Genomic DNA, 72,089 nt, shown 5'->3' on the forward strand with positions numbered 1-72,089 from the left:
TTGTGTCTTAAACCACTCCTGCATGCCTGCAATGAAGCCAACTTGATCATGGTTGATGACCTTTTTGCTGTGTTCTTGAATTCAGTTTGCAAGTATTTTATTGAGTAATTTTACTAATGTTCATAAGGGAAGTTGATCTGTAATTTGCTTTCTTTGTTGAGTCTTTGTGTGGTTTGTATATCAGGGTGACCGTGGCCTTATAAAATGAATTTGTCAATGTTCCTTCTGTTTCTATTTTGTGGACTAATTTGAGGAATATTGGTATTAGCTCTTCTTTTGAAGGTTGGTAGAATTCTGCACTAAAATTTTTTGGTTGGAAGATCTTTAATGACTGCTCTACTTCTTTAGGCTTTTTTTTTCTCACTTTTTAATTTTTCTTATATCACTGGATGGTCCAGTATGATTGTGATTCTTTCTCTGTTCCAGCGTTGAAATTGGTCATTTTTTCATTGTATCTTCTAAAAGAGTTTTCAAAAAATTTGAAGTTTTCAAACACCCATACAATACATTGTATTCATATTCACTCCCCTTTACTATCTTTATTCCTCTCCCATTGTGTCTAGCCCTCCTTTTCTTTCCTACTAGCCCCCTTACCACTAACATGTCTCTTGTTATTTTCAGTGCATGTATTGTGCATGTCACCACAGCTACAGTGAGCTCATGACAATAGCAGCCATGTCATACCCAGAAGACAGTGCTTCATAGTATGTTTTCCCTGTCTTCTGGCTCTTGTAGTCTTCCTGTTCTCTTTTACATGATGTTTCTTAGATCTTGGAGGGATTATACAGATATCTTAGTCCTTAGTACTTACTACTGATCTATCACCAACACTTTGCCTTAAGTGCTGGCCACCACAAAAAGAAGCCTCTCTGCCCAAGCCTGAACTTCATATGAACATAAATCATTTAGACTAACTGTCCATTTAGGGCATATGACCACTCTAGTCAGAAGCTTTTGATCAGCTTTATTATATCAGGAACATATTTTTCTTATGGAAATTTGATCAGGCTTCAAATTCAATCATAAAGTAGAGGGTTATTCTCCAAAAAATCATGTCACTGTGCACCAGCTGGCATGTTGATAGGCAGGTGGGTACTGTAAGATTCAGGGTCCAATGCTGTATAAAATTGTTGATGTCGGGCTGGAGAGATGGCTCAGAGGTTAAGAGCATTGACTGCTCTTCCAGGGGTCCTGAGTTCAATTCCCAGCAACCACATGGTAGCTCACAACCATCTGTAGTGAGATCTGGGGCCCCCTTCTGGCCTGCAGACATGCAGGCAGAACACTGTATACATAATAAATAAATAAATCTTTAAAAAATAAAATTGTTGATGTCTTTCCTCCACCCAGCTAACTGCATAGTACTTCCTGACATGATGAACACTAGCCAGCAGGAAGGAAATTTCCTACTTAGTTCTAGTGTGGTTCCTTTGTGTCCTGTATCCAAACTGTGTGTTGTATTTCACAATATGATCTTCCTGTTTCTTTCTAGTGAGCAACCAAGACATTGCCTTTCACTATTGTTGTTTCTAGATCATCTTCATGAAAAGAGCTAGAGAAAATATATGCCTATGGTGGTAATGTGTTCTCCAAAATATTGTGTACTCTAATAAATTTATCTGGGGTCAGAGAACAGACAGCCACTAGATACAAAGGCTAGAAAAGGGTGGCATTCACACCTTTAATCCTAGCATTCCAGAGATAGAAATCCCTCTGGATTTCTGTGAGTTCAAGGCCACATTGGAAATAGCCAGGCATGGTGACTCACACCTTTAATCCCAGAAAGCCAGCCTTTAATCCCAGGGAGTGGTGGTAGAAAGCAGGAAGATATATAAGGCGTGAGGACCAGGAACTAGAAGCATTTGGCTGGTTAAGCATGTGGCTGGTTAAGCATTCAGGCTTTTGAGCAGTAATTCAGCTGAGACCCATTCCGAATGAGGACTCAGAGGCCTCCAGTCTGAGGAGACAAGACCAGCTGAGGATCCGGTGAGGTGAGATAGCTGTGGCTTGCTCTGTCATCTACCAGCATGGACCGCAATAACTCGCCTCAGGTTTGAATTTGTTAATAAGAACTTTTAAATTCCTGCTACATATGCCTATGTATATGTATCTACATTTATGACACTGACACTCCCAGCATTACAAACTGACATTATCCTTGTTCACCTCCTTAATTTTAACCTCTTTGACCATGAAAAACTAGGACCTTAGCATTTATAAATTTGCTTACACCTACAGCACACATAGAGCTTTTGCAGTGTTGTAAGATTGAAACTTTACAGATAAATGTCTAAGTTAGAATGGATTATTTTGTTACGTGTGTTTGTGTGTGTGTGTGTGTGTGTGTATGTGTGTGTGTGTGTGTGTGTGTGTGTGTTATGTCTTTAGGTTTATAGTTGGCAGTTGAAATGTTGCTTTTAGAGTTACTTGGGTTCCATTTTCTTCCACTATTAATATTTTATACTTTTGTCCACTTATAATTAAATTCACTTATTTGGACTCTCTTTTTGTTGTCTTCTGTATTGTCATTAATCTTAATAATATATTTTTATTTATAGGATATATTACTGTGTTTTGAAAATAATCCTACAATATAAACAGTTAGTTATTGTCTACAAAGTATTAGTTATCCCAACTGCTGTATTCTAATTCTCCCCCTCTCTTCATTCCGTTCATAACACTACCGACAGGTAGCCACACATTTTTGTTTATCATTTCTAAACATACTATTGTATAAATTATCAGATGCATGTGTATTTAGATATATCCATTTATTATAGGTATCATGGATATATATATATACACACACCTTAATAGTTACTCCTTTTCACATAAAATAGATTGTTGAATTAACTTTGTTGAATTAACTTTATTTAATTTTACTGCTGTAAAGTATCTCTTTGGGCAGATCTACTATATATCATGCCACTTCCTTTTACATATGAATACTGAGTCTATTTTCAATTTATAAATAATGTGTTGGACACCTTTGCTAATATTATACTAGTTTCAGAAGTATCTCATTAAGGTAAATTCCTAGAAATAAAGCGACTGATTGAAAGGATGAATAACTACATAGTTTTGTTAGAAATTACTAAATTTTAGTCCAGAAGGGATATACTGGTTGATATTATCACCAGGCATGTAACTATTTTCATTAAAGTTTCTTCAGTTTTGCTATAACCATGCCCAAATAATATGTTATCTATGCTTTACTGTTTTGGATCTGTCTGTCTGTCCATCCATCCATCCATCCATCCATCTATCTATCAATCATCTATTTATCATCTATCATCTTCCCCCCTTCTGTGTGTATGTGTGTGTGTGTTTGTGTGTGTGTGTGTGTGTTGTGTGAGTACATGTAGAGGTCAAAATTGACAACTTATTTGATTTATTCCTTACTTCCACTATATGGGTACCAGGCATCAAACTCAGGTAATCAGATTTAGAGGCATCTTCTTTTGAGTCAAATTTGAAACCCTAAGTTTGAATTCTCACTAAACTGATAGCTAATTTTTTTTGTTACCACTGGTGTTAAATTTATACCTCATTATTATGAGTGAATTTGAGCCTGTCAATATGTTGAGGCATCACTATACTTTTTCTTAGCATTGTCCAGCTGTGTCTTTTTTTCCCCTATATACTCCTATATTGGGTATTTGGGGTTTATTTCTTTCTTTCAATGTTCTTAGGATCTATTAAGGGCCTTAAATGTGATTTCTTTTAAGTCATGTTAATTCTTAAATTCTGACTTGATTTTGAATCAACATGCAATAAAGTAACAAGATATGTATCCAGTCCCCTTCCCCAACAGATGGCTAACAAAGTGTTCCAGTACTGCCAGTTATAAAGTACATCATGTCCATAGTGAGGTGAGGCCCCATTGTTATCGTGTACCAAAGTTCTTTGATGTCCAAATTCCATTTCCCACCTTCCTTCTGATGTTGGCCAAGTGATAATAGCAAATATATGCTGATCTGCTAGCCATAGCCTTAAGAGAATTTCCTTGAGAGTGTTCACCTACCCATTAGAAATCTGTCTTTATAGTGTAATCCTTTCTAATCCTGCATGGTTGTTTATGCATTAGAAACACTGGTAATTACCCCCGAGTCAAAAACTTTACACCATGTTCTAGGCCTTAAACTGTACTTATATGTTCATATGAAGAAGTGAGTAATTTAATGTTGTAAAATCTATTTTCTTCCAAAAGAGAGGTTTTTCTTTTTATGTTTGAACCTATATCTTCTCGGTATTTCAAATATTCTAGTTTTGCTTATAAAATGTTTACAAATTATATTAAATTTAATCCTAATGAATTTAATACTCTTGTTTAATATTATTAATGGGGATTTCTCTGTCATTTTCACTTGAACATATGATGTACACATTTTTTAAAGATGTCAAACTTTTCAAAATCTTTTATTTGCATCAGTTTTGTCATTTGCTTTCTGTAGATGTAACCATCTTATTGAATGAGAAACACAGAGACAATTGCAGAGTTAAAAGCCCAAGAGGTCAAAACAGTAGCTGAGAGCTGAGCTTACCCTTCACTGACGCTGCTGTCCTTCCTCTCAGCAAGAGCACTACTTTCCTGTGTATCTGTCTTTTTATAGACTTTCTGTTCTGCCTTCTCATTGCTTGTAAACCCAACTACATGACCTCATTGTCACTGCCCATCTATACAGACTTCCAGGTCTTCTATGGTTGGTATTGCGATTAAAGGTGTGTGTCTCCATGCTGGCTGTATCCTTGAACACACAGAGATAGGCCTAGCTCTGCCTCCCAAGTACTGGGATTAAAGGCATGTGCCACCCCGGCCAGCTTCTGCTATGCCTTGCTATTAGCTCTGAACCCAGGCAACTTTATTTATTAACATACAAGTAAAATCACATTTCAGTACAAACAAAATATCACCATAGCTCTCTTTAACCTTTCTTGAGCTTGAAATCTTACAAATATGTGTAATAATTTTTTATTTTTAATATTTTTATGTTTCTTTTTTATTGAAAATAGATTTTTGTTTTCTAACATAATATATCCAGATTATAGTTTCTTCCTTCTCTAATCATCCCAGGTCCTTGCCACCCCGCTTCTATCTGGATCCACTTCTCAGTTTTTCATTAGAAAACAAACAGGCTTCTAAGAGATCATAAAACACAACACTAAAATACAATACAATAAGATAAAACAAAACTTACATGTTAGAATTGGTAACACAAACAAATAGAAGTAAAAGAGCCAAAAGGTATCATTATCCCTGATTTCAAGTGCTAATACAGAGCTATAGTAGTAAAACCAGCATGGTATTGGCATAAAAACAGACAGGTGGATCAATGGAATTGAACAGAAGACACATACATGAATCCACACAGCTATGGACACCTGATTTTTAACAAAAAAAGTCAAAATTATACAATGGAAAAATGAAAACATCTTCAACAAATGGTGCTGGTCTAGCCAGATGTTGGCACATAGAAGAATGCAAATAGATCCATATCTATATCACTCTGCACAAAACTCAAGTCCCAGTTAATTAAAGACCTCAACATAAATCCAGTTACACTGAACCTGATAGAAAAGAAAGTAGGAAATAGCCTTGAACATATTGGCATAGGAGACAATTTTCTGAATAGAACACCAGTAACAGATGCTAAGATTGATAATTAATAAATGGGACCTCATGAAACTGAAATGCTTCTGTAAGCAAGGGACACTGACCATAGGAAAAACCTATAGCCCACAGAATGAGAAAAAATCTTCATCAACCTCACATCAGACAGAGGGCTTATCTCCAAAATATACAAAAAAATTAAAAAAACAAAAACAAAACTAGGCCGGGCGGTGGTGGCGCACGCCTTTAATCCCAGCACTCGGGAGGCAGAGGCAGGCGGATCTCTGTGAGTTCGAGGCCAGCCTGGTCTACCAAGTGAGTTCAAGGAAAGGCACAAAGCTACACAGAGAAACCCTGTCTCGAAAAACCAAAAAAAAAAAAAACAAAACTAGACATCAAAAAAACCAAATAATCCAGTTAAAAAAAAATGGAATACAGATCTAAACAGAATTCTCAACAGAAGAATTTCAAATGGCCGAGATACACTTAAAGAAATGTTCAACAACCTTAGCCATCAGGGAAATGCAAGTCAGAATGACTCTGAGATTCCATCCTACATCTATTAGAATGGCTAAGATAAAAAACATAAGCAACAGCTCATGCTGATGAGGATGTAGAGCAAGTGAAACACTCCTCCACTGTTGGTGGCAGTGCAAACTTGTACAGCCACTTTAGAAATCAATATGGCAGTTTCTCAGAAAATTGGGAATCAATCTACCTCAAGACCCGGCTATACCATTTTTAGGCATATACCCAAAGGATGCTCAATCATACCACAAGGACACTTGCTCAACTATGTTCAAAGCAGCTTTGCTTGTAATAGCCAGAACTTGGAAACAACTTAGATGTATCTCAACTGAAGAATGGATAAAGAACATGTGGTACATTTACTCAATAGTATATTACTCAGCTATTAAAAACAATGACACCAGGAAATTTGCTTGCAAATGTATGCAATTAGAAAAAAATCATTCTGAGTGAAGCAAACCAGATCCAGAAAGACAAACATGGTATACACTCACTCATAAGTGGATATTAGCTGTGAAGTAAAGGATGACCATGCTACAATCCACAGACCCAGAGAGGCTAGGTAACAAGTATGGTCCAAGGGGGAGATGCATGGATCTCCTGGGGAAGGGGAAATAGAAGTGATCTCAGGGGTAGACTGGGAGCAGATGGAGATGGGAACATGAAGGATCAGGTTGGAGGATGGATGTAGAGGGAGAGTACTCAAAGAGATGACTGGAAAGGGTGGATATTTTGGGGTCAGGTAGAAATATGGTGCAAGAGAAATTTTCAAGAATCTATAAGATACCCCAGTAGTGGTGGATGCATAATCTGTACTGGCCATATCCTATAACTGCTGGGACTTCCAGTGGAGGGTTTAGGATGCTAGCCCAACCACACAAGCTTTGACCTACAGTCTGTCCTGTCTATGGGAAGTATGGATGGGGTGAAAGGGTAGGGGATAAGGGTGGCATGGAGATTGTGGGAGTGGCCAACCAATGATTGGTTCAGTTTCAGACCCATCTCACAAGAGTGAGGCCACCCCTGACATTGCCTGGAGTGCCAGGACCCAGAGTCTGATTGGCCTAGAGACCTAGTATAGAACCAAACATGATTAGAGAAAAACATGTCAATGTAATGAAGCCTAATGATAACCTGCAATAATCAGAGATTGGTGACTACCCTAACTGTCAACAGAGAGCCTTCATCCGGTAATTTATGGAATAAGATGCAGAGACCTGCAGTCAAGTATTGCTTGGGCCAAGCTTGGGGAATCCTCCTGAAGAGAGGGAGGAAGGATTATATGAGCCAGGAGGTTCAAGGACATCACAAAGAAACTCATAGAAATAACTCATCTGACCTTATAGGAGGTCACAGAGTCTGAACCAACAGCCAGGTAGACTGTATGTGGCCAACCTAGGCCTTCTACATACATATGACAGTTGTAAGCATGGTCTACTTGGGGGACTCCTAGCAGTGGGAGCTGAAGCTATCCCTAGTACTTTGGCTGGGTTTTGGAAACGTCTTCCTCATACTGGGTTACCTTGCCCAGCCTTAGTTCAAGGTTAGGAGCCTAGTCCTAGCTCAACTTGATATGCTATGCTTTGTTGATACTCATGGGAGGCCCGCCCCTTTCTGAACAGAAAAAAAGGAGTGGGTTTTAAGGGTGTGGAGGGGACGCTGGGGGAGGGAATGGGAGGAGATGAGGGAGGATAAACTGCAGTTGATATGTAAAATAAATAAAAAATGTAGACCTACTTGTTTGTACACTCATGGATGGCATAAAAACACTACACTGGAAACCTTAAAATATACACAGAGGGCCTGGTATGGATCTGTGTGGGCCCTGGAAAGTTAGCTATGTGATTTAGTTACAATAACTAATATATATCTAAAATATTATATATATATATATCCATGATAATTGTCCAATTCATAATTGTTCATGTGATAATTACATAATCAGTCATCTGAAAATATAATAAGTGTTCAAGACCATTGTCTCCCAATCCTTTCCCTGTGAAGATTTAATGTCTTGTGCATCCTTTTCCCGGCCATACCCCTGCTGTTGTGATAAATACCATCACCGTAAACTAAATGCACTTTTCAGCTCCACCAGTGTTAACCACTTCTGTGCAGCTGTGCATCTCCACTCTCCCAAGCCAGCTCTAGTTACAATGTCAGGATTCACATTCTAGCAGTCTCCCTTCTGCTACCCACTACCTGGGGGACCCATCACTGCAGGACTTCCCAATGTCCTCTTTCTAGCCATGCCAACTGAAGATGTTTAATCACTAGTTGTGGTCATGGTTGAGTCCTAGCTGAGACCTATTTCAGTGGCAAAGCCAAGCCATTGAGTTTACCTCATCCATGATGACTTATATGTTTGTAACCTGCATTGCTGCATTTAATTTTCAGCTCAAGTTATAGTGTCATAATTAAGTACCCCATTCTTTTTACCTGTATTCACTCAAATTATTATTCAGGCATTTAAAAATCTTTTCAGCTTTAAATGTAATGACATTTCTCCTGGTCAATTTATTCTATAAAACTATTATGCCTTAGGTCAAATTGTGTTTTTCAGATGGAGAAATTAAAACACAGTGATGTTAAGTACAGAGTGAACTCAGAGTCTCTTCAGAGCTTCCGCAGGGAAAATCCTAATCTCAGGGACAGAAGTACATTGCACTCTGTGCTTCAGGAAGCATAAGTTGTACTAAGTAGGACAGATGTTGAGACAGGGTCCTTATCAAGTTAGAGTGTGATATAATGTAAGAAACGGGAACTGGGAGAGAGGTGGAGACCACAGTCCATCTGAGGAGCACAGTACTGAAAAATAGAGAAGAGATAAGCTTGTTCACTTTACAACTTTAACCCAGAGTAGTTCAATTTAGCAGTTGTGTCACAGATATTTCTGTCATTTATTTAAATCTGTGAACTGGAAACCCTGGAGTGACACAATTATGCGTAATTGTCTCTGTACTGTTGATGCAAAACCAAAAGTCTCACCTCAGCAGGGATAAGAGACAGTTTATTCCGGAACCAAGCATGAGTAACCATGAACCACAACAGAGATTCAGGTTACCCTGAATTCCATGTTCCAATGTGAAACAGTTCCATGAAGTTTCTATGGTAACAGAATGGGTTGCTTCATCCAGCTTTGATGTGTGTGTGTGTGTGTGTGTGTGTGTGTGTGTGTGTGTGTGTGTGTGTGCCTTGTCTTATTGTAACATATTATGCTGTGTTTGGTGGATAACCCTGGAAAGCTTGCTCTTTTCCAAAGGGAAACAGAGGAGGAGTGGATCTAAGGGAGAAGAGAGGTGGGGGAGGAGGACTGGGAAGAGTGGAGGGAGGAGACACTGCAGTTGGGAATGTAATAAATGAGAGCAGAATGAAAAAAAAATAAAAGACAGAATAAAAAATATTAAATCTAGACACATTTCAAATACATTGTGGGAAATACCACATATGTCTTTAAACAAAAGCTGGGGCATCTTACCTATATACCTCTGATGGGTTGCAGTCTTAGCTTTTCGTTGGTAGACACTAGTGATGTTCATACATTCCAAAGAATTTACACAACATTCCCACAGATGTTCAGTCACATACAGAGTAGGACAACGAATGACTATTAAGAGGGCTTGGGGAGGGGGGCAAAATCTCCTGGGTTGGAGTTTGCAGCATCTGAACTCCTCACACTTGCTAAAGTTGTGCTCAGGCAACCAGTCTTGCAGAAGGCTCCGGGTCAGGTGGAATCCTTTCCAGGAAACTTCACTCACAAACCTGTCCTCCAGTTTGCTTCCCTATATTCAAAAGTATTTCTAAGTTCCAAAATGCTTCCTTGGTTTCAATTTCGTTTACTTTGCTTTGCTTTTATGACTGATCATAGGCCTTTATAGGTTCCAGGCCAGAGCTTGCTATGCTCAGTGACTTCATACATTTCCCTCTCCCTATCAGTGAAATTTAATACAAGAAGCAACCTGCTGCAGAAGTAGACTTGACTATTAGAAAGAGTTAGTTCAGAGAGAGAGGAGATAGTTGGTAAGTACCAGGAACATAGACAGTTATATAAAGAAATAGAAAGTTTAAAAAAAAATAATAAAGTCTTTAAAGAGAAAGTAAAAGTAATATAAAAAATAAGCCATGTAAAGATGGATATCACACAGAAAGTCTGGATTATATTGTCTTTGGGATTTTTAACTGCAGAAAGACATGTGATTGTAAAGACTGCTCAGTTAAATCAATGTGTATATTTTAAAGGTATTTCAATTTTGAAATTTATGTCTAAGGATGTGTTGCTTTGGAAAAGAGGCTCTGCTTTTGTCTCTACAGAAAGCCAGAGGCTATGGATTTGTTCCAGATTAAGATACATCAGGTTTGACCAGCCAAGACCACCTGAAAGGTCTCTGATGACACCATGGCCCAGATGATTCAACATCCAGAATTGTTTCAAGGCAACTGGCTCAGACGATACAGCCTCACGGACTACTCCATGATCCTTAAATATTCTTTGTGTTCCCATAAGATACAGCGCCCCCCTCCAGCAGGAAGTAGTAAGAGAAGCTACGCCCAAATTCCCAAATATACCAAGCTGGCTTTAAAGATGTGTAAAAGTTAAAACCTTCCTTTTTAAAAAAAAAGAAAAGGGGAAGTGCTGTGGGATGATCTGTATGTCCTGTGGGAGCCCTTCTTGGGTTCTTTGTGGCGTTACCCAGCAGGTCCGCATAGAGGATGATTAGGACCATGGGCCTGAGTGCAGGTGTCTGAGATGGTCTGCACTTGGCTGTGCTGGGGGATGGTCTGTATGTCAAGTTGTTCTGATTGATCAATAAATAAAACCTGATCGGCTGTGGCTAGGAAGGAAGGATAGGCGGTACTAACAGAGAGGAGAAATAAAAGGACAGGAAGGCAGAAGGACTGCCAGATGCCGCCAGCACAAGAAGCATGTGAAGATGCTGGTAAGCCATGAGCCACGTGGCGAGGTATAGATTTCTAGAAATGGGTTACTTTAAGATATAAGAAAAGTTAGCAAGAAGCCTGCCACGGCCATACAGTTTGTATGCAATATAAGTCTCTGTGTTTGCTTGGTTGGGTCTGAGCGGCTGTGGGACTGGCGGGTGACAAGGATTTGTCCTGACTGTGGGCAAGGCAGAAAAACTCTGGCAACAAGTACCTGTTGCACAGGTATGAGGAAATGGGTGAGAATCCCAGAGCCCATGGAAAACACAGTTTCAGAGATGCGAATCTGTGATGCCAAGCTGGAGAGGCAGAGGTGGGAGGATCCCTGTGGTATACTGACTAGACAGCAAAGCTTACTAGGAAATACCTGTTTTAGAAAGATTCCCCATCTCAAAAACAATGTAGAGAGTGATTGAGAAGGATACCCACATTGCCTTCTGGTCTCTGCAAACCACATAATATGCTTGTGTGCCTGAATGCACAACACATACATACTTATATATAACACAAAATATTTTTTAAAGCTATATAGTTTACTCTATGTGAAAATAGTGTCTTTTTGATCTATAAATGTTATATATTTTTGGAACGATGTTTTTCAAGATTCTTGGGGAAAAAAATGTCAAAATGTTACCAGAGAAATTGGAATAATTTTCACATACTGTTGGTAGGAATGTAAATTAGTACAGTTACTGTGCAATAGAATTGCCATCCATTTAATCTAATGGCTCTACTATTGGGTATATTCCAAGAAATTAAAATCAGTATGCTGTAGATATCTGTCCTTGTGTCCTTATTGTCTTACTTATTGTCATGAAAGTCAAGTTATACACTCAACACAAGTCGCCATCAATTGATGAATGAGTGAAGAAAGTATGGTGTGTGTGTGTTCACATGGGTGCAAATGCCCTGAGAATTCATAGCCATTGGATCACTTAGAGTAGTATTTCTAGGCGGTTGTGAGCTTTGACATTCATACAGGAAACTGAAACCCTCTGTGATGGCATCGATATGTACTCTTTACTTCTGAGCCATTGTTTCAGGTTCTGAATAGCTAATTTTTAATGAAAATTTATAAATTAATTATTTTTACAGAAAAAATACTTCAACACAATGGTGCTGCATTAAGAATTATTGCACATCCATAAAATGAAATAAAAATACCAAAATAAAATGAATGAAGAATAATAGAATGAATATGAGTTTTGTGAACTGACATTACTAGATGAATTAAGAAGAGTATATTTTATGCATTCATATATATATACATACATATGTTCATAAACAGATTCATACATTAAGTTGATCTATTTTACCATATGACCAAAATTTATCTTTAAATAATCTCTTGCAATTATGTAACTAAATGAATATTTACTAAGCTTCTGGAATTAATAGAATTTTGAGAAAACTAGAATGTGAGAAGTCATGACACTTGTTCTGATAATTTGATGGTGTGCTAAGCAAAGAAACTGGATTTAAAATGGAAGTCACTACTGTAGATGAATTTCTAAATGGTCTTATTAAATAAAAAACACAGAACCTGATATAGGGGGTGAAAGCCTTAGAGAGATTAGGGAAATAGGAAAAGCCACAGCTTCCAAATGCCAGTTACTTCTTGTCTAGCCAAGCCTATATGCCTTGCTGTTCTGCCATCTGATTTGATCTGTCTAGCTACAACACTTCCTCTTCCTGCCAAGCTCTGTCACTTCCTGTCTGTCTGTACAGACTTCCAGACCTTAATGGTTATCTAGTTGGAATTTAAGATGTACAACCACACCTGGCTGTTTCTAGTGTGGCCTTGAACTCACAGAGATCCAGGCAGATTCCTGCCTGCCAAGTGATAGGATTAAAGGCACGTGCTACAGTTGCCTGACTTCTTTGTTTACTTATAATGGCTGTTTCTATCCCTCAGATCTCCAGGCAAGCTTTATTTATTAAATCACAAATAAAATATCACCACATTTCAGCACAAATAAAATATCACCACATACTACAGGTACTCTTGTAGGTTGACACAGATATTAAATGTAAGAATTAATCAATGCAAGATTCACTCTATTTATGGTCCTTGCTAAAATAAAGGAACTTTCTAAAAAAAGTCCTAAACCACAAAGAAATAATTATGAACCAAAATTTCCTTAAAATATATGAAAATATATAACTTAGTTTTCTGGGGAAACACCCTTACTTGGAGTCACAATTTAAGGATGCAACAGACACTCATCCAGTGACCAATATGGTACCCATGGAAACCAAATAAGTGAATTTCATATTGGGGTGCCAACTTTAAAAGTAATGCTTTTTTAGTATGTAAAAAGCCTAGCATTTTATTATTATAGAAAGCCAACAACTTAGCTATCATAAAGGTGAGCTGAGGTCTAATGCTAATTATTTCTGAAGCTTTTATTTCAGTCTTGCACATGGATGTAGAGAACTGGAGAAAACACCACATTCTATTGTACTCAACATCTGTTTTACAACATAACTCATGAGTTTCAGAAGATACAAACACAGGGTATGCATCCTGTCTTCACACAATTAGTATCTGTCTATTGTTATACACTCTGTCACATTGAATATAAACTATTGTACGAAACACAATGCTTTTCTCCACATTCTGTAAAGCAGAGATATAACTTTGAATAATGTTATTTTGGTTTAACAGTAAATAGAAATCTTTAAAGCACTCACTTGAGCACAAAGAAAGAAAGGAAGGGTGAGCTCTGTGGTGTTTGTTCAGTAATTATTGAAAGGAGCAAAATAGAAGACAGGTAAGAATTAAAGACAATATACATCTCTACGATATAAGAATAGAACTGAGGATGGGAGGGGAAACTTGTAAACCATCTAAAGAAACAGAAGCATCAGCTCAGCAGCAACAGCAAACAAATAATAGAAGTATAAACAATTAAAAACCTGTAGGCCTAATTGTCATCAAAGAGCCTTCATCCATTGACTGATGGAAACAGAGGCAGAGATCCAGAGCCCAGCCCTGGGCTGAGCTCAGGGAATCCTGTTGCAGAGAGGGAGGAAGAATTGTTCGAGCCAGGGTGGTCCAGGTCATCACAAGGGAACCCACAGAAATGACTAACATGGGCTCATAGGAGCTCACGGTCTCTGGACCAACGCTAGGGCTCCTGTATTGGGGCAATCTAGGCCCTTTACACATGTGTGGCAACTGTGCCGCTTGATCTACCTGTTGGACACCTAGTGGTGGGATCAGGACCTGCCCCTAAAACTTTGTGTGCCTTTTGAAAACCAATTCCTCCTAGTGGTTTGCCTTGTCCAATCTTAATACAAGGGGAGGAGCTTCGGCCTACCTCAATATGATGTACTGTGCTTTGTTGACACCCATGGGAGGCCTGCCCCTTTCTGAACAGAAACAGAGGGGGAGTGGATTGGGGATGGGACAGAGCAGAAGTTGGAGAAGAGAATGTAAGGAGAGGAGGGACAGGAAACTGTTGTTGGGATGTAAAATAAATGAACAAATTTAATTCATAAAAAATTAATTGTATCTGGATAGAAAAAAATAGACAAAAACCTTTAGGTAGTAGTGAAATTCAAACACAAACATGACAAGCATAAACTCACCCATTTTTATAGTCACAAAATGCTTATAGGAAAACTTAGTCTACCTAAGTACAAAGACTTAAGGTTTTTCAAGAGGTAACTTTTATTTTTACTTTTCGAGAAGAACAAAGCAGTAATAATTTGATATGATATTGACACACGGAACTATGGCTTTCCTAAATATATACCTAGCTTCCTAGATCACCATTATAATAATATAATTCAAGATTTTTATGTTGATGAAAGAAACTTTAATTTTTAACTTGTTAGTATTTTTAATCATCATAATTTCATATATTTTTCAAATATATTGAATTGAGAGATAGGATTAGTAGCCCCTCATGCTCTGAACTGTTTTTATACTTAACAAATGGTTGTTCTATTTAAGATCTAGAAGAGACTATGCTATTCTAATGGATTGTAGTTGTTTAACCGTTAATTATTTCCTTTAGATCATGAAGCAATAGTGAAATCTATAAATTTCTTTTCTCAAAGCAAAAATATGAAAAAGCTTATTGAAGTATTCAACACAAAGGAAGATATTCTATACATAAGAATTTGTGGCTTCCTCCACAAGATGGTATCCTAACCCTGAGGTCTGTAGTATCATGTAAGAGTATTTGTGATAACCATTTTGCTGCAGTTGTTAGGGAATCAGCAACAGTCTTCTGCCTGGGAGCAAACCTAGAAATGGAAGTTTTAATGTTGAAGGGATGCTTGGAGCTTTAGTTTACAGTCAATTTGCTGTTCAGTGTTGTAGTTTATGGATCAATATATTTTACCATAGTGCACTATGTAGATTTATTGGCCAATTTCATAAAATGATGCACACCAGATGGTTACTTTTTAATGTGAGTGTAATTTTGTGATATGTGGGTCATAAAAAGTACCATAAAAGCAGACTAATGAGGCAACTTTAGTTGGTTACCATATTCATTGCTAAGCACCTGTCCATTCAGTAGATTGATGGAAGTTCATTGAAATCTTTGTTTGCCTTTATTTTCCCCTTAAGTTAAAAAAATCAAAAAGGACCATTTTGGTATTGGCTTGAATGATGCCACTACATGAGACAAGATCGACCTCCATTGAAATATGCATTCTTCTTTACCTTTGAACAACAATAGTTCATCTCCCCCATTAAGAAAGCAAAACAAACCCAACAAAGAATAACATAGCAAAGAATCATAGAGCCAGGGACAACTTTTCATGTACTTTGTAGGTTATATTTTTCTTTACTGATGGAGTAGAGAATCAAATGAAAATATTTGCTTATATAATATTCATAAAACATAGGAAGGCATATAACCAACTTGCTTCACCATTTATTGAAGTGTGGTAGACATAGAGATTCCAAATGAGAATGGTTTCTTTCAGTTTTCTACTTAATTTGTTCCTGTAATGTGGTTCCATTTCTTACATACTTCAGTGTAACATGAATCTTAAAGGATCTTATTAATAAAAACAAACCGGAGCCAGGTATTGGGGAGAACGCTGAAAGATTAGAGAAAAAGAACCAGCCACAATTAACCTCACCTCACCAATTCCTCAGCTGATCTCGTTTCTCAAACTGGAAGCCTCTGTGTCCTCATCCAAATGGACCTCAGTTGAACTGTTGCTCAAAAGCCTAAAAGCTTAACAAGACTCTAGTTGCTTCCTCATGCCTTATATACTTTTCTGCTCTCTGCCATCACGTCTTGGGATTAAAGGCATGTGTCACCATGCCTGACTGTTTCCCATGTGGCTTTGTACTCACAGAGATCCAGATGGATCTCTGCCTCCAGAATGCTAGGATTAAAGGTGTGTGTGCCACCGTTTTCTGGCCTCTGTGTCTGTCTAGCAGCTGTTCTGTTCTCTGACCCCAGATAAGTTTATTAAGGTGTACAATATATTGGGGAACACAATATCACTACACTTCAGTGTTTGCTTATTCGTCTTTGTTAACTGATAATTGTGAAATATAAATGATTTAATAAAGCTTATGAAGATTGTAGGAAGAATATACATATTTTTAAAACATGTACTTATTATCAATGCAGATGGTCTAACTCTACATCAACAAACAGTAACAATTATTTAGTAGTTTATCTTGCTATCCAACAGTGATTCATTAAAAAGGTGGCTAGTGAAGACACAATATTAATTTGTGCTTCTAAGTGATATCCCACTATAATAGGTCTGACACTGCTTAAATAATATTATACTTAATAAACATAATTATTATTAAAATTACATATTTAGGAATGACTAGATGCCTAGGTGGGAAGGCAGTTGACAACATATTGATGATCAAACTTCTATTGCTAGCGTCCACATAGTGGAAGAAAAGACCTGACTCTTGCAAGTTGTCCTCTGTCTTCCATATATATGCCATGTGCATGTACTCACATGTGTATACATACATACATACACATATATGTACATACAAATACCAATTTACAAGTAAACAAATGTAAGAAATCTTTAAGAAAATTATCTCTTTTCTGGCACATTATAGTTTGCACTTATTTTATCATGTCTGAAAACATGTTTATTTTGTGCAAAATATGAATACATGAGTTGCTTATTGATTTTTTAAAAATAAATTTATTTATTTATTTTTACATTCCAGCCACAGTTTCTCTTCTCTCTCTCCTCCCAGTTCCTATCCTCCTCTGCTCTGTTCCCATCCCCAATCCACTACTCCTCCATTTCTGTTTAGGAAAGGTCGGGTCTCCCATGAGTATCAATAAAACATGGTGCATCAAGTTGTAGCAAGACTAAGCACTTTCCCATGTATTAAGAGTGGGAAAGGTGACCCAGTATGAGAAGCAGTTTCCCAAAATCCTGTAAAAGAATTGGAGATGGTCTCTGTTACCACTGTTAGGAGTTCCACAGAGGACCAAGCTTATTGATTTTTGTGAAGCAAATTGTGCTTTAAATATCTAAGGTCAGTGTTTTGTAGTAATGACACAAATGCACTTGAAAGTCATTTATAGAAGCTCAGAAACACTTCCAGAACCGTATACAAATAATAACAATTCTTATTGATGTTATTAGTAAAAGAGTACAAAATATTGATTTGATATGAAATTTGAGACACACTTCAACAATGCTTTCTACCAGTGAACCAATTGAACACAATACTAATTATAATATATATGTGCATACATATGGATAGTAACAATGTATTATGTCATTTTCTATAAAGTCCTAGTATAAAACATAAAAAGAAATTCTTCTACATCAGTATAAGGGTGACTAATAAAATGAGTCTTCTGACTGACTGAATGGAATTACAGTCTACATTGGCTTACTATTTCAATGTCCAAACCCCTTCCCCTGGTTTTTGTCTGATTCATGGACACCAACTTATTATCAATGTCTTACATTCTTGGGAACCAAAATTAAAAATCACTCCTTTATAATTGGAAGTAGGGTTCGTTTAGGCTGCACTGGGAACTACTCACCAAGTGCACACACACAGCATAATTCATGCTTGGAGATATATGAGGCAAGATAAAGAAAGACTAAGTGGGAAGAAGCCTATAAGTGTTATATTGGGTATAAATGAAAATGCATGTTCCCATGAGCATGATGCCATTAAAATGTCAGTCTGAGTTTCATCACAGTGCTGAAATACGTTGCTCATAAAGGTGAGTCACACACAGCAAAGATGACATTGGACAGGTTATGCCAAGATTCAAATTCATCTGGCAAATTGTAAAAATTGAGGAACAAATGGAGATAAATTTTTATTTTTTAAAGGGATTTAAGCTTTTAAAAATGGGCATACAATATCTAGAGTGCTTCATTTTCAAAATCTAAGTGTTAGACAGGAAAAAGAAATTGCAGAATCTCAATTTCTTTGGAAGAAATCAAGCCAACTTCAACGGTAGATGCACATTTTATGCTATGTAAAGTAGAATTTTAATGTATTCAAGAACAGAATTTACTAACATAATGTGTTATCTTTGCCTGAATTTTTTTTTTCATGTATGTTTTGGTGATGAGCAAAAAGATAGCAAAAAATTCTCAGAGTTATGTAAACTAAATAATAATACAAAATAACATTATGTCCAGTATAAAAGACAAACATTATTAGCTGCTCTAGAAAGGATGCTTACCAACCTAAAAGAACAAGGCATATTGCTCAAAGAGAGCCCAGGAGTCACTCAAAGGGTAAGACGTCCAGTTTTCTTGCAAGGGAAGTTGCCCTTGGAATGCAGTTACATGCATAACCCAAATCTCAGTGTCCATACATTAAAACAGGATGAGGAAAAAACATAGTAATTTCTCAACATTCTTTAAGTCTATAGGATAGTGGATAGAGTCAATGGTACCAAAACAGAGAACTTGTTAATTTCTATGAAATTACATTTCAACTAGTCAGTTTAAATTACATTACTCTTACTATACCCAGTACTAAAAAGCTACATGTGAGAGGAAAGCATACTTTCATGCTTTAATAATGGAGAGAACTCAAACCAAGCAAGAGAAAAAGTGCATATAATAACACATAAGTATTAACACAATATAAAATATTGCTTCATGGAAGGAAAAGTTGACTTTTTATTGTGGAAATAACTTCAATGGAAAAATAATCTAAATAAGGAATGTGAAACTTATGATGCCAGTAAACTCCATAGGTTATAGGTGCTGTGTTCAATGTGCATGCTTACTATCAAAAAGGACCTTTACAGTGTAATGTCTTTAGTCATTAGAATTGATCACCCAACCAAAACCAACTATTGGACAGTATGTTCTGCATTGAATAAATTGCCATAAATGTCAGTTAAATGTCCTTTTCTATGAAAACAAGTAAAGTATCCAAGCGTGAACCTCAGATGATTCTCAGGGTGAGCTACAATGCAGTTTGTGAATCACTGGGAAAAATAGAGAAGAGATCTTATTTTCTTCATATTTATCTGTCTGTCTGTGTATCTATCCATCTGTCCATCCATCCATCCATGCACTCACTCATTTATCTAAAATTAGATTTTAGTCACAATAAATTTAAGTGATATTTTATTTGGCATAAATGAAAGTGGCACATAGATCATATCCTTTCATATTTTTGTAGCAAATCAAAAGAGCAATAATTTTGTTCTGTTTTATTGAAACTAATTGTTATTGAGAAAATTAGGAATATGTTTTCTAAAACAATGTGGTGTGGTAAAGATATCAAAAAAGATTCTGGATTGTTTTCCAGTTTTGCTTGCTTATTTGAACCTGGGGAAGTACAGTCACTAAGCATTTGAATCTTAATTGCACAATAGCATCATCTCTTTTGGTCCATCAGGATGACATATGCTATGAAAGCAAAAACTGACACAATAAAATAGTATACTGAGTGAGGTAATCAAGACTCAGAAAGATAAATACACCATGTTCTCTTTTATTTGTGGATCCTAGCTCAGAATTTTTAGATATGAGTATAAAACCCAGAGAAATGGGAGAAACCAGAGAAGTAAAAAGGGATGAAGATAGGAAAGGGGGAAGGAAGATGTTATAGAGAGGGGGATAACAGACCACTACCATCTATGAAGGGAAAATTGAAAAAGTGAGAGGTTGTTAATGTGGGGAGGGATGGGAGAACACAGAGAGACAGAGACGTGGAGGGATCAATAACACAAAGGCTGTTTGCAAATATTAGGGGACTTTTTAAAAATAAAACTTTATGCTCTATATATGTAACTTGAGGTTACAATAATGCTCCTACATTACAATACAGTACAATAATGGGGTTACATATTGCTCCTCCCAAGAGCCATATAATAGCTCAAAAACCCCAGTACTAAGCCAGAGAATCTTCCTTTAAGTTTTTGGTCAGGGAATCAAGGAGTTCCAATACAGGCTCTTCATTGCCCTTGGTTGCCTCACAGAATCTGAAGTTATCTCACAGAATCTGAAGTTATTTCCCTATTGCTAAAAACAGAACACACTTCCAAAAAGGACTTGGAGAAATCAATAATGGAACTAATCTGGGATCCCCCTTCCTGAGGACTAGCTTTCATATCATCCAGAGGTATTTTGAACACTATAAATGGAGAAAGGCAACGAACAGTTCTATCCACTTGTGGCACACCAAAGTTCAGACTGGTAAGATATTCCCAAAGGTTAATAAGGACACGTTCATCTTGGGGGCAACCAACTGCTGTCTAATTGAACTTAAGAACAACTTAAGTACTGTACATCCAGCTGTAGAACCTATAGGAGAACCTACTTCTGCTACTGTCCTAAACCAGTATAACTTCTCAATGCATTCTAAATATTTATCTTTGCATACACAGATAAACATAGTTCTCACTCATCAGTGAAACTTCTTTATGCCGTTCACAAAAAGGATATAACCGGTCCAAAACACAGAGAACAATTGATTGCTTTTACATAGCCTCAGTTGCTACATCTACAGAGAAACACAGAATGGGAACAGAAATGGTGGTAAGTGCCAAAGGACCTGGACATCTGCTGGAGAATGTGTCTTCTACATAGGACATGAAACCTGCCTCCATGAAATCTCAACAATATGGTCATTTACACAAGGCCCAAGCAATGATATCACCAGCTGATATGCTAACATGGAGAGAGGAAACGCAACTAAGCCCTGTCTTGAGAGGAAGAGCTACAAGAGAGGATAGTAGAGGGACAGGGAAAGAAATGATGTAGTGCCTCCATTGGGGTTATACAATTTCTCGATTGTAAAAGAAGTGTTATTACAAAGCTCTAAAAAAAAAGTTCCATGAAGTGTGTATCAATTTCATAGAGACTTTAAGCTGTAGGAAACTTGTTTTAAAAGCTTATAATTTTTAAAAAGGATGAAACACACTCTGGGGTGGAATCTGGCAAACCCCAAAGGTCTTTACTATCTTTAAGTGCTTTCCTCCTACTTAATCTTATTTGAAAGATGCAGGGGTAAGCTGCTACATTCCAGCTCTTTCCTGTTCTCTTAGTGTCTCAGGCAGGAGAAGCCACACAGAAGGTTCATCAAGACATTAAAACCAGGCTGCTGCTACTGCAAACCCATTATCCTGAGAGCGGGGAGACACACAGCCATCCCTGCTCGTGAAAAAGCACTTCAACACTCAACACAAAGCACACTTAGGGGCATGCTCCCAATCCCAGACTCTTAAGCACTGGAATCAGCACTATTATTCCAAGTGGTTCACAGCATGTTTTCTTTATGCAGAGAACAGAACGAAGGTTTCTATAGTGGGATGTCTTTAATTACTGTGTTTATGCAACACATTTTATCTCCAAAATTTTTTTAAGAGGCTGGGAGAATGGCTTGCTCGTTGAGAGAGCTTCCTCCTACTCCAAAGGATCTCTGAGTTCAGTTTTCAGCATTATGTCAGGTGGCTAACAACTATTTATAACTCCATCTTCAGGTACCCAACACTTCTTCTGGCCTCTGAGGACACCCACACACATGTGGCATACACTCATATAGACACACATATAAGTATAAAGAAGACAATTAAAAATTAACTTTGTCAAGTCTATATCCTCAATGAAAATTTTACCTTTGAAAATGAATATATATTCATCTATATGGATAAAATCTTGTGACAAAATGTGAAAAACATGTGGTCACTTAGGTTTTTTGCATGTCTAGTCTTAGGAAACATGGTTTGAGACGACTGAGGAAGCAAGGAAGGAGACATTTCTGTTATAGTCAGAGAAAGCCCCTGCTCCCATGGTTAGAAGTTCCACAAGAACACCAAGCTACACACCCATAATATATTTACAGAGGACCTAGATGAGACCCATGCAAGCTCGCTGATTGTGTGCTCAGTCTCTGTGAGCCCCGATGAGACCTGGTTGACCTGGTTAGCTGATTTTGAAGGCTGTGTTCTTGTGGTGTCCTTGACCCACTCTGACTCCTACAATCCTTTCTCACCCTCTTCCACAGGATTCCCCAAGCTCAGCTTAATGTTCAGCTGTGTGTCTTTGCATGTGCTCTAATCATTTGTTGGATGAAGCCTCTCTGATGTTGATTATGCTAGGCTCAGGTCTACAAGAATAGCATAATATCATTAGGAATCATTTCATTGAATTTTTTTTTTTTTTTTGGCTAGTTGTGATTGATTCTATCCTAGGTCTCTGGGCTATCCAGCCTTTTATTTCTGGCCCTTGAGGCAGTGACAGATAAGGGCTCCCTCTCATGGCATGGGTCTCAAATTGGAGCAGTCATTGGTTAGCCACTGCCATAAGTTCTGTGCCATCATTATTCCAGGAAATATTACAGGCAGTACAAATTATAGGTCAAAGGTTTTGTGCCGGGGTTGGTCCCAATCCCACCGCTGCAAGCCTTTCTTGGTTATAGAAGATGGCCAATTCAGACTCCCCCATTACTATGAGTCTTTCCTAGGGTCACCTCATAGATTCCAAGGAGTTTCCATTGTACTAAGTTTCTACCTCACCCTGGAAATGGCTCCCAATTCCTGTCATTTTCCCCAACCACCTACCTGATCCTCACCTGCTCCACCTGTGAAATCTACTCCATTTTTCTTTTCCTAGGAGATCTTGCATTGACCCTTGAGCCTTCCTTGTTACCTCCTTGTTACCAGCCTCTCTGAGTCTGGATTATAGCATGATTATCCTTTACTTTATAGCTAATGTTCACTTATAAATGATTACATACCACGTTTGTCTTTCTGGGTCTGAATTATGTCACTCAGGATAATATTTTATACTTTTATTCATTTGCCTCCAAATTTCATAATGTCATATTTTTAAATAACTGAGTAATACCCCATTGAGTAAATATACCACATTTTCTTTATCCATTCTTCAGTTAAGAGACATGTAGGTTGTTACCAGTTTCTTGCTATTACAAAAAAGGCTGTTATGAACACAGTTGAGCAAATGTCCTTTTGGTAGGATGGAGTTTTCTTTGGGGATATGCCCTAGAGTGTGGTATTGTTGGGTTATGGGGTATGTTGATTCCCAATTTTCTGAAAAACAGTCATATTGATTTCCAAAATGGCTGTACAAGTTTGCATTCCCACCAGCAAGGGAGGAGTGTTCCCCTCGCTCCACATCCTTACCAGTATGTGCTGTCAGTTGTGTTTTTGATCTTAGCCATTCTGGCAGTCATAATATGGAATCTTAAGGTAGTTTTGATTTGCATTTCTATAATGACTAAAGATGTTGAACATTTCTTAAATTAAGTCTTTCTTGGTCATTTGAGATTCCTCTGTTGAGAGTTCTTTGTTTAGATCTGTACCACATTTTTAACTGGGTTATTTGGTATTTTGATGTCTAGTTTCTTGAGTTATTTATATATTTTATATATCAGCCCCCTGAATGTGGAGCTGAATTTTTTTCCCTGTTCTGTACACTGCCATTTTGTTCTATTTTTAGTGTCCTTTGCCTTACAGAAGCTTTTTAGTTTTATGAGGTCCTACTTATTAATTGTTGTCTTAGTACCTGTGCTCCTGCTGTTTTGTTCAGGAAGTTGTCTTCTGTGCAAATGCATCTATGGCTGGCTATTCCCCTGTAGCTAGAGTTTTCCTGCTTTGCCCACAGTCAGGACAAATCTCTGTCACCCGCCAGTCCCACAGCCACTCAGACCCAACCAAGTAAACACAGAGACTTATATTGCTTACAAACTGTATGGCTGTGGCAGGCTTCTTGCTAACTGTTCTTATATCTTAAATTAATCCATTTCCTTAAATCTATACCTTGCCACATGGCTCATGGCTTACTGGCATCTTCACATGTTGCTTATCATGGCAGCGGCTGGCAGTGACTCCTTCTGCCTTCCTGTTCTTTCTTTTCTCCTCTCTGTTAGTCCCACCTATACTTCCTGCCTAGCCACTGGCCAATCAGTGTTGTATTTATTGACCATTCAGAGCAATTTGACATACAGACCATTACACAGCATTCCCCACATTCTCTTCTATTAGGTTCAGTGTATTTGGTTTTATTGTTGAGGTCATTGATCCACTTGGATTTGAGTTTTGTGCAGGGTAATAGATATGGATCTATTTGCATTCTTCTACATGCAGACATCCAGCACCATTTGTTGAAGATGCTTTCTTTTTTCCATTCTATATTTCTGGCTACTTTATCAAAAATCAAGTGTTCATAGGTATGTTGATATACATCTTGGTCTTTGAATTAATTCTATTGATCAACCTGTCTATTTTTATGCCAGTACCATGCTGGTTTTTTGTTTTTATTATGATGGCCCTGTAGTAGCACTGGAATTCAGGGATGGTGATACCTCCAGAAGTTTTTTATTGTACAGGATTATTTTAGCTATCCTGTTTTTTTTTTTTTTTTTTGTATGAAGTTTAATATTGTTCTTTCAAAGTCTGCAAATAATTATTTGGGGATTTTAATAGAGATTGCATTGAATCTGTAAATGCTTTTATTAGGTGGGCCATTTTGACTGTTAATCCTCCCAACTCAAGAGCATGGGTGATTTTCCGTCTTCTGATACCTTCTTTAATTCCTTTATTTAAAGAGTTAATGTTCTTCTCATACAGGTCTTTACTTATTAGGTGAGATTTACTCCACGATACTTTGTATTTATTATGGCTATTGTGAAGGATGTTGTTTTGCTGATTTCTTTCTCAACCCATTTGTCCTTTGTAAATAGGAGGGCTAATGATTTGTTTTAGTTAATCCTGTATCCAGCCACTTTACTGAATGTGTTTATCATCTGTAGGACTTCCCTGGTAGAATTTTTGGGGTTACTTATGTATACTATCACATTGTCTGCAAATAATGATACTTTGATTTCTTCTTTCAAATTTGGATTCCATTAATCTTCTTTAGCTGTCACATTGCTCCAGCTAGAACTTCAAGCACTACATTGAGTAGATATGGAGAGACTGGACAGTTTTGTCTTGTTCCTAATTTTAGTGGAATTGCTTTGAGTTTCTCTTCATTTTATTTGATGTTGGCTACTATTGTAACTTGCTTTATTATATTTAGGTATGTCCCTTGTATCCCTGATCTCTCCAAAATTTTGATCATGAAGGGGTGTTGGATTTTCTCAAGGGCTTTTCCGGCATCTAATGAGATGATTGTATGTTTTTGTTCCTTTCAGTTTGTTTACACAGTGAATTTCATTGACACATTTTTTTCATATGTTCAGCCATCCCTGTACCTCTTGGATAAAGCCTTCTTGATTATGGTGGATGGTCTTTTTGGTGTATTCTTAGATTTTGTTTGAGAATATTTTTATTGAGTACTTTTGCATTAATGTTCATGAGTGAAACTGAACTGTAATTTTCTTTCTTTGTTGAATCTTCTTGTGGTTTTGTGTAGCAGGGTGACTGTGGTCTCCTAAACTGAATTTGGCAAGGTTCTTTCTGTTTCTGTTTCATCAAATAATTTGAGGAATATTGGCATTAGCTCTTTTTTGAAAGTCTGGTGGGATTATGCTCTGAAACATTCTATCCTGGGCTTTTTTTTAATGGGAGACTTTTAATGACTGCTTCTATTTCCTTAGGGGTTATAGATCTTTTTGAATTATTTTCCTGATCTTGATTTAACTTTGGTAAGTGATATCTATCAAGAATATTGTCATTTATTTTAGATTTTCCAATTTTTGTGGAGTATAGGTTTTTGAAGTATGACCTAATAATTTTTTTTTTGTATTTCCTCTGTGTCTGTTGTTATGTTCCCTTTTTTGTTTCTGATTTTGCTAATATGGATGTTCCCTCTGTGCATTTTAGTTAGTTTGGGTAATGGTTTGTGTATCTTGTTGATTTCTCTAGAAGAACCAGCTCTTTGTTTCATTGATTCTTTGTATTATTCTCTTTGCTTCTATTTTATTGATTTCAGCCCTCAGTTTGATTATTTCTTTCCATCTATTCCTTTTAGGTGTGTTTGCTTCTTTTTGTTCTAGAATTTTCAGGTTTGCTGTTAAGTTCCTAGTATGAGATCTCTCTAATTTCTTTATGCAGGCACTTAGTGCTATGAACATTCGTCTTAGCACCACTTTCATTGTGTCACAGAAGTTTGTGAATGTTGTGCATTGTAGAATTTTTGGAATTCTTTAATTTCTTTCTTTGCTTCTACCTTGACCCAGCAGTCATTCAGTAGAGAGTTTTTCAGTTTCCACGAGTGTGTAGGTTTTTTTGTTGTTGAAATCCAGTTTTAATCTATTGTGGTCTGATAGAATACAGGGGTTTATTCCAATTTTATTGTATCGTTTGAGACTTGTTTTGTGACAGAATATGTGGTCAGTTTTGCAGAAAGTTCTGTAAAGTGCTGAGAAGAAAGTATATTCTTTTGTGTATGGGTGAAATGTTCCATAGATAAGTTAGGTCCATTTGATTCATAACATCTGTTAGTTCCTTTATTTCTCTGTTTTGCTTTTGTCTGGATGACCTATCTATTGGTGAGAGTGGGGTATTGAAGTCTTCCACAATTAATGTGTGGGGTTCAATATGTGATTTAAACTTTTGTAATATTCTTTTACAAAGGCAGGTTCCCTTGTGTTTAGGACCCAGATGTTAAGAATTGAAACATCATCTTAGTAGAATTTTCTTTTGATGATTATGAGGTATCTTTTCCCATCTCTTTTGATTGATTTTTGGTTTGAAGTCTATTTTGTTAGATAGTAGACTATTTATAACAACTTACTTCTTGGATCTCTTTGCTTGGAAAATCTTTCTTCAACCTTTACCTTTAGTCTGAGGTAATATCTATCTTTGATGTTGAGGTGTGTTTCTTGTATGCGAAGAATAGATCCTATTTTCAAGCTATTATTTTGTTGTTGATGGTGTGTGTGTGTGTGTGTGTGTGTGTGTGTGTGTGTGTGTGTCCATCTTTGTGTTTTGCTGGTATGACATTATTTATTTCCTGTACTTTCTTTCATGAGTGTAGTTAACCTTCTTGGATTGAATTTTTTTCTTCTAGTACCATCTCTTAGACTGGATTTTTGGATAGATACTGGTTATATTTGACTTTGTCATGAAATATTTTGTTTTCTCTATCTATGGTGATTGAAAATTGTGGTGGGTATTGTAGTCTGGGCTGGTACCTATGGTCTTTGAGAGTGTCCAAGATATCTGCTCAGATCCTTCTGGTTTTCAGAGTCTCCATTGAGAAGTCAGGTGCAATTCTAATAGATGTGCCATTTTGTGTTACTTGGCCTTTTCCCCTTGCAGCTTTTAATATTCTTTCTTATTATGTATGTTTAGCGTTTTGATTATTATGTTGTGGGGGAAGCTTTCTTTTCTGATCCAGTCTGTTTAGTGTTATCTAAGCTTCTTGTACCTTTATATGCATGTCCTTCTTTAAATTGGGAAAATTTCCTTTTTTGGTTTTGTTAAAAGTATTTTCTGGAACTTTGAGCTGGGATTCTTTTCCTTCCTCTATTCCTATTATTCTTAGGTTGGTCTTTTCATAGTGTGCCAGATTTCCTGGATGTTCTGTGTCCGGAATTTTTTAGATTTAACAGTTTTGACTGATATATCTATTTCTTCTATTATATTTTCAATGCATGAGATTTTTTTCTTCCAAACTCTTTTATTCTGTTGGTGATATTTGAGTCTTTTGTTTCTTTTACTTACCTAGTTTTCCAGTCCTAGAATTCTCTCAGTTTGTGTTTTCTTTATTGCTTCTATTTCAATTTTCAGGCCTTGAATAGTTTTATTCATTTTCGTTACCTGTTTATTTTTTTTCTCTTGGCTTCCATGGCTTTCTTTGAGGGATTTCTTTATTTCCTCCAATTGTTTGTCAGTGTTTTCCTCCAGTGTTTTAAATGAGATAGTCATTTCCTCTTTAAGGACCTCTATAATCTGTTGGATTTAAGGTTTTCTTCTTGTGCTTCAGTTGTGTTGGAGTATTCTGTGCTCTCTGTAGTAGAAGAGCTGGACTCTAGTGAGGCCATATTGCTCTGGGTGTTATTGATTGCATTCTTACACTGGCACCTGGGCATCTGACTTTGGGTTGATTACAGTTCTAGGTTTTGATTTCCAAGTTTGTCTTTGTTGGATGGGTGTTTCCCCCTTGGTTTCTGTTTCCTCTTTCATCTTCTGGTCTTGTGACTTGGATTTCTGGTGGCTGGTCTGACCTCTAGTCCAGCATGGTATCTCTGTCTGAATTGGGGGATGAACTTCTGGAAGATACCTTGGCCTTTTGTCCAGCAGGGAGTCTTTGCAGCAGTTGGTGGGGAGTGGGGGTGGAACATCAGTTAGTGAGGCAGGAAATGGGGATTGGGCATAGTGTTGGAGGGCACTGAGAGAGTATAGGAGGTCCCCAGGTGGGCTACCTACCTGAAGTTCTAGGGGCCATTGTGGCTTCTGGTCCAGCAGTGAGTCTCTGCTTGAGTTTGCCAATCTGTTCTTTTGGCTGGCATGGACTGCTCCTGATCTTATGACTGGTGTAGCCTTCAACTGAGTAGTAGATATTCTTCTATATAGGGATGGAGGCATGACAGTAGGGTGGGTGGTGGGGCAGGATGGAGTGTCAGTGTCTTGGGTCTTTTAGGTCTGAACCAAAGGTATGAGAGGCTTATGAGGGGAGGTGAGCCTCTTACCTGTTCTTCTGACTCCATTCTTATCTTTCTTAAATTTCTTCCTGTTCATAGATTTGCAATTGACAAAGGGACATTATAACATCTATAGTGTATAGTATTATCTTTTTTCAATTGTTTTCATTTTGAGTATTTAATGCATGTATACAATGGTATGTAATATCTACCCCTAGCTCCCCTCCATCCCTCCAACTTCTCCATATCTCCTTAACATACACTTTCCCATGTCTTTTTATGTGGCTGTACATTTTGCTAACCCACTAAAATGAGATGATTCTGCCCAGATATGATGTTATGTTAAACAATTACTATAAAACTGTAGTTTACCTTTAGTGAAAACAATTAAAATAAATAAGTAGTTTTCAAATATGTAGTATATTGTAAGTATAGCCAACAATTGTGGAATAGATCTTTTGAACTCATGCTTCTTATTTTGTATTCTTATTGTATTTTATTTACTTATTTTGTGAGCATACAGGTGTGTGTGTGTGTGTGTGTGTGTGTGTGTGTGTGTGTGTGTATACATGCATGTGTCATAGAGTATATATGGAGGTCAGAGGACAGCTTCTGGGAGTTGGTTCTCTCTTTCTACCTTTTGGGTTCAGGAATGGAATGCAGGCTGTCGAGCTTATGGCAGTCACCTTTATCCACTAAGCCACCTTGTTAACATATTTTGTATTCTTCATCAATATATTCTGAGGCCCTCCAATACTCCACTCTCTGTTATTTATGAGTAGGATGATAATTGTACAAAATTATTAATCTAAGACACAAATAATTAAATGTAATTTGTTTTCCATTGAGGTTCCTCTAATATGGCTCCCTTGCCTCCCTGGATTCTCATTGACTTATTTAAAAAAAAAACATTTTATTTAGAAATAGGCTTGCCTTGAGCACATGATCCTCCCATCTCTACCACTTCAGTTTTGGGAATACAAGGATGTACCACTTCACCCAACAGGTTTTCATTCTTAATGTGTTCTATAGCTGGAGATATTCTATTCCAGACTCTTACTGCTTCTTAATAGTTTCCTTAAAAACTTCCAATTTGGTTTATGGATTTTATTTATGCAATAGGTTCTAACATGCATAATCTTTAGCTTTGGGAATTTGAAAATCCAAGTAAAGGTGTTAGCACCTTTATTTCTTTCTGAAGCCTCAGATTTTGCTTCTATACAGTAGTATTCTGTGTCAATGTGTGGTTTTCATCTGTGTACCTATTCTTAGAACTCTCTTATTGAAGACACCAATCATATTAAATCAAGACATACTATGACATCATTTTGAAAAAGTATCTTTCTAAGGAGCCTATTTACAAGTGTAATTGTACTTTGTAGTAGAGTTAAAACTTCAAAATATGAATTTGGGCAAAGTATATTCCACTCAAAGTTAGATTTAAATCTGGGACTCCAGAGCTCAAGGCAATTCTTATTTCTACATCCCAAAAAACTAGATGGTGCTTTGTCCATTGGTGATGTCTGCGTTCTAGGTCTTAGGTGTGATTTCACCATATCTCCTGTGATGAAAAGCCAAAATTACTAGCTGCTCTTCAATTTGCTTCTTCCTGGCTCTTACCAAGGATATTAATCTATACATGTTGGAATCTTACAGCTGAGTTCTGGATAGAAGAATATGGTGAAAATAATAAATATGTTTAGACTTGACCTAGAGGTATCACTACAATTGTACAGTATCCTTATCCTTGTTGGCTGGTGCTGGACTGACAAGGAGCTTCATTACCACGATTTTCTAAATACTTCACATACTAAGTCCTTCCCCTTAAAGTTACAGAACTCAAAATGAACAGTGATTCTGAGACACTGAGATATAATAATTTATATTACAATGCACAGCTTTAGCCTTCCTAAAGCAAGGAAAACAAAGTAGTCACAAAGTATCCAGAGAAAAAATAAAACACCCCAGAAATCACAAAATATATTCAACTAAGGCATCATCCAGAAAACCTAGCATTTGTTAAAACATGGAACTTTATTTTATTCATCCAAATATTGATATGATACAATATGGATTTGAGAATTCTTGGATTTTATAAAATCTTATTTTGTCCCCAGGATTTGGAAAGAGAAATATAATAATGGACATTGAAAAATTAAACAAAATTCCAAGTTACTTAATATCAATTTAAATTTGAATTGACCAAGAGGATCAAAATCGCTTTCTGATCATAGAGCACTTAAAGTCCTTGGTGAAAATAATTTGTTTACTAAAATTTATTAATCAAAATCCTCAATTTCCTGGCATCTTAAAACACAGAGCACTATTTCTTTAGTATTTTCTAGACTTCCGTGGATTTGCTCTTAATCTCAAAAGCCATTTTTCATATTGTTTGTGTTGCTCTTTTGTATATATTGTTTCTTGCAAGATGTAATACATGTATTTGAAATTATGACACACAGGAGAAAAATATATACAATGATTTTGCTCTTACATAAAGACAAAACAAAAAAATTCTGCATCAGAGTAAAAGATAAATTACCAGTGAGAAAAAAAAGCTGGTTTAGAGATGCCAATAAAGGATTGAAGAGCTCTTTCATCACCATGAAATAGAAAGAGAATTCACAGAACTCAAGAAAAAAGTTATTGAAAAGATCTTACCACAATTTCTAGTTATGATGGGATGTTTTTATTGCTAGAACAAAGCTTAATATATATTGTACAAGCATTTCTTTGGAATAAATATCAGTCGGATGTTTTGAGTTCTTATACAAACTATGTATTCAAATTATTTAATTCTTTTCAGAAAATTCATAATGTAATGAAATGTTAAGTCCAGATATAGTTTTACATTAAACTAAAATTCTTACCCTTTCTAGTATTTTTTTTTCAAGTAGTGGCTAAATTGATCAGATCTCTCGTGAGTTATTGTGCAATTTTGTTGAAAAGAAAGTTTTGCAAGTGCTTAGCATTGGTAATGTGCTGCCACTTTCTGTTTCACGGTTCATGAATTAGTCATATTTGTCTATTGTACACATCATTGATGGAAGGTCCGTGACTTAATTCTAGGAACAGTCACTGGTTTGTTTTTTTGATAAATAAATTAATTGGGTTAAATTTTCTGATATCAAAACCACTCATTTACCTTCCACACAACATACAAAGATGGAAACTAGAGTGAGTCTCCTACCTCAAAGAAGAAAGGGAGGAAAGAAAGGAGGAATGGCATAAAGTATTTGAAATGGAATTTCTCACATTTCTGGACCTCATCCTCAGATGTTAGGAAACAAGAAGGAGGCTGTAACACTGGAGGCTCTCCAGGAAGTGATTAATAAAGTGTGGAAATCACTGTGCCCTATGATTTGAGATGGTTCAGAGATAACAAAGTTGCTAGAGTAGGAACTGCAGAATATGAGAATGGAGAGAGCTATGCAGCAGATGACCACAGAGCACTGGAGTAATGGCTCCATCATATGTTCAGCAGTACACCTGTCAGCACATACACACAGGAGACATAGCTAAGAATGCAGAAGAACCACTGGAAACAATATTAAGAACAATGAGACCCGATATTTACAGAGGACCAGAATTAGTGCTTAATGCTACCAGTTAAATTGGAAAACCTCAATTCATGGAGTCTGGGTAAAATATTCAGAATTATCTTTGAAAAATAACCATATACTAAAAAGCACAAATCCATGATTACCTAAGAAATATCAAAAGTAATATCAACGTATTTCTAAGTAGCCAAACTGGGATCCAAAACAAAGCAGAATTTATAGTAGAACAAAAATGAAGATCAACACACTGAGTAAAATGCCTTGTATGTGAGGAATAGTAGTCATTCAGATGGGGGGGTGGTGAAAGTTGAACTCATAATAAATACCACTATGCTTCCAAACAAACACAGCACTGGCGTGGTGCTAGACTAAGCAGACAGTGGTATTAAAGGCATTATGAATCACTTCATGTATTCAAAAAGGTAAGCAAAGACATGAAACGCACCACAAAGCCCAGCTTGAACTGCTGTGATTTAAATGTGCTATGTAAAAAATCAAAGAACTCAAAAAATTAAACACCCCCAAAGAACACAAGCAATCCATTCAATAAGTAGACAAAAGAATAAAGAAGACGGTTCTCAAAGGAATAAATAAAAACAACCAATAAAAGTATGAAAAATGTTCCATCCCTTTAGACATGCATGAAATTTAAATCAAAACTACCTTGAGATAGTCAGGATGTATTATATGGAAGAAATGATTCAGAGCTTATGAAAACCTTCCCAATAGTCTTTTATCATTTTCTCCTTCACTTTGGATAGATGTAATTGTTTTAACTTTAAATTTATGAATGTGTTGCTTTCAATAGCTAATGACTATTAATTGTATCCAAATCACAAATGTGCGTTCATTGTGCCGAATGGTTCCTTTATGCTCTTCTTGTGCCTACATATCTTGTATTTTGTGCTACTCATATCCCCATTACCCTTTCCTTCCTTCCACCTTTCCACTCCAAACCGTACAAAGGTCTTTTCCCAAAATGTCTGCTCTCTGCGTCCAGCCAGTTTTAAAGCCCAGATGCTGAATGAGAAAGGATAAATGTGATATTTTGCTCTCCTTGCCTGGCTCTTTTTCAGTTAACATGATGATCTCCAGTTCCATCCATTTCCTAGTAAGTGACATACTTCTGTTCTTTTAGTTGCATTAAAGAAAAATTAAAAGGCATACCACAATCAAATTGTGCAGCATTGTCAGCAGGAGGTAAACACACGGGATACATAGGAACCAATGTAAGAATGTCAACGGATGACTCCAGAAACAATGGTATTAAGATGACAGTGGCAGAGGTCAGAGGTCTCAGGAAAATGAAAAGCCAGACAAACAGGACAGAGCAAAACCTTCTGAGAATTCTAAATCTAAGAGCAATATTCTTTATGAACAGGGACAATGTGATACTTTTTGGACATATGAGAATCAAAATAATTTCTCACTAGTAGGTCTACAGATATGAACTGATAAAATCTTAAGAACAAAAATGATGCCAAATCAAAATATGAGTTTGCAAAGATCATAATATTTTGCACATAGATAAATTTGGGAATACATGATGTTTATATTTTATAAACTACATTATATACAAAATGTATTCATAGGTGTGTATGAGAGTGTATGTAAGATAGGTGGTGTATGTATGTGTGTGTTCACATGTTGGCACACGTGTAGGTGTGTGTATGTGTGTGTGTTCAAGCCAGAGGAGGATATTAGGTGTCCTGCTCTACCATTCTAAAATAATTTTCTCACAGATTCTGGGACCAGTCTGGTAGCCAGGAACTCCTAGGCGTCCTCTTCTCTTAGCTCTGTACAGTTCTGGGCCTATAAGTGTACATGTGACCATGCCTGGCCTTTTATGCTACTGAGGGGGATTTGAACTAATATCCTTATACTTTGCAACTTGTTACCTACCAAATCATCTCCCCATCACCTTTATTATATTTCTGATTACTCAAAATAGTAAACCAGACTTTATAATGTATAAAAATAAAAGTCATGAGAGCTATAACAGAAACCTGTTAGTAATAAAACCAATGTATTTTGTGAAGTACTTACTACCATGAAGTGTCATATTACCACATCATGGCATATTGCAAGACTAAACATACATGCTATAAACACTGAAGCAAAAAATATAGTGTCATTGAGCAAATAATGTTTAATAGACCCATATGGTGATTAAATGAATAAAAAAGATAAAATGAAATTATAAAAATTTCTCAGTCCTAAACAGACTGAGAAAAAAGAAATAAAGAACACTAGAATACAAAATACTCATTATCCGAACATTCTGATTAGAAGGCAGATAGTTTCAAGATAGGCATAAAAAATGGAGTTACATCTTAAATAAAAATAACTTGTCATCATGAATATATACAGTAAATCTCAAGGAACTTTAATACACATTGTTGCATGTCCAAAATTTAAAAGCCATGTAATAATAAGCACGTAAGAGAAGGAGAATATTTGACAGTATTAGTGTTTATTTTTAGACAAGGTCATATAATAGTCAGGGGATAAAGGCTGACTATGAACTCAGCATCCTCCAGCTGCAGGCTCTTAAGTGCTCATGTCAGGTGGCAAAGTACATATCACCAACTAAAAGGGCTTTGAAGATGGCCCATGCCCTCATTATCAGCAGCTTGTAAAACCAAGAAGATACACAGGACTTTGATTATTGGTCAAAGCACAGGATCTGTGAGTCATATCTCTGTCTGTATATAGACCCAACATTCTAAACTGACCCAGAACCCAGAATTCAACTTGTTGTGACTTAGTGTAGGCTTTTTTTTTTTTTAAAAGAAGAAAGGCATATGAATATGATTGTCCACTTCTTTAAGAGATAACTCAGATGGATCTCCAATTACCTGGATAGGAAACCCCCTCAAAGAACCTGTCTAACCGTGGAACATTTTAGAAATAGTCTAGACTCTACATAACATGTAGGTTGATACAATGGTACCTCTTACCACCTTTTGAGAACGTACATCACACAGTTGTCCCATTAGCTCTTGTCTATTCTCAAAATCCCTCCTGTGAACCCGACATAATAATATCTCATGCCACTGTCCATTCTCAATCCTGATGTATTTTCTTCTGTAATGGTTTCTTTACAATTAATAGTTCATGCTCACTCCTGAGAGTGTCCATAAGTTACCTTATAATAAATTACAACTGGCTTCTCTGTGTCATCTTAAATATTTTGATGGAGATAACAAAGACCAGAGAGCAAAGGCCACAAAACCAGAGCCCAGAAACCCTGGGATTACAAATGTTGGTCACTGTACACAACTATTAGACATTTTTAAATGGCAAAAAGTTTTGAAAAACTGATATATCTATATTTAATGTATATTTATAAATATATGAAAAGTAAAATGCAACTAGACCAGTAGTTTTTCAGTCCATTCTACTTCTTGGAATTTGCCTTAAAAAAGAAAGCTATGTAGCTGGAGGGCTTCTCTCCAGGTTCCACCAACCCCAAAGTCCCACAATCCACATATAAAATAATCACTCAGACGCTTATATTACTTATAAACTGTATGACTATGGCAGGCTTCTTGCTAACTGTTCTTATAGCTTAAATTAATCAATTTCTATAAATCTATACCTTGCCACGTGGCTTGTGACTTACCGGTGTCTTCATATGCGGCTTGTCATGGTGGCAGCTGGCAGTTTCTCTGACTCAGTCTTCCACTTCCCAGAAATCTTCTCCTCCTTGTCCTGCCTATACTTCCTCCTGCCTGGCACTGGCCAATCAGTGTTTTATTTATTGACCAATCAAAGCAACAGATTTGACATACAGACCATCCCACAGCAAAGCTATATCCATAAAAACACACATCCATGAGTAAATACACTGGCCTTCTTTGTAAGAGATTCTATCACAATGACTGAGTAGAAAATACCAGCAGAACGAATAATGAGAATTCAGATAATGTGAACTGCTCAGACCCTCTAGAAGAAAAGAAACTGGTACAAAGAGAAGATGGTACATTGCAGGCTGTAAAAATGGCTTTTGGGAGGACATGAAGTGGAATGGAGCATGAGATGTTTGAGAAATAGGGGGAAATGTGAGAAAGACCAATAGAAAAAAAAGTTTCCTGAGTTAGTGCCATAACGATAAGAGATAAATCTGGAGTCATGCATACCAAAGCACGTCAGTTTGAAATTTTAAGAATTCTGGGAACCATGAGAGGTTTTATTCAGCCAGTTATGTCTACCTGTTTGCAGACTGTGCAGTAGCATTTGTGTAGCAGGAATCTTAAAAGTTCTTATTAATAAAATCAAACCTAAGGCCAGGTATTGCGGTGAATGCTGAAAGATCAGAGAGCCAGAACAAGCCACAGCCACCTCACCTCACTGGATCCTCAGCTGATCCTGTTTCCTCAGACTGGAAGCTTCTGAGTCCTCATCCAAGTGGGTCTCAGCTGAACTGTGCTGCTCCAAAGCCTGAAAGCTTAACCAGCCAAATGCTTCTAGTTTCTGGTCTTCATGCCTTATATATCTTTCTGTTTTTGCCATCACTCCCTGGGATTAAAGGCGTGCGTCACCATGCCTGGCTGTTTCCAATGTGGCCCTGAACTCACAGAGATCCAGAGGGATTTCTACCTCTGGAATGCTAGGATTAATGGCGTGTGCTACCACTGCCTATCCTCTATATTTAGTATTGTGGCTGCCCTGTTCTCTGACCCCAGATAAGTTTATTAGCGTGCACAATATTTTGGGGAACACAATACCACCACACATTTGTGTGGTCTATTACTATATATCTGCTCTGTATTATGTTTGGGACATGATTAACTTTATAGGTTACTGAATATATAGAGTATATGCTCTTAAATATGTGTATTTCAGTAATTATAAACAAAACACAACATATCAAAGAGTACTGAAATGGAATATTCAAGAGCAGTTGCATGTGTAGTTTGTTTTGTTTTACATATATATATAAATGATATATTCACTGTGTCCTGGAAAATGATACTTTTAGAATATGAATTGATTAAGATATTTTGAGTAATATGAATGGGCAGAACTGTGGAGAAAGTTGGAAGTGAAGAAAATTTCCAATGTATTCAAAGGTCTGAGCAGAAGAGGAAAGATAGATTCTGTACACAAGGGTAGATGGTATTCAGTTCAGGATACTCAACCTGAAATGGCATTTGTGATGTAACTTAAGATGTTTCATTGATTTTTGGACATAGAGGGTTGAACTCAGTAGACTGACCTGGACTATTGAGCAAGATGTAAGACATGTCCGTAATAGAGATAAGTGAAAGAATTGGGGATGAATCACACCTGAAAGGAAGTGAGGTACAAGAAGAGAAAGCCAGGGAAACGTGTGAAGGGATTTCCAGATTCATAACTGATTCAAGGCAGAAGAATATGCAATAGTCATTTAACCATATCCTGCCCATGGACACTGCAGTTGTTTTCATTTTGAGCTACTATGATCACATGCACATAAATTTTAAATGCATTAGTTTGCAGGTGTGCAGTTATCTTTGTTGGCTAGACTCCCAGAAGCGAGATTGGTGAGCAAATGTGTAAATACTCTTTAATTTTGTTAGATAATATAAGATTGCTTCCTATGTGTAACATTTTCAACTTCTTCCGGTAGTATTTGAGAATGCCTGCCTTACCAGAGATTTACCAAACAACTATTTTCCCAAGATCCAAGGCAAAGTACAGCATTTTACTGCAGCTGTATTTTTTTATATCTTTCCAATTAATTAGCACAAGCAAAATTTTTTAAACATAGTTTTTACATTTTTAATAGAAAATTCCTGTTCATGACTTTTGCTCCTTTTTCTATTGTGTTTTTATTATTTCTCTTTCTACTTCTAACAAGTCTCTTTTGCATTACATCTACAGCTTTTATTATATAAATTTATACATGTGGCCTTTTACTAATCTACCTTGTGTTGTAGGCTTGCCTGTAGCTGGACTTATCTCCAGTCCCACCCAGGGCCTACAGCCACTCAGACCCAAATAAACACACAGACGCTTATATTATTTAAACTGTTTGGCCTAATGGCTCAGGCTTCTTGCTATCCAGTTCTATATCTTAAATTAACCCATTTCTATTAATCTATAAGTTGCCATGTGGCTTGTGGCTTACCGGACTTTCACATCATGCTTCCTCTGTGTCTGGCTGGCAACTCCTGTCTCAGCCTTCTTGTTCCCAGAATTCTCCTCTCTGCCTGTCCCACCTATACTTCCTGCTTGGCTACTGGCCAATCAACATTTTATTTATCAACCAATCAGAGCAATGCATTCAGAGCATATAGAGCATATCCACAGCCGTTGCCAGCCATGAACCTTGATATACTTTGACTCTCCTATGCTGCCAAAATACAAAACACTTTGTTTTTGTTCTGATCATGTGTGACCAGCAAAATATGAGGTAGAAGTTTCTTGGGAGACTTCTTGAAAACTTTGTTGTAGTTGTTGTTGGGGAATGGAATTAGGATTTTGCACCTACTAGACAGATACTTGTGACTTAACAGGGCACATTTATTTGTCCTCTGTGGTTTGGCAAGGGGATTTCTTTCTCTTGGTTTAGGGTGGACAGTCAGACACAATTTGAAATATTGCTGGTGCCATAGAATTAACAAAGGTGGGAAGACACTTTTACTGACTATGGAAACTTCTGCTTGAAAAGTCTACACGTTATCATTCTTACTTACGTTTCTCTGGTAAATGCTTTTTGCATGCCCAACATGGCTTAAGTGCTTGCAAAGGATAAACTTGCATCATTTCATGTAATTTGTAATTAAGATGTTGCAAAATTCAAATTTAAGTTCCTACTGAAGTAAACTTTTCCATTTTTTTTCTCATTCTCAGGTTGTACCCACTTTGGAACATAACCCTGAATCTAGGGGCACTTTGAGCTTTTTCTTTTAATGAGGACTGAGCTGTAACAGCTGTCAGTCTAGTGTCATGAGCTTGTCAAGGATCTGATTGGCTTCTTGGTCTCTTTAATAATGCCTTTGGGTAAAAATGACCCTCCAGACCTGATCTTCTTCTGTTTCTCTATTCCCATATATCTTTGTCCTTTCATTTTTTAAGTTATTCATTTTTTTCAAGCAATGTTTTTTAATGTTTCTTGCTCATTTCCTGCTGACAGTTATGACCATGCTTTGAACTGTTTGATGCATTTATGAAATTTGACAATAGGAAACATAATAAAGAACTATGAAGCACCTATTTTTTTGTATCCCTACTTTTATATTTTCTAATATAGATGTAGGTGTGGAATTAAGAGCTATCCAGTGAGCTTGAAAATAAAAACCACAGACATATTTATCAAACCACATTGTAGACATTCAAAATAAATTGATATTTCTGGTGTCACCCTGGTATTGCCACAAACTACTTAAACTTCCTATTTCTCAACTTGTTAGAAATTGAACTAATTTAGTATTAATAAATTCTTAAGGATATGAGTGTGTCTTCCACTAGTGAGGAGAAGGACCCTTTGTGGACACTAGCATGTAGAGAATACAAGATTGATGAGCCTTTAAAAATTTAATGAAAGAAACAGTATTCTCCCCTTATTAAAAAATAAACAAAGTTCAGAATTTGTTCTCCCTTGAGAAATGTGTTGACCTATTTAAGACCAACAAATGAGAAGCACCATTCAAGTGCAAAGTACAGCACTATGATCAAACAAACAATTTAATTTCCGTAAATCCAAACCCATACATAAACCAGCAACTTGATCTTCTGGCCCAGAATACATTCAAGGCATTTGCTGTGGAGCTAAATTGAAAGTCTTTCATTTTACTTCTTTCCTGTAATTGCCTGGGCACTAAATATGGCTTTATGGTAAAGGCCAAGAATTAACTTTGGATGCCCAGTCAGTGATTACATAAAGGATTAGCCTTTCCTATTCTGTGCGTATTGATGCTCTGATTTCCAGGGTCAACTTACTAATATAACCCCAACTGTTAGCGCCTGTGCTCTCTTGGTGCATTGCTCTATTTTTATGAAAGAATTAATAAAGCCCATAAAATATGAGGAACACAAGGCTGTCACCAGATATTGATCCACAGCCAGCTTTCTACTGGTGACATTAAATTAAATTTCATCTCTCCTCATTGTGAGTCTGGACAGGGGAGTAATAAATAATACTCACCCTTCTTCTAGGCATAGTTTTAGCTTTACATCAAAATAAATTCAATGATAACTTATGTACTTTTTATTCCACACCATGGACATTTTTATAGAAATTCAAATATAGTTCTTAGCCACTATCCTCCTTTCGCTATCTCACCAAGCATGGCATCAAATCATGAAGGATTTAACATTTCATGCCTTCTTCTTCAGTTAAATATAAATAATGTTATAGCTAAACCCCAAGACAACAACACAATGTCGTAGCTCATACAGAAGATTAACAAAAATAACAGTCTAAATCTGCATGTTAATATTTGTGTATGTATGAGTAGGATAGGGAGAGAACAGTGGAAGAAAAAAAAAGCTAGCATTCCTCTCTTCTACTTTGTTTAGCTTGTTTACAGCTTCTTGCATCACTACCAAACAAATACACCCAGGACTGTCTACATAATGCTTAAAAGATTACCACAAAAGGAATACAAGAAACAAGACTTGTCCTAATCTCTCTGTTCTAATATGCCAAAATATCTGAGACTAGAATATAACAAAATAAAACCAGCTTATAACCAAAACAAACTAGCTTATAACCAAACCAAAGCAAAACAAAACCAATCTTTTTTAACACAGGTCTGGGGGCTAGAAAGTCGAAGATCAAGTAAATGGCAGGTCCAGTGTTAATTCACCTCACAGTAACTACTGCACACGGCAGAGGGATGGAAAAGCCGGTGTACCCAGCTAGATCCCTTCAGCTCTCTTCCTTCATGTCTGAATCCTTGGGTTTCAAGTTTCAGTATAGATGTTGGAGGGCCATACATGATTCAAATTGTAGCCTGGGCTGATCCTAAGTCATTCACCAAATTTCTGTCCATGGATTAAGATGAAACTTCTAAATTGTGATAACTAAGGTGAAAACTTGGAAATATTTTTTCTATATTTTCCTATATTTCAACTCACTTCCTTTGATTATTCCTTCACAGTGCTTTATCCATATATTTCTCAAATTTGTCTTTTAATGTTGGATTTTCAAACATTTTTTGTTTTTTATCTTCCTCTGTATTATTCATCTAAACATGAATTTCTTTGTATTTATGACTTAGAATATCCATATTGGCAAATAATTCCCAGATTCATTTATGTGCCCTAGATCTTCTCTTTTCAGCACTCTCTTAGACCTGCTTCCTTTTATTATTCTTATGTATCTCACAGGTAACTCACATTAGAAGTGTCTGAACCACAAAACAATACAGGCCATTGCTACTGGTCTAGGTTGCCCACCAGAACTTGATGGTAAGAACCTACACCTGAAGACATCACATACTTTGGTCACAGGACATGGAGAAATCAAGTTCATACAGACCAGGTAACTTCCTACCTTCTGGGGCTAATTTTCACAGTACTTAAAGGCATTCTGTAGGCTGCTGGGGAAAAAAAGCAAAGAAAAATAAGAAAACAAAATCAAAAGAATTGAGAACCCTGTGAGCTACAACAATTCCTCCATGGCAAGATATGTTGGGTGGTATAGTAGCAAAAGTTTTATAGAGATAACCTTTCTGATTGGATTTAAGAATGGTTCCACAGGAAGAAACACCTGGAGAGTTCTAATCTGATCAAGAACCTTTGACTGGGGAGCTGGTAGGTCCCAGGGACAGACCTACTATTTTTATTATGCCAAATGGAAATAATTTAAAACTGCCCTCTAAGTTCATATTGCTATTTCCATAGATCAGAGCAGCTCTCAGATCTTACCAGAGAATTTTTGCGAAGTGGTTGGTATTTAACACAGAAACAAACAACTGGTTAAAGTGCAGAGTATCAGTAGAACGTTCAGACAGAAATGGAACATTTACATCTCCCCTCTTCCCAAGGCAGGGAAACCAGCTGCAAAGAGGAGGTGGGATGATTATAACAACCAGAGGCACATGGGAGTAGGGTGAAACAGTGTTCAACACATAACAGGACCCATGCACTGATGAGCTCATTGAAAAGACCTATATACTACCCATGATCAAGCTAGTCAACATTTATCATGGAGGGAGAGGTGCTCACGAATCTCAGATTCACGGAGGAATAGTTATTGCTCTCAATTATAGTTATAGTTACTATGGAGTAGTGGGTTGCATCTGAGTGGGGAGAGTCAGTTTTCTTTGAAGATGTGGTCCTTGGTAGGTAGACCACTCTAGGGGATAGTTTCACACCATGAGTCTACAGTGCATTAAAAAAAAAAAAACAAAAAAACAAAACAACAACAAAAAAAACATGAATACTGGAAGTTGGGAGGGAGTTGGGAGATGGTGTTGGATCTGATAGGAAATAGGTGGATGAGTCAGGGGATGAATATTTTCAAAATAAACTGTATGAAATTTTGAAAGAATTAATAGATTAAAGGCATGCACCACTGCCACCCATCTCAGAAGCCTAACTTTAAGACTATGATTTCTTGTTCTGATGTATTTGGGGCTTTCACATGACCTACTTAGGTCTGTGAAATGTGATCCCTGTCACTTTGAGACTATATTATTTAAAACACAACATGACATGTGTTGTTCTCCTGTCACTAATGGAGGGTGTCGGAGACATGACAATAAGAATGAAGAGAAACAGAGCAGTGGCCTGGTGTGAAGAATAAACTTCACTCATAAAGGGTAGCAGGATGTACAGAGCATGTTGCAACATACTCCTGCCCAACATGGGGGAGGAGAATTGAGCTTTTTGAAGTTCCTGTGAGACAGGAAAAAAATCAAGAGACAGATTAAGATATGGCCACTGTGTACTAGTTGCTCTGTAATGGTCTTGGGGGGAGGATAAGGGGCAGTCCCTAAAATGTTCTAGCTTATTATTATCAATTATTTGTTGTTGTTGTTATTGTTACTAATTTATTTGATGACAGTTCACAATTGCAAAAGTAGCATAGATGTTAACTGTCCCTGAAAGTCCAGGCATTTTCCTCACAGCGAGAAGTGCTGCTGACATAGGGTAGATAATTTTTTTCCCATGAGGCACCACTGCTAATATGCTCTAGAGGGCTTAGTTCTTTCATTTTGTTTATTTCTTTTACGTCCTGTGAAACAGGTCCAGGTATAAGATGGTATTATCATTTTTTTTTTCTTTCATCTTTTGGACAAGTTTTCTCAGTCCAACTCACATTCAGGCAGGATGGTCTTAGAATAAAATACCAGTATCTTTTTATTGTGACTCTCAAAAATCTACCTGTCTTTTCAGCTTCTGAGGCTGCACTGTAGTATGTAATCCAAGGGAGGCTAAGTAGAGGGGATGGAGGATAAAGCCTCTGGAGTAGAGGGAAACATCCTTTTCCCCGACTCTGGTTCCTTAAGATCTCATTGGTTAGAGATCTTTCTCATTGTTCCCAGCTGCTTTCGGGTGAGCCTGAGTGTAGTCTTGACAGAACTAGAGAACCTGCCTGGAATTCCCAACTCCTCTGTGCTTGCCCTTTCCTTGGTCATGGGTTTAATTGACCACTTGTGTATGTATTGTCTTTCTTCCTGGACTAAGCAACTCTGAGGTTATTTCTTTGATTTAAATGTAAAAGATGATTTAAAAAAAAACCCAAAATGGTTAAATAAACAAAAACAAACCTTGAGCTATTAGGCTGCTAAGTTCAAAAGGTGCTTTTTCACATGGATAGCTCTGAGCTTTTGGTTTTAATTCACCACTCAGGTTAAAGATCAAATGGAATGCATTTATTTTCCTTTGGATCTAACACTCAAAGGACCATCTTTTGTGGAGAATTATCTATATAGTGCCTAGGCTGTGATAGTCTATAGTAAATGAACAGTGGAAGTGGAGAGGGAAAGTAAAAGCAAACAGAATGCAGAGATGGAGAAGTGTAGGACAAAGTTAGGTGGGAATCATTTGCCCCAGTTAAGGCCCTGCAGATGGGAGAGTCAGCATTTGTAGCAGCCTCAGTCATGGGGCTGTGGTGGGATCCAGGTGACTTCTTCACGGGACAACACCTGAGAATAGCATGACCGGCTCTCCTTGTGGCAAAGCCCTGGGGACCCTGACCCATTTGGATAGGACCTGTGGACAGTTTGCTGCATGATTCTGGGCTTGACCCAGGGAGTGTGTGTGTGCTGTCTGGTTCCCCTGCTTTCATTATGCCAGCCATGCTGCTGGCCTGAATGAGTCACAGTAGGCCATTAAGTTTAATATGTCCTCATCTATCATGGTATCTTCCTCCCTGCCCTCCCACTCTGTCCCTGTTTCAGGTTGACCCTCCCATTTCCCTATGTTCTCATCCCCCACTCCTTGCCCTCTGCCACCCCCGTTGCAGGGTCATCCTAGGGTCTTTCCCTGTTAACTAGCCTCTTTGGATTGTGGGTTGCAGTCTGGCCATCCCTTCCCTCACATCTAGTATCCACTTATTAGTGAGTACATACTATGTTTGTCCTTCTGAGTCTGGGTTACCTCACTCAAGATAATATTTTTTAGTTCCATCAATTTGCCTACAAATTTCACGATATCAATTTTTTTTGTTACTGCTGAGTAGTACTCCATTGTGTATATGTGCCACATTTTCTTTATCCATTCTTCAGCTGAGGGGCATCTATGGGAACAGGAAGAGGCAGGGTTCTGAGTAGGCTCTCAGGAATCCACAAGGACGACCCCACCTGGGTCTGCTGGCAGTGGTCCAGAGGGTGTCTGGACTGGTCTACTCTAGTCACTGGTCTAGCAAATAACCTAGCTGTCATCATAGAGCCCTTGTCCAGTGACAGATCGAGGCAGATGCAGAGATCCACGGCCAGATACCAGGCTGAGCTCCGGGAATCTAACTGATGAGAGAGAGGAGAGATTCTGTAGGCGAGGGACGTCCAGATCATAATGGGAGGACATGCAGAGATGATAGGTCACACTAGTGGAAACCCATAAACTGTGGTCTGGTGGCTGTGGAGCTCCAATGGGACTGGACTAGGCCCTCTGGATATGGTTGTTTGGCTCAAACTGTTTGGGGGGCACCCAGGCAGAGGGATTGGGATCTGTCACTGGTCTATGGGCAGGCTTCTGGGAATCCGGTGCCTGTGGTGTGACACCTTGCACAGCCTTGGTGCAGTGGGAAGGAGCTTGGACCTGCCTAGGCTCGGTGTGCTGGGTTCTGCTGACTCCCCATGAGAGACCTTAGTTTGGGGGATGTGGGGATTCGGAGTGGCTTGGGAAAGAGGGTGGGGGGGGGAAGGAAGAAAGAGGGGGGTCTGTGGATGGTATGTGGAGTGAGCTTTTTTATTTACTTAATAAATACAAAAAGGAAAAAAGTTTAATATGAGATATTTGCGTAACTGTTCTGAAAAGAATGATTTTAACTATAAGAGTTTTAAAGAAATGTTATAAAGTAGATGTTTCAAGAGACAATGGGAACATTCTAGGAACAAGGAATGAAGTGGAATCATAGAAACCCACAGTTCCATCATTTCTAATAACTGTGCCGATACCCCAAGAAGTGAAGAGAGAGAGAGACATAAGGACAAGGGATAAGCCGTGCCTACTATTAGGAAAAAGTTTCCAAATTATGTTGTCTGTAGGATAAATGGAAAAACCTAGTATTCCCAGAGGAAATAGAGTTGTACAAAAAGAAGAATTGGTTGATCCAGCTTTGACTGGTGAGTGGATCATGAGAACCCAGACCCTAGTAGAAGTAAATAATAACCACAAGAGACTAACTGTCTTTCACCTTGAACAATGCTGTAACAGTATACGCTGCCAACTGGGCACACTGTTCTACATGTAGTTGTGCCTGGCTAGAAAAGCTCCTTTGTAGCTTGCAAAACTGCTTATGCTTCTGACAGTAGAGATATAGACGAAAAAGGTAACGGCTAGCGGTGGGAGAGTTGGGGGACGGAAGGGCAAAGAAACAAGGAACAAACTGGTAGTTATGGTAACCATTTTTAGAAACGAGGAATCAAAATCTGATTATAGAACCGTTCACATAAACCATTGAAGCTGTGTAAATAAAGATAGCCCAGGTTATTAGGGGCAACGGGTGGTCACAATTTCTTTTTGGTTTTTCGAGACAGGGTTTCCTTGTGTAGCTTTGCGCCAGTTTAATATGAATATTTGTAAGTCTAAAAGAATGATTTTAACATAAAGAAAAAATGTATAAAGTAGATGTTTCAAGAGACAATGGAACATTCTAGGAACAAGGAATGAAGTGGAATCATAGAAACCCACAGTTCCATCATTTCTAATAACTGTGCCGATACCCCAAGAAGTGAAGAGAGAGAGAGACATAAGGACAAGGATAAGCCGTGCCTACTATTAGGAATAAGTTTCCAAATTATGTTGTCTGTAGGATAAATGGAAAAACCTAGTATCCCCAGAGGAGATAGAGTTGTACAAAACGAAGAATTGGTTGATCCAGCTTTGACTGGTGAGTGGATCATGAGAACCCAGACCCTAGTAGAAGCAAATAATAACCACAAGAGACTAACTGTCTTTCACCTTGAACAACGCTGTAACAGTATGTGCTGCCAACTGGGCACACTGTTCTACATGTAGTTGTGCCTGTAGAAGCTCCTTGTAGCAGCTTTGCCTAGGAAGACCAACGGCTAGGTAGACAAGGCCTGGATGGCCTAGAACTCAACAGAGATACTTGACCTGTGTAAAAAAAGCATATTCTGCACTCCCGAGACAGGGTCTGGGATTGTTAACTCAGCGTAGGCTGGCCTCGAACCACAGAATCTGCTCTGCCTCCCAGGGCTGGATTAAGGGCCCACCCTGCCTGGCTATGATCACAATTTCTTCATGGCGCTAACTCCAAACACGAATCCCCAGTCTGTGAACCAGTCTGGAGCGAGGATTCCGGTAGAGCTGCCTCTGAGTCTGCCATTCTTATCATCTAGTTGGCTTCTGGGAGGTGGTAGGAAGGTGGGTACACAGCAAACTTGAATCTACTCAGAGCATGGGCTTAGCTGTGCCCAAAACACTGAACTTCGTGATGGCACCTCTGGTTCAAGGGCATGACTGTTTACTGCAGGTACTTACTGGGTGATCCATGACGTTCCACAGTAGTTTCTGGTCAGAGCAGATTCGGTGGACTCCAGTGAACATGGATACTCTTGGGTAGTTGGCTTCAGCAGCTTGGCGCTGCAACAGTGCCCAAGGGAGCCTTGTCCTGACACACATTAAGTTCCAGCTGCAGTGTGGGCATCAAAAGCCACGCAGAAAGGAAGGATGAAAAAAACCAGGACAGGGTGATGGGAAAATGAAAATTAGAAGCAAGAAAAAGAAAGCAAGATTTCTTCTGCCTCCTGACTGCTTACCCATGTTTAGGTGAGGATCTGAGTCAGGTAACGATATTTAGTCAAGAACTGAAGCACTGACACATGGCAGGCAATAGTCTGGGAACTGGGTTTCTCAGGCATGCTCAGTTTGTTCGATGCAGCCCCGGTGTGAATGGTTTCCACACCATCTCTGCCAAATGACCTTTCTCACGTTAATTATGTTGCTTCTGCCAGAGACTCTACTCTCCTACCACACTGGAAATACAGATGCGTGACACTAGTCCAGCTTTGACAAATAATTTTCTTCACACCCTTCCCTTCTCGGCACACTCCTAATGTATTGCGCTTAGATGATAAATTCTTTCTAACTGCGAGTAAAACCGCATCTGAGCAGGAGGAAGCCCTCGGATTCTCAGCCCCGTTCTAGGCCCACCTCAACATTGCTCATCCACACGCATTAGTGCTTCCTCACGTCTGTCTCTTTGGTGGGCCTTCTGGAGTCACAGTCACACCGAACCTCCAGGCCTGTTCACACAGCAGACGGTGGCTAGCACAAATCAAGAAGATCTTAAATCACATCCGCGTAGTCAAAGTCTTAGACTAAAACACCTGGGAACGTGACAAATTGAGGTTGTCACTGTCATTACACGTTAGTTAGCAATCTATAAGGGAACAATTGTTTGAGAACTGAGAAAAGATTCTACAGAATAAAAATGCTAGGCTAGTACGAGAATGGATATGCAGGGTGCTGGAGAGAAGGCTCAGGGGTTAAGAACACTTGTTGCTCTTTGAGAAGACCCAAATATAGTTCCCAGTACCTACATGGTGGCTCACAGGCATCCATAACTATAGTTCCAGGAGATCCAGGACCCTCTTCTGCCCTCGCTGGGTACCAGTCATGCATGTGTGCATCTACATACATGCAGAAAAAAAAAAAACCCTTCTATGCATAGAACATGTAAGTCTTAAAATTTTTAAAAATGAAGCACACTAAAAATACGAAATTTAATTCTCTCTATTGAAAGTAAGAGATTGAGATGTTTCCTTCCCTCTTTTTTCTCAGAGCATTTACCATACAAAATTTATAATTGCAACTAATTTCTTATCCCTTAAAGATGTGTGCATGCATATAAGCCCTTTCCAAGAGTAGCCAGGTCTCAAGCCTTCACAAGCTTTGAGAACCAAGTGCATCTTTCTTTTAAAAAACTCACATTCAGCAAGGACAGTTTCCCTATCTACCAGCTTCAGTGGGAGCGTAGGAGCCTCTGTTCCATGGGGACCATGCCTCAAGCTGTAAAACCTCCTCCTGTCACCAGAGTTGAGGTCTTTGCTTTCTTACTGCTCCTCTTGCTAGAGCTATTTGACTAACACAAATGCTCTTCTCATATTCTTGATGAGGGTAGGATGAAGTGTGTGTGATAATGTTGCTGAGTCATCTTACCTGAAGACTAGTAAGTTATTGTTCATCTTGAAAAAAAAATGTGTGTGATGTGTCTTATTTTCTTGGCTACATAAAAAGGTGAGATTTGTCTTTGCAGACCCTGCCATAGCAGATTGCCCATGATAGATGTTCATATTTTCTCATTAATAAAGCTTTCTATAATAACCTTGAAGAGATTTTCTGGACTAGGGGAAGATCTCTAAAAGCAGTAACTTCTTTAATACTAGTAGCTTCAAGATTCAAAATAAAGGAGGCTATCATATAGTCAGAAATGTGGAGAGGAGACCATAGCTGTCCCTGGGAAATCTTGATTTTGGACCTGGAAAACTGCATTGGGAATATCTATTATTATACTTTGCATACAATTTCCAGGCATCATTTTCTACTGCAATTCTAATCTCAAGTTATCAGCAGCCTCATCACACCATGTAACCTACTAGAGTTTTTTCAGCAAATGGTGTTGATCTGTTCTAATAATAAATAGCTAATAACAGGTTATCTCGTGCTCATTTACCTAGACGTTCCCATGATATTTTCACAAAGGGAGGCACATCACTTTTTGATTCAAAATACAAGGGAATTGAAATTCAACTTTTCTCTCATCGTTTGAATTATTATGATGCAAAGAAACTGGGTTTTACCATTTGTTCCACCCAAATTCCTATTTTGGCTAATTTCAGCTAGAAGAGCCCTAAGTGCCCCAGAACACTTGGGCTACTTTCTGTACCTCCCTTTAGTATGAGGACCCTTTGCTCAAAAACTCAATCAGCTAGCATCAAACATTTGATGTTCCACTCAAAATAAATGAGGATTTGCACAGCAGGAATTAATATAACCCTGACTCACACCACTACTTTCAGTTCCATTTTGTCATGAAGGCCTTATTCGTGAGTGTTTTTGCCTGACCAAGAGAATGCAAAACACAGAATCATGGTATTTCATGGGGGCCTAAAACATTATATTAAGCTAAATAATCTGGATCCGGAAGAACAAATATCAATTTGCTTTCATAGGTAAAGCCTAGATTTTACACATACACACACACACCACAAACATGTATACACACACATTCACGCATAATATGAAAATAAAAAGGAGCTATTTGCAAAGAAGAAGGGAGGTGCCAGGAAGGGGCCTGATCACTAGAGGATAATGAAGTGTGAATATAGTAAAATTACATGATGTACATAAATTAAATTTCACTATTAAACTCATTGCATTGTGTGATGAATATCTACAATGAATGATGATGATGATGATAATTATAATTTACAATGAAATTCTATGCCAAATTTGAGAATAAGATATCTACAGAAGCCCTGGCACCAGAGGAGGAATTAGTCTTCCAGTAGACAGGACATACCTGCTGGTTCAGAGAACATGGCCTGACAACTAAATCTGCATATATGTATTTCCTGCCCCCATTATTTTTTCTGTGAATTTTTATACTGTACAGTCAAGTTGGAGGGAAGCTTAAAAAAATATCAGTAGGTCTGGCCAAAACAAAATAAATTCATCTCCTTCCATCAGTTCCCGCCTCTTGGTACTTTGGTAGTGCTTTGAGCAATAAATGTTGAATTCTGATAATGTGTAGACTGACCGAATCCACAAAGAATGATGTGAAGAGAGTATGAGGTGGGTGGAAAGATGTGATTTGTGCTTACTTTCTCAACTTCTTTCTGAAGTGTTTAGTCTGAAGTGTCATTCTTTATTGTTTTTTTTTTAAGAATGACTAACTGAGGATACAGAGATAACAATGATAATGACCTAAACACTGCTCATTCACCTACGTAAAAGACAGTACAGGACCACTTTTCCGTAACACTGGCTGTAGGATCAGTTTTTTGGAACAATCTAGTGAATTCTGATGTGGAAGGCATGAGACAACACTTTATAACTCTTTTCCCCACCTTTTTCTGAGTAAGTAATTTGCCTTTCCCACTTTCCCAAGGTTGCATTTGCATTCAAGTATGTGGTCTCAATATATCCTTGACTTCAGATTCTGAGCTTTAAGGCATAACTCTACTAGTCTAGTAATTTTTCTACATAAATTAATGTCTCTAAGCCCTTGAGCACCACTTACTTCTAAAACGGCTATTATGTATGCATCACTACAATCTCCAATTCTTTTATAGCCACAGTGTTGCATAGGGTTTTGTTTCTTGGACTGGATTTTGAATACAGTAAATCTTTTGGTTTACAACCTTCCTGTGAGTGGAGTTTCCCTGTAGATTCTATCTGCTGCAGAATTGCTAGATACATAAGGTTGTGTAGTCTGAGCTATGAAGAGACTCTTTTAAAAATAAATTATAGAGTTAGGAGCCAACTGCTGCTATCACTGGTGTATCAAGCAGATTTGATTCATAAGAGGCAGAGATCATCTCCATTTGCATTTTTTCATAAAAATAATAATTAATTGAAAAATGAAGCTTTGTAGCTAAGCTTCAAGAGTTAAAATAGGACCTTCTATTGAGAAATGTTAGTACTCAGCTATGGTAGGAATATCTACATTGATAGCACAGTATTCCTAGAATTCTAAGTCAATGCATTAAAATATGAATTGATATTTTGAAGTGTTCCATAAATATGATGATTATTTCACCAAACATAGTTCTATGAGACTGAAAGGCAAATCAGTAGCAGGGCTCCAAGACCCATAGCAGATGCTGACATTTAAAGAATCTAGAGTTTCACCCAATTTAGAATTTAATTTATTCATTTATCATGCAAAATTCCTTTTAATTATTTCTGTCATTTGCAACAAATTAGCATTTGCACCCATGGAAAAAAGACACCCCAGGGTGCTGCATCAGCATCAGCACCTACAGCTTTATATAAGGTGCTAACTCAGTGTACTTTTCTTGACTTCATTGTGTGAGTTTCTGATACAAAACTAACTTTACAATGAAAAAAAAAAATGTTTATGTCAAATGTCTGCATTTGAAGAACCTAAAACAATTGATTATCCATTAAAATATTATGAAGTTACAAGTAAAAATGTGGTATCTAAAGCAAATTTAAAATATCTATTCATTAACATATACAGAATATGCTAGATAAATCTCTCTAGAAGGGATACTAGCAACTTTGACTTTGGAAGATCAATCAGCTTACAAAGATTGACAAAGAAATATAAATCAATTGTAAAGAAGCTGTAGATTTTTTTTGAGGAGTGAAGACTTCTAAGAACACTATTCAAGAAGAAGAGACCCAGAGAAATGAGTCTGGCAAGAGGATTTAGCTTTTTCTTTAGACTTAAGTGCCAATGACAGAAGACGTGACTGGGAAGGCTGGTCAGATTTAAAACTCAATAAGGATAATCTATAATCGAGCTCCTTACATTAATTACTTCTGTTTTGATACAGTTACTTCTAAGATAGCTCAAAGGAAAGAGTTATTTTGGTGTTCATAGACAGAAGAAACAAGTAGCTGTGGTGGACAGAGATTAGTTATATCTAGATAAATTAGCATAAAGACCAGAAATAAGGCTGATTTCTAAGAAGAACCCACTCCATTCTTCTAAGCCCCACACTTTTTTAAAAAAATAAGTTTTTTTTGATTCTTTGGTAATTTCATATCATGTACCCTAATCCCACTCATTTCCCATCCTTCTATATCCACCCTTCACTCTTGCAGCATCACCTCTCCCCAAAAAATTATTATTAACAACAACAACAACAAAACCCAACCAATTTCATGTCTCCATCTTCCCTGCCGCTCCATCACCTCTTCATTCATCATAGTGGTGTTGGGATCTGTGGTGTGTCATGCAGTAGATCCTTTTGTTCAAACAGCTTTGCTTGGAATTGTTCATTGGAGTAAGTTGTTGGTCTGATTCAAGGCCTCTGACTTCTGGTGTACCATCAACACTGGACCCTGACTGAAACTCCTCTTGGGTATACTGCTTTTTCCCGAAGTTATGGAGATTCTGTGGCTACAGATCTTCAGAACCAGTCCCTTCACATGTTCCTGTGGGTCATGGATGGGGTAGATGTTGGGGTTGGCCAACTCAAAGCAATGGATATGGGCCTGGGTGGTAGCTGAGTTGGTTAGCCTGGGTCTCCACTTGGATTTTCTCCCTCAGGCAAGGGGTAGAATCAGCTCTTCTGGGCCCACACCATTGGAGTCAGCTCCTGTACACTGTAGTGAGGGATGGAGCCAGCTCTCCCAGGGAAGGGCGCCAGTTCTCCCATGAGGTGTATGGCCAGCTCTTCTACTGCAGGATCTAGAAAGGGGAAGGACCAGATCTCCTAGGGCCAGTGAAGGGTTGGGGCTGTTCAACAAGGCCCTCAAATTTCAACATGCATGGTTAACATAACCTCTGGTGGTAACAAAAGCTATGGACATCACCACAGACCCCAGTTGAAGCAAGACCATGGACCCAGACATAGCCCTCAGCAGCAGCTTGGGCCTGGATATCACCATGGTCCTGGGTAGCAGCACAGGCCACCCAGATCAGTATTGTCCTAGTGGCAAGATGGCGCTCAGAAACCAACATTGTCTTAGGTGGTGGCTCAGACCCCAGGCATCTGCAAAGCCTTTGGTGGTGACAGGGGCCTTGGATATCAACACAAACCCTCACTGCTGCAGGGACATGGACCCAGATATGGCCCTTGGCAGCAGCATGGATCCAGATGTCATCATGGCCCCAGGTAGCAAAGCAGACCATGCATATCAAGCTTCTTCTTCGCCTCCTTGTCTTCTTCAATTCCACCTCTCTCCACAGCACATGAATTGCTCCTCTTTTCTTTCTCTTCTAATTCTCCACCATGTAGTTGCTCAACATAATGGTATCAGCCAGTGTGGTCTGAGAGGCTTGTGGGTGTCTTCAGCCAGCCTGGACCTTGAGGCACCAAGTGGGCCTGTTTAAACCCCACACTCTTATATGCCACAAATTTGCAAAATAGTACCACCAGCTGGGGATCACATTTCTATATGTGACATTCATAGAGTAGAAAGAGAAAAACTTTAAAAGGAATGTAATTGGCAAAATACTTATCTGTGTGCTTGTGTGTGTGTGTGTGTGTGTTGTGTTTCAGGTATAGAAATAGGAATGATTAAAGACTTTAATTTTATTTCTGAGAGAATATCACAGGAAGAGTTTCTTATGAACAGACATGACTTTGTCCACAGAAGCAAACTGTCTAATAATCTTAATCTCTTATAAACCCAACTAGAAATGCTAAGACTTTTAGACACCTGCCCAGGAATCTTCTGTAAACCAGAGACAATTCTTCTGTGGAAAAAAAAAAAAAAAAAACAGAACAAAGAAATGAAACAATCCCTGGTCATATAATTTCAAAGTATTTGCATATATTTCCTATTATATTTCAGTAATGGAATAACAAACAGAGGTGGGAAATACTCTAAGAACTGAAAATAAAGATTTCCAGGGTCTGATCACAAAGAAATGACAACATGTAACTGAATTATTTTGTTGATTTGGAGAACTAGATTTGGTTTTGATCTGTCGGAAGCACATGAATACAATGATAGAAGTCAAATGCCACCCAAAATGTTTTTCCAAAAATACAAACTTCCTGATACGTGATATGATCCTCACTTGTCAGCCCTTAACATACATACACCAGCAATACAAAGTGACCTCTGTAAGCTGTACTTATTTATTTATACATAAGAATAAAAATATATAAATGTATTTAAATATAAGCAAATATGCATATATGTAATAATAATTAAAGAAGCTGATGTGAAGTTGACAGGGAATAGAGCATCATAGGAGGAGGTGGAAGACAGGAGGAACTAGTAGAAAGAGTGTAAATATAGTACTCATGTATGATGATATAAAACATAATAAAATAAATGAAAAATAAAATATAAAATAAAATATGCTGAGTACATGTTCAGCAAATATGTATTCTATTTATAACAGAAAGTAGATTTCCAAGATAAGTGCTTGGGAATAAAACAGTCATTATTTTTTCACAAGAATGTACAAATCATATCATCTTGTTGTTGTAAATACTATCTATTGAAGCATAAATAAAAAAACAGTATGATTGTAGTTTAGGAAAGTTTTAATTTAAATATAGGAATTACTATATATGCTCACCTATAGTTTGAATCAACACAATTAAAAGATACTGTTGTAGACACTTTGAAAGAGAAGACTCTGGTCATCAAATTTATTACATATGACACTGAGGCAATAAAACAGGTCACTTTGATAAGAAGACAAACTTTACATAGAAAACAAGACAAGACAAGAAAGTCTACTTAGAAGCTAAAAACCTTACCTATGCATTTCAAGCTGACAACTGGTTCATATCACTTGGGACAAAAATGTCAAGACTGGAGAGTGGCATTGTTATCATCATTAAAATTGATGTATGATCAACACTATTTTGAAATGAGAGTCCACTAAGTACATTTCTTTAATATTCCTTTTTGACATTTGAGGTTTTGAAAGAACTTACAAACCATGTAGTCTAGAATATTAAAAAAAATTCAGAAAAAGTAATCTATGTCCTGAAAGCATAAAATACATGTAGATAGTATATTTTTATCAGCTACTGCCATAAATATATGTAAATCTATTATGTAAGTTTAATAGTTGTCAAAATTATGCTTAGAAAGACTTACCGCTCATACAGGGCTCCATACACAGTAGAGGAAAGTATAAACAAAAATTAAGATGCAATGCAGTCTTAAAACATACACACATAATTAGCAGCAGTAATAATCTCAAGGCCACCTCCTGTGGCTGAGGCAGTGAATGCAGGAGTAGTAAGTAGCCTAGGATCCAGAGTAAGACTCTGTCTGAAAAACAAAACAAATAAATAGCAGGAAAGAAAATAGAGCTGAGTGACATGGTACTTTCTCTGTGTTTGATCTCCATTAAACAAAATTTTAAAAAAACCTGTAAAACAAAGAACATTGGCATAAGTCATCTCTACATGAATAATCTTTCTATTACATAGAAAAAATAAAAAGGTTTTGGCAAAGGTTGTACCTGTGACAGGTTCGTGTCCATCCTGCATCAAGTTTTTTGCACATCATTCTATTGTATGAAGCAGGTGCCAAGTGCTCACCTGGAGATTCTGATAAAAACAATACAAGTTGCCATTTCGCAAGTACATTAGCAATAACTTGTCTAATTGTTCAGCATCTTAAGTTAATTTATAATTATTTATTTATTAGCTATTTATTTATTTTGGTGCAGAGGAGCGTTTATCAACAAAGAGGATGTTTAACTTCTTGCTCAAACCACAGCAATGAACTTTAGTTATGAGTATAATAAACATTAAAGAGCACATAAACATCCACAACTTCTTTCATTTTCCAGATTGTCCTCTACACTAAAAATATGTAAAATTAAATTAGTTATAAAATAAAAATATTTATAAAAAAAGAGAAAATATATGATTTTTTTAAACCTAAAGTTGATATTAGAGTACTGCAGATAAAATTTAGATGGGGGAAGGACACACTCCTTTCTGATGGGAGAACAGATTCACCACTTCAGCAAACTGGCACACTCTTACCGAAGGTCCTCTGAGAAGTGAAGTCTCTCACACTCGCTGGCTTGTGTTTGAACAAGGGCTGATCCCATCCAGGAAGGGGCTGAGTCCAGCAGGAGGTGAGCATTCAGCTCCAGCGAGTCCAGAAGAGAGCAGAAGGGAGCAAGAAGGTAGCAAAGGTATCTGCACCAGTCAACTCTGGGCTCCTACCTCTTTCTGTGCGATAGACGTTCCCCTCGTATGTAGAAAAGGTCTTCAAATATATTTTTGCTAAAAGTATATACAATATAAGGCTGTTAAAGTTAAATTTTTATGTTTCTGTCCTTTCAGCCTTCTACAATATCTAGAAAATGTTTTACTTGATAATTGGACATTTAGAGATGTATATTTTTTACACTCATAAAGAGCATTTCCTTTTATTTTACTTTACCTTAATCCCTTTCCATGAAGTCTTTGAGATATAATATAGCACAAACTTAGTACCCACAGTAGAAACTGATACTGAAAAATTACAATGATCTCTAATCATTAATACACTTTTTTTCTGATATTTAAGTCTAATTTTGAAATTAAATTTAAAAATTTAAACTTCTTTACAAAGGCATTAGGAATAAACAACTGGGCAAACCACTGGAGTTGATGGAGATGTAAGGAGGGAATACATTTTAAATGTGATTTTCTACCCAAAGTTTATTTGCTCATGTTTCAACAAAACACGTCAGTGTAACTGGGCAGTGGTGGCGCATGCCTTTAATCCCAGCACTGGGGAGTCAGAGCCAGGCAGATCTCTCTAAGTTCGAGGCCAGCCTGGTCTACAGAGTGAGATCCAGGACAGGCACCAAAGCTACACAAAGAAACCCTGTATCGAAAAACCAAAAGAAAAAAAAGTCTGTGTTTTAGTTTTAAAAAATATTTTATTAATTCTTTTAGCATTATATGCGAAATGTATTTTAATCATATTCTTTCCCAATTTTTCCTCCTAACCTCTCTTAGGTTCACTCCAATCTATTTACCACCCCAGCTTTCAGGCCTCTTTTATTTTTAATAGTCCATTTATTCCTATTTGTGCTTCCCATATTCTTCTGAACGTGAGGCCGTTGATTAGAGCATGTTTTACCTACCTTGGGCAGAATCATTAGAGAAAACTTACTCTCCAACTCCCAGTGGCAGCCGGTTTCAGTAGTTCCTCAGATAAGGGTGGGACCTTGTGTTTACCTCCCCCGTCAATGCTGGGGTTATCTATGGCTTGGTCTCATGGATGCATCTCAGCTGCTGTGAGTGCGCATGTGCGACTTCCCTGATGTATTAGGAAAACATTATTTCTGTGAAACCACATGCCTCCTCTTGCTCTGGCAGTCTCTCTGACACCTCTTCTGACATGATTCCGAGCACTGGGCGGAGGGTGATACCGATATCACACTGAGAGGGTTGAGCACTTTACTGCCCCTTATCCTCTGCATGTTGACCGTTCATTTTTATGCAATTACCAATCTCATTTTAATTATTTTATTAAACTTCGCCCATGCCTAACATGAGACCTGTGTAAGACAAACACTTATTACAATTTTGTTAAACACTAAGTACTTGGGTTCTTTAATTATTTCATTTCTTATATAGAAATAGAAATGCTGAGAGTCTGGCTATATGACTGCCCTGGCACTTAATGCTTCAGGGTGAGCAGGAGGTTGAGAAATCTGTGGCAGTTCAACACCCATCACAAGGAAACATGTCTGCGTTCTTATTCAACAAACAACATGAAAACAGACATCTCAGTATTTTAATATTGCTAGATAGTTCATATGGGAAGTTTTTTGTTTTTTAAGAATTTTGATCTGAGCCATTCTGACAGGTGCCTGATGGTATTTCAGAGTCATTTTGCTTTGCATTTCCCTGATGACTACGGATGTTGAGCAATTCGTTAAATGTCTTTTGGCCATTTGAGATTCTTCCACTGAGAATTCTCTGCTTATATCGCTACCCCATTTTTAATTGAATTATTTGGTATTTTGATGTCTAGTTTTTTGAGTTCTTTATATATTTTAGAGATCAGCCCTTTGTCAGATGTGGGGTTGGTGAAGATCTTTTCCCATTCTGTAGGCTGTCGTTTTATCTTATTGACCATGTCCTTTGCTCTACAAAAGCATCTCAGTTACAGGAGGTCCTATTTATTAATTGTTGCTCTCAGTGTCTGTGCTACTGGTGTTGTATTTAGGAAGTGGTCTCCTGTGCCAATGTGTTCAAGGTTACTTTCCACTTTCTCTTCTGTTAGGTTCAGTGTATGTCTAGTCAAAAAAAGGGAGGAGGGATTATATGAGCAAGGGCGGTCAAGATCATAATGGGGGAATGTACAGAGACAACTGAACCAAGCTCGTAGGAACTCAGAAACTCTAGACTGACAGCTGTGTAGCATACAAGGGATCAAACTAGGCCCTCTGCATGTGGGAGACAGTTGGTAGCTTTGTCTATTTGAGGGGCCCCTGGCAGTGGGATTAGGGTCTATTTCTGGTGCATGAAATGGCTTTTATGAGCCCATTTCCTATAATATGATGCCTTGTTCAGCCTTGATGCAGGGGGTGTGGGGTGAGAGGCTTAGTCCTGCCTCAACTGAATGTACCAGGCTTTGTTGACTCCTTATGGGAAGCCTTACCCTTTTGGGGAAGTGGATGGCTTGGTGGTCTGGAGGGGGTTGGGGGAGCAAGAGGAGGGTTGTGAGGGTGAATTTTGATTGGTATATAAAATAAAAAAACTTTTTAAAATAAATTAAAAAAAAGTTTTAAAGTTAGAAGATCTGTGCCTTTGTTAAGATAGGCCTTAATTTTTAGAAATGTATGTTGAAATATCTGTTGATAGGATTTTGTCACCTTGGGGATTGTTTGAAAACAACCAACAGAGATTGGATTGCTGTGTAAATGAAACAAGAATATACTTGGTTGATTGTTATAGCGAAGTGATAAGTAGGTGGGGGTTAATTGTGCACTCTTCTAATTGTTATGTACTTGAAGTTTTGCAATAAGTGTCTAAAAGTGTGTAATCAGGGGTGGAGGTGTAGTTCAGCATTGGCGTGCTTGCTTAGCATACATAAGAACCTTGATTTGAATTCCTGGTGTAATGTGCGGGCACACACACACACACACACACACACACACACACTATAAATATAAACACTACTGTATTAAGCAATGAAGTGTACCATATGTCCATGCCATTTTATACTGAAAAAAGAATAACTTAAATCATAGACAACCCATAGTGGATTAATGCAGATAGAACACCCTAGTTTGGATTCTGTCATCTTCCTGACTGTCTTTCCACCCTGAGTGTACTAAAGCACTCTAGACATATTCCTACACAAGAACCTTCACATCTAATAGCCAATTTGCCAGGAACGTCATTCTGTACACACACTTACTTGGCTTGGACTTTTTAGAGGACTAAATATATCTTTATTTTTCAGTGAAGTGCCCCTCAGTCACTCCATTTCAGATAGTAGCCTTCCAATGTATTGCTTGAACTTGTATCCCACTGTGAAATGTTTATCCTTTTCTTTTAATAATATTTTTACCATGCATTTTGCATCCTCATCTGCCAATTGACTCTATTTTTCAAAATTATATAAATTAAATTAAAACTGGGATTTTAATCTGTTTTCTTTCCTACTGAGTCCCTCATTTATTTAAGGAATTATTCAAATATTTCTTGATGAAATAAATGAATCAAGTTCTCATTAAGTGCCATGTTAGTGTGTGTGTTTCTATTTCATCCTGTCCTATTATTGTATTGATCTTTAGGCTAGATTTACAAAAGATGGTCAAAGAATTCTACCACTTCTTGATCTTTCTCTTTCTACTAAATAGGATATCAGCTTGTATAGTATAGTCAATAGTATATATTTATAAAATAGTCACATTTTATAACATAAAATGGATTGCAGTTCTCTGACTGCTTCACTGCACACGAAAACAAACTTATCTTTTATTTTTTATTTAAAAATATAATTACAAAAATTCTATCAATGCAAATCACCATATAAACATAAGGAAAAAGAAAATACATGATCATCTCATTAAATGCTGAATAACCTTTGACAAAATTCAACTTCCCTTCATGATAAAAGTCTTAGGGAGATCAGGGATACAAAGAACATACCTAAACATAATAAAGGTGATATACAGCAAGCCAAAAGCCAGGGTGGTCAAGGTCCTCACAAAGGAACCCACAGAAACCACTAATCTTGTTTCATAGGAGCTCACAGACTCTGGACCAACAGCTAGGGAGCCTTCATGGAACTGATCTAGACCCCACTACATATGTGTGATAGTTGTGTAGCATGATCTACTTGTAGACTCCTAGTAGTTGAAGCAGGACCTGTCCCAGATGCTTTGGCTGGCTTTCAGGAACCTATTTCTCATACCGGGCTGCCTTGAGCAACCTTAATACAAGGGGAGGAGCTTAGTCCTACCTCAACTTAATATGCCATACTTATTGGCACCCATGGGAGGCTTGCCCTTTCTGAACAGAAACAGAGGAGGAGTGGATTGATGTGTGTGTGTGTGTGTGTGTGTGTGTGTGTGTTGGGGGAAATGGGAGGACATGGGGAGATGGAAGTGTGGTAGGGATGTAAAATAAATGAATACATTTCATTAATAAAATGTAAAATATTATATATAATTACATTATTTTTCCCTCTTCCTCTTCTTTTCTCAACACATTTTCTCTGCACCCAGCCCATATATCTCAGACTCCTGCCTTCTGTTTTTTAAATTGTTGTTACATGTGTGTGTTTATATGTGTGTTTGTGTGTGTATACTTTTTTCATCTTTTTAAAAATTAACTCACAAAAATATGTGAATTCTCCAGACAAGCTAACAATGTCAGAATAGACATTTTGTGATGCCAGAAATAAGTTACATGTTTTCATTTTAGAGCTGACTATCCACATCTACTACTAAATTATATTGTTAGATTTTTAAAATTCTTTAAAGATTTATTTATTTTAATTTATGTATGTGGATTTTTTTTCTGCATCTACGCCTGTGCATTACATGTGTACAGTGACCACAGTAGCCAGAAGAGGGTGTTGGATTGCCTGGAGCTTAAATTACAGATATTTGTGAGCCACTCTGTGGACTGTTGGAAAATAAACCTAGGTTCTCCAGAAGAACAGACTACTAACTACTAAGAACAGACTCTTAACTACTAAGTGATCTCCCAGGCCCATTATCAAAACATTGTGTGTGTGTGTGTGTGTGTGTGGTGTGTGTGTGTGTGTGTGTGTGCATTTATGTGTGTATGCACACATGCATATAATACATATATGCACAATATATATGTATACACACATGTATTTGTATATATAATATTTTTCATACAGTATACTCAGGTTATGATAAACATTCTTTCAATTCTTCCCAGACTTCCACCCAAACCGAGGACTTCTTTCCCTATTAACAAAACAAATAACTAGTCAAACAAAAACAAAAATAAAAACAGAATAAAAGTTTAAAAAAAATGAAAAAGCACAAGAAACACTCCCCTATGTATGCAACCCAAACACAAAATCCAAAATGAAAATATACAAGCAAAAGTCCAGTATAACAGAAAATGCCCAAACAAAGCAATATGAAATTAAACGTCTACAAAACTACCACTGAGTTTATTCTGTGTTGGTGATCTACTGATAACCTTAACTGTTGTTGATATACTACCCAGTTAGCCTCCATTGGAGAAAACTATTTTTTTCTCTGCAAGTAGATGTGTCTTAGAGATAGCTTCTTGTTTAGGGATGAGAGCTCATGTTCACTTCTGCTTCTCAGCACTGGGGCTCCATCTGGTCTGTGTGAGTTCATATGTGCATCAGTTCCGTTGTCTGGGAAACAGTGTTTCCTTGGTGTCATCCATCCTCTCTGGCTCTTGCAATTTTTCATCCTCTTTCTCTTCTACATAGGTGAGCCCCAAGGGGAGGGGTTTGATGAGGGCTGTGCTTCTAAGAGCTAATGTTTCAAAACCTCTCACTCTCAGGCTGGAGGACTGGCTCAGAGGTTAAGAGAACTACTTGTTCTTTCATAGGTCCTGAGTTCAATTCCCAGCAACCACATGGTGACTCACAACTACCTGTAATGAGATCTGTTGCCCTCTTCTGGTCTGCAGGTGTACATGCAGATAGAGCACTGTATATGTAATAAATAAATAAATCTTTAAAAAACAAACAAACAAACAAACAAAAAACCTCTCACTCTCTACACATTGTCCAGTTGTGGGTCCCCTTGTTAGTTCCCATCTATTATTATCAAGTTTCAAAGAAGATTCTCTATTAAGAATTATTAAAAATTTTTAAGTTATTTTATACCAGATGTTATCATATGTGAACAGGATAATAAATTCCTCTCCTAAGCAATTCTTATGGAAAATGATTTAAGTTAGACATTTGTAGTGGCTTATATGATTGCCACTTGGCAAGACCTAGACTTCTAGCCAAGGAACCTCTGGATACGCCAGTGAGAGATTATGTAGATTATGTTAACCTCTGAACAAGTCTATATGGTTTGCTTGATTAGGTTAATTTAAAACCATCTTAAATATGGATAACAACATTTTATGGGCTGTATCCTGGACTGGATTAAAAATGCGAAAATTGAGTGAAAGGATATATTACTGCTGTCTCCTGACTGGATGCAATGTGATTGGCTGCTTTATGTTCATCCTGTCACAGTCTACCTTACCGTGACAGACTGAACACTCCATCTGTGAGCCAAAATACAGCCTTCCTCCCTTAAGGTGCTTTGGTCAGGGAATTATAACACAGGGATCCCTTTATTCTCTGAGTAATATAGTGCAGTAATTATGATTGTAGCACTGAAACATTAAGGACATGACAAAGTTTATTGTTAAATTTTCACAATAAAATTTAAATTTATTTAAGAAAATAAAATTGTTTCATAAGGCAGGCCAAATGTAAATTGACTTCTCAATTGTCTTGGTCATATCTATTATTTCTCATTCTCCTTTATTTCTATTTGTTATTAAGTAGTCCAAGTTTCTATTAATTGATTTTTGCACGTGTATTTTGACTCAAAGTTTTTGAGTATACTGTTGGTCCTTTAATCAGAGACATCAGAGTGGCAAGCAGGTGGTGAAAGATCTGGGAAGGTGCTTACTCAAATCTCAACAGACCAATAAGTATAGAGGTTGGCCAGAAGGACACTAAACCATAAAACTCCCAGGTCTCCCACAGGTAACCCTCTTTCACACAATGGACCTCACTTTTCAAAGTTTCAGTGTCCTTATAAAAGAGTGCTTTTAAATAGGGACTAGGTGTTAAAACAACATAAGTCTGATGGGAGCATTTTACATTCAAATTATGGCCTTAGTGAATATGGCCAAGTGAAATCTTACAAGAGATTGGGATTTGCAATCCTAGCTGTTGGTAATTGATGAATGTCAGTGCTGGGGTTTCATGCAGCTCTAATAATGGAGTAGTATGCATGCTGAGTACACACATATAGATGAGAAGGAAAAAGGGAGTTTGATAATTGTCACTCATGGTAGAAGGTGATTTGCATAAACATAAACACTGCCTATTCTGTTCTGAGGACCTTGACTTCAGTTTCCTGTCTGGCACATGCAGTCTTAAATTTTGAACTCTGATATGCAAACTGTTTGCATTTCTTTTAATCAGTTTTCTTCTTGTTGACTTTTACCTATTCATGTTTGCAAAACAAATTAGTTGAAACTGAACAAAAAAAAAAATGGGGATTAGAAATACAGATGAACTACCTAGAGCACCTAGAAAATTGTCATATTTGATGGTTTTTCATTAACACTCCTACTCTTTAGGTTTACTCTTCAAATATACTATTGGGGGAAGGGACTATGTAGTTACTATAGAGCTCTTACCTGACTGTTACTGTTTTAAGCACAACCATGATTTTTATGCTAGAGAGCTTTTGAACATTCTCTTGCAATCATCTTTGTGATTCTCCAGAGCCCCAGATAGCTTAGACACATCAGAACAATTTCTTTAGTGAATGTTTTATTTTTTTCTGGAGGTTAACTTCCTGTTTGGCCTCACAAAATAAAGAGATTAGCTCATCTTTCCTTTGTTGGGATTTGTTTACTAGTATTTTTATTAATGTTGCACAGACAATTCTAGGCATTTTTCTACAAGATTTAGGAAAACATTTGGCTCATGGAAACTTAGCTCTGTGTCTTGCCTTAACAAATTTTGGAATTTCATACCTTACTGTAAAACCATTTTACTCTCAGCCATTGTAAAGTGATTTGAAAGACAATTGACTTTCCTTTCCACTATAGAGATGGGACTCAGAGACACATGTCTATCTACAAAGGTCTGAGGGCACTCTCTTCTCTCTCTCTCTCTCTCTCTCTCTCTCTCTCTCTCTCTCTCTCTCTCTCTCACACACACACACACACACACACACACACACACACACACACACACACACACGGGATTCTCTTTTTTTCCCCACTCCATGCAATATCCAATGTAGGAAGGGACACTGGAATAGAAATGTTTTGGAAAAGGCCTCACAGACACCCAGAAGTATGTGTCACTAAATCTCTAGGCATTTTAAAACAATCAAATTGAAAAAAAATTAGTCATCACAGAAAGATGGCATTATACACTTTGCAAGAAGCATGGGAAACAAAACTGCATCTACAACTCTGAGACACAAAGATTTAGACTCTCAAATTGAGGCAGGTTAGCTGTAATCTTTATCACAGCTTTTATAAGAGTCCCCATGTGAACAATTGCAGGTGATTCTAAGACTGTGAAAGATATTGTCACTGTAAGAAAATTAACATGCTCCCACGTACAAAAGAGCACTAGAGATCACTGTTAGTCTGAGCACTAGATTCAAAGATGGGATACCAGTGCTCTATTCACAGTTTTGGTAGATACAGCCTTTGGTAATTTGTAATATGCCTGCCCATCTCTGTGTCTCCACACACCAGAGAGCATATGCTGTTTAGACAGTGAACATAGCATCAGCTAGTACTAAACATTGTATGCACATCCACAATTATAAACCCTGACCCATGGCTTGGTTCTTTCATTGATAATGTCACCCCTAGGCTCATATATGTTAATACTTGGTCCTCAGTAGTTGAACTGTTTGGGAAGGAATAATATGTACTTCCTTATTAAAGGAGGTGTTTCAGTGGGGGCAGGGTTTTAGATTTCAAAAGGCCATGTCATTCCCAGTTATCGTTCTCTGCCTCATACTTGTGGATCAAGATATGAGCTCTCAGTTGTTGTTCCAATGCCATGCCTGCCTGTCTGATGCCCTAATAAAATCCCTAATAAACTCTTTTTTCTATAAATAGCTTAAATCATGTTCTATCACATCAATAGAAAAGTAACTGAGACATGGGAATACATACTGTCCACATTCTAAAGACATATTTACTAAAGCCAATGTGGTTTATAAAAGAAAATAAAACTTCTACCAAATGCATATTAGCATTAAATGAATTAATAAATAAATTAATGCTCTAAAATATTTTCTACATGAGAAGTAATTAAAGGAAGGTGAGGCTAAGTAATTAGACAAGTTCACATTCTAGTGAAGTCTTGTGTCTAAAAGGGTCTATTTTAATAGTTTGATGGCTAATCAAAACACAAAGTTTACTATAACTATGGTTTTAGTCTACTTGATGTCCCAAGAAATGGTCCACATACTGAAAAATCTTTGGTAAATCAATTTTTTAGGTATATCAGTCAGTCATCAACATTAGCATCACCGAGAGAAAGAATTAAGGAAGGAAAGAAGGAAGGATAAAAGAAAAGAACATAATAGAGTTTACTCTGATTTGCTGGAGAGAGCCCACAAGCTGAGCACTCATAAGTACATATTCTCTCCATTTATAAAATTTACCCACCCTACAACTGAATAGACATACATCTTGATAATTGATATTTCTAGTAATTAATGTTATGGTGAGTAATGTCATTTTACAAGCTGCTATTTGGAGGGTTAATGAGAAAAGCTGGCTTATAATTTAATCTCATGATGATTCTGGAGTAAATGGGCACATTGTATGTTAATAGATTCATTTATCACTGCTTTCCAAAGATAGATCAAACACTCTGCCATTCTTATTATTTGCCATGTTCCAGAAAGTATACACAGAACCAAGGGCACTAATAATTTTATGAAATTGTAATAAAGATTCTTATCTGGTAATTTCTACACATGACAGGAACATAATTAGGGTAATTATCTCTTTTAAAAATAAAACAATTGAGTTTCTCTTGCTTGGAATTTAGAATCTTAACATTATTCAGATAATCACTTCTTATCACAGATAATGCTTCTTATCTTGTAAATATGAACTAAAATGAATTGTATCTGAATCATGGAAAGTGTGTCTCTGGAACTTAAAGCACCACTTTAGTCTATGTGGTAATTCATTGTTGAGTTATTTGAGCTTTTTATAAATATAAAATAAAAGTTTTAAAATTAATATTCCCATACATCTCATAATGAGGAGGAGCCTTTGGCTCCAATAAGAACTTAGTATCCCAGAGCAAAATTTGCCCTGAATAGTTATCTAAGAGAGAGGACAAAATGTAAATAAAAATTTCCTAAACAAAGCCACGTTCTATTTCCAGTATTTGCTTTCTGTGATTTTATAGGCTCCATAGTTGTTCAGGAAGGTTAAAACTCTAGTCTTTTAGGGAGAGGAAGATTCTAAGAACTGTGCTTCATATTAACTCATTTGATTTTGATAATCTACTCTCAGCAGTGATATGTTTATATTTCAAAGAAAGCATCCTCCCAATGTCACTAGGGCATAAAGTATGTTCAGAAGGCAGAGTGTTTAGCAAGATTGCAGGCAAACAGCAAAAGAATTCTTGGTTTTACAATTTAACTTTAATTAATTTTTGGGAATGAGTGCAGTTAGAATGAAGACCTGAAAGAACTTTGTTCAGAATGCAAGAATAAAAGTAAGGAAAAGATGTGTCCCTAAAGATTAATTTCTTCTAGGATCATTTCAGGATTACTTGGTTCACTGGAAGTTTAGTAAACTATCCTAGAGAACTGAAAAACAAGTATTTTTGAAAAATTAATAAATTTCATATTTTATGATATACTGTAGTGCTAAAGTTCACTTAGGCCATTTGTAGTAACCCAAGCTTTTGTGAAGAAATACTTTGTGGTCTCAGTGTGTGATGAAAAACACATACATGGTAAGTGCTACTGTTCTGTCATCAGTTTTATTAGAGTGCATCAATGAATTGTCTGGGAATGGACCCCAAATGTATTCAGTGTGGTCAATACACATCACTATTCCTTTACTCCTGCTCCCATTGAAGGCACATATCAAATATCTTTCTGACATTATATTTTCTCCACCTTCCCCATTTTCTATAATTTGGTGTCCCCAAACCATTGCAATTCTTTTTATTTTTTCCTCTCTGATACCATCTATTCTTAAACTTTGTTTCTATGTCAAAGAATCTGCAAATGGTTTTATGAAGCATTCAATTTTATACCACAACAAAACTAGCTTAAATTAGATATCATCTGGCAGAATCACCACCATCCCTTAACAATCTTCTTTTCTTGAAAGTTCAAAAAAGATCTAGGAATTCATTATCATTTCTACACATATGTCAATTACCTAGAAAGTATCATTGTGTGAATGTGAGAAGTGTACAGGCTCTAAAGTTCTATTTTCTTTCATGACCCTTCAATAATAAAATGTCATTAATAATTGATTTCTCCACATTGCTAGTTTCTTGACCCTGAAAGTACTTAGCAGGAAATATCAAGTTCCTACTGTCTCCATTAAAAAATTTCCCAAAATTCTTTTCAGATTTTACTTTTCACAAGGAATTTTGTCATTTTCGCAGAAGTCACCAATTTTTGTTGATTTCCAAGAGACCCTACCTTGGGATTTTGTATTTCTTAGAATGTTCAGAGTGTATTTCAAAATTTAAAATGTAAAAGATTATCTTATATCCATTTAGTTACTCTCACATTTCTTTAACTTAAATTATTTTTCTGCATGGAAACTGAACAAGTCACTGATGAGTGAAAAATGGGTCAAGACAGAAAGTAAGGAAAAATTAAAGACTACCTAGAATTGAATGAAAATTGATATACAACATATCCAAATTTATGGACATATTGAAGGCAGTTCTAAGAGGCAAGTCCATAGCACTAAGTACCTATATAAAAATTTTGGTAAGATTTCATACTAATAATTCAAAGACACACATAAAAGCTCCACAACAAAGAGAAGACATGTCTTAGGGTTTCTATTGCTGTGAGGAGACACCATGACCATGGCAACTCTTATAAAGAAAACACTTAATTGAGAGAGGGCTTGCTTACATTTTTAGAGGTTCAGTTCATTATCACCACGGTGGGGAGCATGATGGCACGCAGTCAGATATGGTCCTTGAGAAATAGCTGAGAGTCCTACATCTTACAGGCAACAAGAATTTGACTTAGATATTGGGTGGTATCCTGAGCATAGGAAACCTCAAAGTTGGTCCCCATAGCGACACACTTCCTCCAACAATGCTATGCCCATTCTAACAAAGCCACACCTCCTAAGAGTGCCACTCCCTATTAGATATTGGATGACAATTACATTCAAACTACCACATTCCACTCCTTGACCCCCATAAGATTGTAACATTATCACAATGCAAAATGCATTTAGTCCAACTTCAAAAGTCCCCATCATCTCTAACAGTCTCAACAATGTTTAAAATCCCAAAGTTCCAAGTCTCTTCTGGGATTCATGAAATCTCTTTACTGTAATCCTCTGTAAAAACAAAATCAAAGAAGAGATCACATATTTCCAACATATAATAGGACAGGATATATATTACCATTCCAAAGCACATGGAAGGGAGCATAGTGAGGAAATACTGGACTGAATCAAGACTGAAAACCAGCTGAGCAATCTCCAAACTTTCCATCTCCATGTCTGATGTTGAAATGCTCTTCAGTTCTCCAACTCCTTTCAGCATTGTTGACTGCAGCACACTTCTTTCTCTTGGGCTGGTTCCATTCCCTATTAGCAGCTCTCCTCTGCAGATATCCCATAACTCTGACATCTCTAGCATCTTGGGTGTTTCAAGACAATCCCAGCTTCAACTTCACAGCTTCTCAAAATGGCCTCTCTGCTAGGCCTCCATTTTGAGATTCTGCTGACACATGCCTGGCCTTAGTGGCTTTATTCCATAACTCTTTTCTTCTATCCTTACCTCTAAATCCAGAAATATGTGGCCATAGATGTCAAGTTCTGCTGCTTGCTGGGGCTTAACCATGACTCCCTTGTTCAATTACATCTTCACCAGTGTTCTGTCTTTCACTTCCTAAGCTTGGTCATCCTGAAACTGGATCTCTATACCAGGCTGAACTCAAACTCAGAGATTTGCCAGCTTCTGCCTTCCCAGTGCTAGGGTTAAAGGTGTGCCACACCATACCCAGCTCTAAGCTTTTCTTTAGTTTCTTTTTACAAGTTGGAAACTTAGCTGGGTGGGATCTTGCCCTAATGTTACCACTCCTTTTATTCCATTCCTTAAGCTGTTTATCTCCTTGAACATGAGACTTAGATCCATTCCATTTCCTGGTGCTCTTTTACTCCTCAAAATTGACATTTTGTCATTTACCTTCATCAGCTTGCTCCTTTTCATAATAAGTCTTCATTTTCCTTACCATTAGCAATGACATGACAGAGTCCATACTAGGATGTTTTGAAATGTCTTCTGCCAATGTAATTAATTCAAAACTTTAGCCTGAGGTACTCTTTGGACAAAGGCAAAAAGCAGCCACTTTCTTCACCCAAATATCGCAAGACTGGTCTCTAGGTTACATACTAACATTCTTCTCCTCTAAAACAGCTTGATCCCCACAGTTCATCGTACCATATTCAGCACCACTGTATGCTCCTACTACTATGGCCCATTAAGCAGCACTTAATGCATTCCACTGCTTTTCTAACCCAAACTCCCAAAGTCCATATTACTATAAACAAAAACATGGTCAGCTACCACAGAAATATCCCAGTCCCTGGTACCAAGTTCTGTGTATGTTAGGGTTTTTCTTGCTGTGAAGAGACACCATGACCTTGACAACTCTTATAAGGAAAACAGATCAGCTCACTTACAATTTCAGAGGTTAAGTCTTTATCATCATGGTGGGGAGCATAGTAGCATGCATGAAGATGTGCTGTTTAGTAAACAGATGACAGTCCTATATCTTGCAGGCAACAGGAAGTCAACTGAGATACTAAGCAGTATCCTGAGTATACAAAAACCTCAAAGTCCACCGCTACAGTGACATACTTCCCCCAACAAGGCCATGCCTACTCTAACAAAGCCACATGTCTTAATAGTGCTACTCCCTATAAGATTATGGGGCCAATTACATTCCAACTACCATAAGACATTAAACCCAAAATTAGTTGATGGCAAGAAATAATCAAACCCAGGGCTGAAATAAGTAAAATAGAAATAAACACATAGGAAAAAAATCAATGGAACAGTGTTGGTTCTCTGAGAAAATCAACAAAACTGACCAATCTTATTCAAATTAACTAAAAGGCAGAAAGATATTATCTAAATTAACAAACGTGAGATGAAAGGCGGGACATAACAAACACAAAGGAAATTCAGAGAATTATAAAGACATTCTTTAAAAACTTATACTCCAACAAATTGGAATATCTAAAACAAAAATTGATATATACCAATTACCGAAGTCAAATCAAAATCAGATAAGTAATTTAAACAGACCTGTAATTCTTGTAAAAAGAAAAGGAACATTTCATAATTTGTTTCATTATACCACAGTTACCATGATACCCAAACTACATAAAAAACCCAACAAAGAAAGAGAATTACAGACCAATTTCCCTTATGAACATATATTCAAAATTTTTCAATAAAATACTCAGCTAATGTAATCCAAGAACACAATAAAAAGATAACCCACCATGATCAAGTAGGTTTCATACTAGACATGCAAGAATGGTTCAACATAAGTAAATGGTTAAATGTAATCCATATAAACAAACTGAATAAAAGTACTACATGATTATCTCATTAGATGCAGAAAATTGCTTGGACTAAATCTAGCACCCCATCATAATATGAGTCCTGGGGATTAAAGGTACAAGGGCCATATATACCT

Source organism: Peromyscus leucopus, chromosome 17 (genome assembly GCF_004664715.2).
Source record: "Peromyscus leucopus breed LL Stock chromosome 17, UCI_PerLeu_2.1, whole genome shotgun sequence".
NCBI lineage: Eukaryota > Metazoa > Chordata > Mammalia > Rodentia > Cricetidae > Peromyscus > Peromyscus leucopus.